General features: G+C 37.9%; 3 protein-coding genes and 1 long non-coding RNA gene across 14 annotated transcripts in view; 2 read left to right on the top strand and 2 right to left on the bottom strand.

Annotated features, from left to right (window-relative positions):
- LOC121262241 overlaps positions 1-8,402 on the bottom strand; it is a 13,303-nt gene extending 4,901 nt beyond the window's left edge. Inside the window, exons 1-2 of the long non-coding RNA XR_005940069.1 lie at positions 8,275-8,402; positions 6,556-6,558 (exon numbers count right to left, since the gene is read on the bottom strand). This is a non-coding gene — a long non-coding RNA (uncharacterized LOC121262241). The remainder of the gene's footprint in view (positions 1-6,555; positions 6,559-8,274) is intronic.
- Positions 8,403-13,303: 4,901 nt separating this feature from the next.
- LOC121262068 (uncharacterized mitochondrial protein AtMg00810-like) lies at positions 13,304-13,843 on the top strand. Its single transcript, XM_041164500.1, has one exon. It carries the CDS (start codon positions 13,304-13,306, stop codon positions 13,841-13,843), a length of 540 nt encoding a protein of 179 aa, XP_041020434.1.
- Positions 13,844-28,918: 15,075 nt separating this feature from the next.
- Positions 28,919-29,449, bottom strand: LOC121262067 (flocculation protein FLO11-like). Its single transcript, XM_041164499.1, has one exon. The coding sequence runs from the start codon at positions 29,447-29,449 to the stop codon at positions 28,919-28,921; it is 531 nt and encodes a 176-aa protein (XP_041020433.1).
- A 13,827-nt stretch (positions 29,450-43,276) lies between these two features.
- On the top strand, positions 43,277-67,601 carry LOC121262767 (acetolactate synthase small subunit 1, chloroplastic-like). 11 transcript variants are annotated; one of them, XR_005940164.1, is made up of 14 exons: positions 43,285-43,645; positions 44,703-44,916; positions 45,175-45,258; positions 46,949-47,017; positions 49,196-49,279; positions 53,749-53,901; positions 55,925-56,011; positions 56,438-56,542; positions 56,632-56,754; positions 60,276-60,428; positions 63,678-63,743; positions 65,880-66,008; positions 66,105-66,322; positions 66,896-67,143. XR_005940164.1 is itself a non-coding variant. In XM_041165362.1 (13 exons), the coding sequence occupies exons 1-12, from the start codon at positions 43,428-43,430 to the stop codon at positions 65,961-65,963; spliced, it is 1,440 nt and encodes a 479-aa protein (XP_041021296.1). In that variant the 5' UTR covers positions 43,285-43,427; the 3' UTR covers positions 65,964-66,008; positions 66,105-66,351. The 11 variants fall into 11 exon arrangements, 7 of the variants coding, with proteins under 7 accessions (XP_041021295.1, XP_041021298.1, XP_041021297.1 ...); XM_041165362.1 differs by lacking the exon at positions 66,896-67,143 and having other exon boundaries at positions 66,105-66,351; XM_041165361.1 differs by lacking the exons at positions 65,880-66,008; positions 66,105-66,322 and having other exon boundaries at positions 43,280-43,645.
- The last annotated feature ends 4,488 nt before the right edge of the window (positions 67,602-72,089 follow it).

The following is a 72,089-nucleotide window of genomic DNA, read 5'->3' as shown; positions in this document are numbered from 1 at the left end:
TATTAATTTATATAATAATGATATTAGATGATAAATGTGAGTCCCCTCTCACAAAAATAGGTTGATTTAGAGTAATAGTCAGTGGTATACACATTGAAGCTTTTGAATCTAAGATTTTGGTATGAAATGAGGATGACAAATAGACATACATATACATTCATTTATTTTTTTGAGGTCAGAAGTTAGAACACGGGGTCTAGTAGATTGAAATCCACAAATATTTATTTTTTTGAGATTGGGTCATTACTTATTAAATATTACATAGAGGTGGGTCTATTTTTGGTGGACAAGTCGATGGAAATAAGGGAAGAAAACATGAGGCCTACCAGCACTACTGCATTCACTCAGGTATTATTTTTCCATTCAAAAGCCATGTTATTTGTGTGATTTATAATTTGTGATAAATCATTATTCGATATTATTTCAGAAAATACCAAAACCATATTATCCAGATTGGACAGCATATAGCTATATGCATGGTTACCATGGGATGATGCCACCACCATTTTTTCCACCGTTTGCTCCTCGTCCAAATGTCGACCCTTATCCATAAGAGAAAGGAGATGATAAACTTTATGATTCAGAAGTTTTGAAAGTTTCTATGCTTGCTTAAATCCACTTTGTGAAAAATGCGATAGTAATAGTTTTCCCTAATACTCGGCACATATTTTGTTTATGACACATCATGCGAAAACTACTAAAGAAGTTGGGTTCCCATTCACAGTATAGTTGTAGTTTAAAAAGTGCAATGCAAAAATATGTTTATGATTACCAGACTTCTAAAGAGTTTGAGAAGTGTTGGGAGGTGTTTATTGGTACGTATAATTTGCATGAAAATGCATGGCTTCACAGTCTATATAGTGAGAGAGAACATTGGGTTCCTGTATATATGAAAGATACATTCTAGGTTGGAATGAGCACAACTCAAAGGAGTGAGAGCATGAATGCATTTTTTGATAGTTTTGTGCATTCAGGGATGACATTAAAAGAGTTTGTCGATTAGTTTGATAATACATTGAGAAAAAAATTAGAGAATGAGATTGCAACAGACTTTCACTCATTCAACTAATCAATTCCATGTATTACCCATTTACCCGTGAAAAAGCAATTTCAAGAATTATATACTAATTCTAAGTTTAAGGAAGTACTGTCCAAAGTAATGTTATTCTCATTGTATTCTCATTAAGACGGAAGGTGCAATTTCAACGTATCAAGTTAATGATTAGTTGCAAGTTGAAGATAACATCAAACGAGTTACATACCAGGCAAACTTCAATGAAGATGAGTGTGAGGCAAAGTGCATGTGTGGACTATTTGAGATGAGATGTATTTTATGTACACATTCTTGCTATTTTCTCAGTGAAGGATGTATGATCGGTGCCTTCAAAGTACATAGGGACAGGTGGAGGAAGGACATTAAATGTAGGTAAGCTTTAATTCGCAGCAGTTATAATGATTTGAGTGGTAAACCAGCTGCTGGTAGGTAGTCTACTCTGATTAAGCTATGCTATAAAGTCACCACAAATGCAGCAAAAGATGAAGATGATTCAATGGATATGGTGCAGAAGTTACAGGCAATGAATTTGCTTTACACAAAGACCAAGGCCCAGCCTGCACTAGCGAATGAGAGTACTTTGGTCAATGAAGTTGAAGTTAAAAGTTCAAAAAAAGTGTAAGTTCTCGTGTTGCGAGAGGTAAAGGGAGGCCCCCATCGAAGAATTTGACACCTGCAATAGAAAAGGTTATAAGGAAGTTACAAACTAAAAATAAACAGTCCGAGACTGGTGCCAAGAGGAGAAGAAAAAATGTATTCTCATTGTTTCTCATACAATTTTTTAAGTTCGTTTTCCAATTATATTTAATTTAGATTTTGTGTGGTTGAAATGTAGGCAACCAAACTTCCGGAAGATGTTTTGAACACAAGTGATGCCCCAGCAAAGATAGATGAGGTCTTCAACACAAGTGGCACTGCAGAAACAACAAATGAGATCTTGAACATGACTGGCGCTGCAAAAACAACAAATGAGATGTTGAACATGACTGGCGTCGTAGCAACAACAGATGAGGTCTTACTTCCTAGTATACAACAAAGTGTCCTTATACAGGTATGAAGTAGTTCATATATATGAATTTTTACTTAAGTGTATTTTTTTTTTACCCCTCTTAAATGTGATTTTAAGTGTATTTTTTTTACTCTGATATAGGTGGATCCTCAACATCATACCTCTCTTGACAATTGACAATAGGAAGTTTGCAGTTCATTATGGTCGCTATGTGTTTTAGTTTGTATTAAGCTGGTTCCTTCAATGTAAGTTGGCAATACATGGGAGGTGTTTGTATTAAGCTGGTTGTTTGTATTAAGTTGGCAGTACAGAAGAGTTGTTTGTATTAAGCTGATTTATTTTAAGACAAATGGAAGATACTGTATGACTATTCCAGCAATGTACTCATTTTATTTTCTATTAATGAAGAATGCAAATTTACTGTGTATTCGAAGTGTAATGTATTGCATATTCCAACTTACTACTAGTACAAAATACGTTATATTGAAGGGATCATAAGTCTGGTGACACTGCATATTACAACTTCGACAAGGCTGCATATTAATGCAGAATGTTTACAAGTCACCAGCCTGGCTACAATGAAACACTGAAAAACTTAACAAAATACAAAAAGTCACAAGTTTGGCTCACCTAAAACACTAATATACAAAAAGTCCAAAATTAATCTTCTATTGATCTTGATCGTAGCATACAACATGATATTATAATTGAAAATCCCCAATACACGCAGAGTAGCATGCGTGCATGACTAGCATCTTTGACTTGATTGTGAAGCTCTTCCCGTTCATTAAGAAGAACCAACACTCTTTTTTGGATGTCCTCTTCTCTTTTACAAATCTCTTCCCTTGCATGCTGGAGTTCTTTCTCTCTCCTTTCGACTTCAACCTCTCTCTTTTCGAGTTCTTCCTCTCTTTACTGGAGTTCTCTTTCCCTGACAATTGGACTTTCATTTTCTTCTTCAAAATCTGTCCATATAAAGTGGTTGCAGTATGGCTTTCCCTATAGTAAACAACTTGTAAAAATCATTGCAAAAAAATGAAGGTGTTTAACAGTGTAGGAGACTAAAAATATAGAAGGAAAAGTTGTTAGTGATGACCTTCTTATTGTACTTTGGACAAGTATGAAAATGTCTTCTTGGATTTCTTGAGGTGTTCGAGACTTTAAGACATGCAATCGACCCATATAAACATATTGGAGCATTTTTCAAATGACGATTAACCAAAGAAGATTATGATTGTGATTGCGATGAAAACATTGCACTTTATTATACACAAACAAGCTTGAAACAAGTAATAGTAAAAGATTAGTATACCCTCAAAACTGTTTTAAAACAAGTATACACAAACAGCCTTGAGACAAGTATACACAAGCAACCTTGAGACATGCTCTAGTGCTGGAACAAGTGAGCATGTGGACCAAAAGCTTCCTTTGAATACCCCAGTAAAGAAGCAAGATCAAAGGTTTTAGGTGGAGCTAGCAAAGAAGCAATATCAAAGTAAGATCAAAGCAAGAAACCATCTCATGTCCACCATAGCAAACTGCAGCTGGTCGTTTTGCTCCAACAACATCTCAGAAATATTTCCACAAAGTAAAAGTAAAACAATGAAAAGTTCCTTTAAGAGTGAAAAGATAATTTCCACAACTAGTAATACAAACAGGATTGGTTCCTTCAAAATTAGTGCTACTTAACAAATGCAAGCTTGAGAAGAAGATTTATACAAAATCTTCCAAAATCACTAATATTCCAAGATCATATAAAGATTCACAATTTACATAGCACAACCACTTTTTAAAAAATGCAAATTGTGTTATATAACTCAAGGTTGGCAGATTTGAAAGTCCAAAGAGGATTAGGGACATCACAAGAAACACCCATAACATTCTGTAAACTACTTGGGCTCGCACACATTTACACTCTGTAAACTACTATCTAACTGAAGATAACACAAATTTACACTCTGTAAACTACTTTGACCAGCACACATTTACACTCAGGAAGAGAGTTAGCAACCACAAGGATCCAGACTCCATCTCACTGCAGTATGAGTTGTGTCAAACTTGAGATATGGCACTAACAAATTAATGGCTATATCAAGTCAATCATTGAAATCATAAGCACTAAACTTTCAAAATCAACACAGATTTATACAAGAGACAAGCATTAAGTTATTACCTGCAGCACAGATTTATTCAAGACAACAAGCATCAATCTTCCAGTTGTCAGGACAACACAAGACAACACAGATTTATCAACGCAGATTTATACAAGACAACAAGCATCAACCAGTGCAAAATTATAAACAACAAAAAGAGAAAAGTGCATTTTTTAGCTAACAAAAAGAATGGGTGCCAAGGAAATAAACAATAAAAAGTAAAAGAACAACCGTGCAAAGAAGGGGACGACGCACGAAGGGGACTCGGTTAGGGCTCAGATGGGGCTCAAGAGGAAAATGAACTGGTCTTCAGAATGTGTTGGCTATCCAGAGGAAAACCATCATTGACTATCCAGAATGCGTCGTCGTCCTCAAGAGGAAAATGAAGTCTCGAGAAGAAGGGGGACTCTATGGGAGTTCAATTGCTCAGGAGAGGGGGGAAAGGAAAGGGGTCTAGGGTTTCTGCATTAAGAAAGGGGAGAAAGGGGAGAGTCCGTTTCTACGAGAGACGACATCGTTTTTAGATTAAATGAAACGGCTCGTTTTAGTCCACGCTGGGGCTTGCACTTGCAGACCTCTATTTGGGACTGTATTAAGAATTATTCTTTTTCTATTCCTAAACTACAGGTACTGGAGCTTTTTATTATTATTATTATTTTTTTCCTTTATGTTGGATGCTAAAATCTTTCATTCTTTTGGCCGTCCGATATTAAATATTTGTTCGTTGTATGTTAGTTTTGTGAAAGGGTCTCTATTTTTCATTTTTTGTTGATTTTTTTAATGTTTCTTAAGTTTAGTAATTTTGTTTATTGAAAGCAGTCTGAGTAATGATCTTGACCTTTTCTTTGAACCCGCATACACTGATGGTTCTTAACTCACGTGGCTTTATGTATCCGAAATTGTTGATAATCTTAGATATACCTTATTAAGAGTTTTCAGACATTTGAGTTGCTGGATATGACATAAGCGAAGCAATTAGGAATGGCTCAACAACTCTTTGGTGTTTTCAGGCCGCCGTATTCCTACTTATTTAAAAAAATAAAAATAAAAATAAATAACAGTTAGATTTGAATTGAGGGTACAGAGTGAAAGATACCAGTAGTTTTGGGTCCAAAATTGGAACTCATGTAGTAAGGTGTAAAATGAAAAGGAGCGGTAGTTTGTGGTGGGTAAAAGGCATATTTTTCCCAAAAATATCTATATATATAAACCTATCTCATTTGGCATTTGCCATTTTTAAATTTGTATGCAAAATATAATGTGTGTAGTTGAATGAATGGATTTTTTTTCATTAGCGTGGCCATACTTCATACTTGCCTCTAGGGAACATTTTCTGTATTTTGTTCAAGTAAAAGCTTTGATTGGGGCCTTATCTAGACTTGTGTCTGGTTAACTTGCCAAGAATACACTCATCATCTCTGTTGCTCACTTGTGAAATATGATCATCTATCTCTTCAGCGTTAACATGTTGGCTTCAGTGACTAGGCCTGCTTAACTTTTATGTTGGCAACGTTCTGAACGTAAATATACACCCCAAGTGAGATTATTATATTTAAAACTTTCCCATCCACTGCATATGTGCAAGGTTTTTTATTTCTCCCTTCAATTGAGCAATTTGATGGAGTAGATGATTTTACCCTTTCATATATTATGTGGTGAGCCCTTATAAAAGAGAACGTGTTTGAGAAAAGAGAATGTGTTTGAGCTGAACTAAAAGTTTTCCTGTCTTTTGTACAGAGCTCTGCCAAGATACAGTTTTGAAGTGAGGTCACTTTCATTTAGGAATTCATCTGATTATGTCTAAATGTCAGCTTAGGAGCTATCAACTATGATTTCTGTTATCTTTCAGTTTTCTGGAAACCAGCCTCTCCCAATTTTCAAGAGCCAAAGAATCACTTGTAGTAATGTCACTGAAGCTTTTGAACAATATTATTCTTCATCTTATAATTTGTCATTCTCAAATCATACTTGTCATCATTTCTTTTCTTTTACATTTCTTTTTTCCTTTTATGACTTAAAGCCTTCTTTTTAGATATTTGAATTTCTCATTGATTTGGCTTTATATCCTCTTAACATTGTATGATTGGCAATCTTCTGTAGCAGGAAAGTAGTTCTTTTTTGCAAGTGACTTTAGAAGAAAAGTTTCAGGGCAGACATTGGTGAATCAAGAATGCTACAATTGTAATTGGTAAATGATATTGTGTATGTTTTGCCTTGTATAGACTTCAAATTTGAGCACTAACGTTAAAAAGAACTTGGAATACTGACATTATTCTTTTATAGGTTCCTGTTTATATCGCTGAAATTACACTGAAGAATGTCGGGAGGTTTTACATCACTTTCTCAGATAGATTTTCTTATACTAGATTTGATATTAAAGTTAACTTTGTTGGACTTCCCTGCATATTTCTTAGTTGATCGACCCTCTTCCCACAGCAATCGTTCCCTCATTCCTCCTCGTTCCTCCGCGAGTACATATCAGTGCAGATCAGTATAACACTCTCTTCAATGTCAGCTCCTTGTATTCAAATCTATTGTTTTTGTTTAGTTAATTACTCTATTGGATTCCTTTTTAGTTAGAGTTAATCTAGATGCTCTGTTTGGTTGCCGTTGGATGCTCTGTTTGGTTGCTGTTGTCCCTCGAAGTAAACTATAAGAAACATGGAAAATGTCTTTTTTGGGAGCTCTGACCAAACTGTACATGAAGTGAATTAAACAATACTGTGAAGGACCCTTTTTTAGACGATTAGATAACATTTTTGGGATAATATGCCTGAAGTGATTAAATGAACAAGAATTGGAATATTTCAAGTTATTTTTTTATATATTGTATAGAATGCATTCAATATTTTTGAATATTTTTTTTCAACATTTTTGGGATAAGTTATATTTGTTTAATTGAAAGGTTTAATTATATTTGTTTTCTTTTAGACGTGTGACGATCTTGATGCTGTGGTGTAGTTTGTGGATATGCTATGTTTTAAGGATTTTTGTACCTTCCGGAGAGGTTGTGGTGTAGTTTGTGGAGAAAGAATGTTTTAAGAATGTTTGAACCTTCTGGTGTATTTTCTTCCTGAAGATGTTAAAGTCTACTAAATTTACTGTTTTTAGTTTTTTTCTTGGACAACTTTGTAATATTTAGTTATGGGATTTGTTTCTAAAGCAATTATGTCTACTTGTTATGTGCAGATTGGTGTAATGGAGTATTTTGACTATTAAAGTTTCATCATTACAGTGTTTGTGTTCCTTTTCTGATGATGTTATGATGGTATTCTTCTAACTCCAAGCTATTTTTGCTGGTTTATCTTCAGCCAAATTTTCCTCATTATGGCTTTCAGTATATTTGCTCTGCCATTTTTCAGATCTGGCTTCAACCCAGTATTTTGAGTGGCTGATGTTTCGGATGGAGGATTTTGACAAGATTGGAAACAAAGACAAGTGGACAGTTTGTAAGGGAGTTGCAGTGAAGCTGGTGGTATATCTTGTGTTACTATAGTTTGTCAAGATTACTTTCACTAGGCCATTGTAGGACGTTCTTTGAAATGGAGTGAAGATTTGTTTGTAAATGAAATTGATGGCTAATGAAATTGTCATTATCAGGTGTACAGTGTACTAATTATTAGTGAAATCTAGTTTTCAGTAAAAATTACTATGCTAGCAATCTGTGTATCACAGGAAATTGTCTCCAGAGTTGTTACAAGCTTTTCAAAGTGCTAAAATCATATTGAATTGAATTTAAGCCTTCAGTAAGTTGTTACATAATTTCATAATTTCATTTTGTTATACATTTTCAATTATTTTTTAACAACAAACTTAGTTGATGTGTTTTGTCAAAAGGCAAGTCCACATTATTTCCATTTTCTTTTGGGTATATATCTTTCCCAATTGTCATGCATGTAGTACTCTGTGGAAAATAATAGACCATATAATGACACTTGTGGATATATTGAATCTTAACAGAGAATGCACAACTTTGATTTTGTTATTCCATATGACTGTTTTCTCAGTGCAATACAAAACATAGAGGGAGTACCATTACAGTTGATCTATTAAAAAACGATATACTCCATACAACGTGCAATTTACATACAATTTATTCGAACCAAGCCAAAACTATTATAAATGTGACAATCCAGTACAAATACAATAATTTTTTCTTTTCCTTTCGAGGAGTTGCCTCTCTCTCATACTTTATCTTCTCTTTTACGAACTTCATTCTCGCGCAGCAATACATCATTCCACATCTTCCATACTATTCTCTCTTATACGAATGTTCTCCTCTACAGCACAGCCCCAAACTACTGAGAATCAATCAGAGATTTACTTGGCTTGAGAGAATTACTGGCTCATTCGGTAAAGTAACTATCATGAAGTTAGACTTTTCTGCGTATGCCAAAATGGAAAAATAAAGTGTTTGAAACATATTAACTAATATGTACAGTGCATTAATGTTAAACATCACTCTGTAGGAATTTGTTAAATATCACGGTGCAATTATCTGAAATCTTCCCTTACAAAGAACAGAGCAGCAAACTTCATCTAAAATCAATTGAGAACAATAAATGAGTCACAATTTTCAAGGGAACTCTAAAAGCTGCATACACTTTGGTTTATTTTAATAATGTTCATAGCAGAAACAAAAGGAAAATGAAATACCAAACCGAAAAATATCCTCTAATGGATTTAAAAAAGTCCGTTTGTTGAAGTGTTGAAAATGACAACGAATACGCTACAATAAGACTAACAAGAAAGCTTGCCTTCATAAAAGGGAATTTCATTCAGTGTATTCTCTAGACCACAATAATTCCACCATCAACAAATGCATGACATTAGGCCTGTATAAAATAAAAGCCTACACTACACAAGGTTCAGAAAAGCTTAATCTTGACACTGGAAAAATTTAGCCGACCTAGAACGATGCACTTTATAGATGAAGATGAACAACAAAAATGGCTGCAACATGGGCTAGCCCTCTAACACCCTTAACTCAATCAAATTGTACACCAAACAACAAAAGATAGGAACATATAATATATAACCAATATCATGTTAGGAGCATGTGTAGGCTCGTCTTGGGAATTAATGTCTATGCAAATGTTTAAAAGGTGATAAAGCAGTACTGAACATAACAATAAAGATGATCAAAATAACTCATGAATCCAGACAACTTAGCCTATAAATTAGGGTCAATGGATGCCTAGAGTTGTCCATATCCTTGTGAAATGGTCTTGTATATCAGACCATGCCATGACAAACTTGACCAATATGGTCTTAACACCCAAAGACTAGACAATCCTTCTGACTACAGTGAAGTTCTGTTTCAATCAATGAAACTAGGCAGTTCTAAAGGTGGAAGGGCCCCCACAACAAGGTCGTTTGTATCACCTTAGATAATTTTCCTAGAATGAAATACTCATCGACAGGAGTAGTGTAGCTGTTTCTATAGGAAATAATCCGGCGTCCGGCAGGTTATTAACACAAACATATCAATGGCAATTGAAGACTCGCCAAGCATAGATGAAGACTTACCAAATGAAGACCCCTCAATCACAGCCTCCTCAATCACAGCAACGGCTATCAATCACACTCTCCTCAATCACAGTAACGGCAACAATATCTTATGAAGATACTTTAGCTTTCTCATACAATGGCTACTTCTCCATTATATTTTTGTCAACTTACCTTGTATATGTAGTATTCCAAACGGTACAATACCTCTGGTGTTGTTGTAATGAACACTACAAATAGCAATGATAGACTCTCGGCATACTCACGATGACTGAGGCTTTGTATCAAACAGCTTAAGCTCTTATTGTCTTTATGGTATCAGAGATCGTGTGAGTGAAGAGAGTCTTTCTCCACGGCCACCATTGCTCTCAATGTTGGAAATTTTGTCACTCTACGCCTCAACAATAGCAATTACCCTCTTTGGCGTGAACAACTCCTAGCCTTGGCTGAGAGCCAAGACTTTGTAGATCACCTTCTTCGTGAGGACTCTGCTCCTCCCGAATTCAAACTTCCTCGTGATGGAGCATGAGACTCGGGAAAACTAGAACAAACCCCATAGTACCCTCAATGGCGCAAATCAGATCGCCTACTAAGAGGATGGATTATTGGTACCCTCTCGGAAGAGGCACTTGGCCTTGTTGTCGGAATGGACTCTGCCCATCACGTGTGGATGGCGCTCAAGGCAGTGTATGCTCATGATTCACAAGAACGTGAATTTCATCTTACCCAGCAGCTTACATACCTAAAAAAGGATCCTGCAAAGCCACTTGCAGATCATCTCCGAACCTTCAAAAATCTGTGCGACAGCTTGGCTTCGATCAGGAGACCAGTTGCTGACAAAATGAAAGTGTTTTCTCTGTTAAACAGCCTCGATGCCTGCTATGAGCCGTTCACCACCTCGATGCTCAAACCTCCCATGCCCTCCTACGCCGAGATACTCCCACTCCTTCAAGGGTATGAAATCCGAACTAACCTCCATGATTCTAACAATTCTTTTGCATTTTATGGTCATCGGGCAGGTTCGGCGACCTCTAAGGACCACCGTGGTGGTGGCCGTTCGCGGCAAAGGACCTTCTCCTCCCGTGGTCGTGGGTTTCATCCAGCCAGTCACTCCACACGCGACACGCAACACGGCTTGGTTCCACACACAGGGGGTCCTTCAAATGACATGACTTCTACACGGGAACTCATTGAACGGCCCACCAAGGCCCGTGATCCACCACCTACATGTCAAATTTGTGGAAAGAGGGGTCACGTTGCACTTAAACGTTGGAATAGATTTAATCACTCATACCAACCTGACGATATTCCTTAAGCACTGGCCACTATGACATTGGACCAGCTTTCTCCCGAAAATGAATGGATTGCAAACACTGGAGCATCTGCTCATATGACAGGTAACTCAGGTATGCTTGAAAATTTACGTCGTTATTTTGGTATTGATGCTGTCATTATTGGCGATGGTAGTTCCCATGCTATTACACATGTTGGTGATACATATATTAATAATGGTTCCTCTCGAATTAAATTATGTGATGTACTTTTAGTACCAGCACTAGCAAAAAATCTTTTATCTATTGGCCAACTTACTATTGATTATCCCTATAACTGTGAATTTTATGGTGGTCGTTTTGTTGTTAAGGAAAGGGAGACCAATCGCGTCCTAATGAGCGGACAGCGGAAGGGTAATCTCTACACTTTATCTACACCGTACGAAGCACATTTCTCAACTCGTTTTCGAACTGTCTCTGAAGATGTGTGGCATCAGCGTTTGGGACATCCTCAGGCCTCGACTATCCAAGTCCTTAAATCTAAAGGACTTATTCAAATTTTAGGCACTAATAAAATTCAGTCTATTTGTGAAAGTTGCTAGTTAGGCAAATTAAGCAAATTTTCTTTTTTACCCTCTTCTAATTTAACTCATGCTATTTTTGATAAATTTATTGTGATTTATGGGGTCCTGCTCCAGTTGTTTCTGATGGTAAATTTTCTTACTATGCCTGCTTGATTGATGCTTTTTCTAAATTTATGTGGTTCATTCCTCTCCGCAAAAAATCTGATTTTTTCTTGGCCTTTTTATCTTATGAACAATATGTCGAACGACAATTCAATAAAAAAATAAAAGTTTTTCAAACTGATGGGGGTGGTGAATTTGCTAAGAATTAGTTTACCTCTCATTTACACCACCAAGGCATTATTCATCAATTTTCCTGCCCCCATACCCCTGAACAAAATGGCACCATAGAACGTCGCCATCGTACTATTCGTGAACTCGGTATGACAATGCTTTTTCATAGTGGTGTTCCAAAACGTTTTTGGGTTGAGGCTTTTGCCACTGTTGTCTTTTTAATTAATCGTCTTCCCACTTCTACTCTTAATTTACAATCCCCTTTCTCAATTTTTTATGGTACCTTTCCTGATTATCGATCTTTGCGTGTTTTTGGCTCTAAATGTTATCCCTATACTTGGGATACTAAGCAAAATAAATTTGATCTAAAAACCCTACCATCTGTCTTCTTAGGCTGTAGTGACCGCCATCGTGGGTATAAATGTTATCACCCACCTACTTGTCCTACTTACGTTTCTCGCCATGTTGTTTTTGATGAACTTACTTTTCCTTATAAAATCCTGGGAACCTTCACCTTTCCCCACCATTCGAGCCAACGTTGTCTATCTTTGACATCTGGATTACACCCCCCTCACCTTCACATACTACCTCCTCTCTCTCTGACCTAAATATTCCACTACCCTCACCCATCTCTTCCCCCGCCCCTGACCCACCACCCAATCACCCGGCTGCAACCTCTTCTGACGGCTCTCCTTCATCTCCATCTCCATCTCTATCTCCATCTCCATCTCCAGGTCCTTTGCCTACATTGACCCATCTCCGCCACTTGAACATACCATGATTACCCGATCCCGTGCTGGTATTCGCAAACCCAATCCAAAATATGCACATTTCCATGATCTTAGTCACATACCTAGTGAGCCCAAAACCATTCGATCTGCCCTCCATCACCCCGGATGGACTCAAGCCATGCTTGATGAGCTAAAAGCCTTACAAGATAACAATACCTGGACTCTTGTTCCTCGTGAGTCCTCTATGGATGTTATTGGTTGCAAATGGATTTTTAAACCAAACTCAGTGCAGATGGCACACTTGACCGGTTGAAAGCTCATCTAGTCACCAAAGGCTTTCACCAAATAGCTGGTATTAACTATTATGAAACTTTCTCTTTGGTGATCCGACCAAGCACTATCCGGACTGTTATTACTATTGCCTTGATCAATCATTGGGACATTCGACAACTGGATGTCAAGAATGCATTTCTCCATGGTGATCTCCATGAACCCGTCTACATAGAACAACCTCCAAGTTTTATCCACTCAACTCACTCTTCTCATGTTTGTAAATTAAACAAAGCTTTGTATGGCTTAAAGCAAGCTCCACGCGCTTGGTTTGATAAGTTCAGTAATTTCTTGCTTACATATGGTTTTAATTATAGCACTGCTGATTCCTCTTTATTCATTTATCGTTCTTCTCGTGGTTGTCTTATATTACTATTGTATGTTGATGATATGTCACTTACTGGTTCATCCTTAGATTTTCTTTCTGAATTTATTCTCACCCTTAGTAGTCAATTTGCCATGAAAGACCTGGGTCCTATTCATTATTTTTTAGGGGTTCAGATTACTCAAACTCTTGAAGGCCTCATTCTGACCCAAGCTAAATATGCCCGTGATATTCTAGACCGTGCCCAAATGACTGACTGTAAGCCCATGGGCACTCCCATGATGGCTAAAACCAAAGGGCTTACATCCATAGCACCATATCTTGACCCTGCTCATTATCGCAGCCTTGTTGGTGCTCTTCAATATCTTACCCTTACTTGCCCTGACCTTGCATACAGTGTTAACTTTGTGTCACAATTCATGCACTCCCCTACTGAAGATCATTTTAAAATGGTCAAACGTATACTCAGATATGTGAAAGACACAGTTGACTTAGGCCTTCATTTCAGTTCCAACTCTACACTTGATCTTTATGCTTTCTCTGATGTAGGTTGGATGTGCACTCACTTGACACTCCACAACAGGCTATTGCATATTTCTCGGTAGTAACTGTATTTCTTGGTCCGCAAAGAAGCAACATACTGTCTCTCGCTCGAGTACCGAAGTCGAATATCGAGTTATGACCCAAACCACTACTGAACTCACTTGGATCTAGTTCCTTCTTCGTGATCTTGGCATCACGCTACATACACCACCTATACTGCTTTGTGACAATCTCAGTGCACTTTACATGACTGTTAACCCGGTTTTCCATGCTCGAAGCAAACATATTGAGATCGACTATCACTATGTACATGAACGTGTTGCTCTTGGGCTTCTCCATACTCGCCATGTTCCAGCATCTTCGCAACTTGCATATATTTTTACCAAACCACTTGGGCGCTCGGCTCTATCTCCATTGTGTACCAAACTTGGCCTCGTACCTCGGCATAGTTTGCGGGGGCATATTAACACAAACATATCAATGACAATTGAAGACTCACCAAGCATAGATGAAGACTTACCAAATGAAGACCCCTCAATCACAGCCTCCTCAATCACAGCAACGGCTATCAATCACACTCTCCTCAATCACAGTAACGGCAACAATATCTTATGAAGATACTTCAGCTCTCTCATACAACGGCTACTTCTCCATTATATTTTTGTCAACTTACCTTGTATACGTAGTATTCCAAACGGTACAATACCTCTGGTGTTGTTGTAATGAACACTACAAATAGCAATGATAGACTCTCGGCATACTCACGATGACTGAGGCTTTGTATCAAACAGCTTAAGCTCTTATTGTCTTTACAAGTAACATCTGGTTCTCCTCTTCTAGGAGCTGGCTCAAACTGCAACATGAGACACGCCTTCAAGTAAACGGCATGTACACAAGATGCACACAAGCACCAACTATCTACATCAACACTTACATGTTGTATACATCACGTGTGAATTTAAAATGTGTGTGAGAGAGATAGAGACCTGGATAAAAGTGTGGCTCTTGCAATCATCAACTTCCCAGATTGAAGCCATGTTCCCACAGTGATAAAAATAATTGGGTGCACTAAATATAGTCACCACCTTTTGTTCCTGTTCGAACACATAATTTTAACATCGAAATATTTCAACCCATAATTCTAAACAAGCAAGCTAAAAGCAAAATTTCATATTCTGTGAAGAATGATAAGTACATGGGCCCAGTTAAATCCATCCATAACCAACTGGTGAATCTCAACAACAGTTGGCAGAAATCTTAAACGGAATTCGCTAACCAATTGATGAGTCGCTGATTTACATTTTGGGGGAGATGAAAAGGAATGGAGGGGATCGATTTGAGAAGATGGGGAGATGAAGTTCATTGGAGAGAAGAAGGGGGAGATGAAGACGTCGAAGAGAAGATGGATGAAGAGATGAAGATTTCGAACTGAGGAAGGATGAAGAAGAGAAAGGATGAAGCACGAAGTCGAAGAGAAGAACTGACAGAGGGGAGGTGTTATGACCCTTCTAGAGATGATGAATAGAGAGGCAGGAGAAAGAGACTTACTGTCGTGAGGAAGAAGAATAGTGCGAAATGAGGCTCTAGGAACTGATGGAAGAGAGAATGAACTGAAATTAACTCAAAACGCAACATAAATGAGGGGAGAGGAGACACACCGTTTGAAGCTGGAGAAATAAAGCAACGCACTGTTTTGCTGAAGCCCACATGGAGTGCACCGTTTCGTCTGTAGGAGTCTTACGTTATTGCTTGTATTCTTGCATTTCCTTACTCAGTAGTTCGTTATTTCTATGTCTACGTGTTAATATATTAGTGGATGGGTCTGTTAGTCGAAGGGAATATAAGGGAGGGAGCACAGAGGAAAATGGCATTCTGGAATATATTTTTGTTGATCATCTCTGTAATGGAGGTTGGGTCCCTCGAAGAACCCGTAGCTATGAATCAGTGGCTCTTCTGAGCTTTTTATCAAACACTTCCCGTGCACTCCCATTCCTTCTCCATACAGTATTCCTTTATAATATATTACATCCATCATTACAACCAATCAACATAGAAACATTTCCTTACATTTCTTTGGTTTCTTTAATACACGGATGCAACCCATTCAACACCACAACAAAAACACAAGAATATTCATTCCATTTATTCATCTCATTTATTACAGTCATTGCATTCCTCGTTACAAGCATTTCATACAATCATTTCTGTGTTCTTCATCTACTCCTCTAGTGGGATCATAACAAGTAGTATCTAGAGCCGACGATCCATGGAGGATGAACTATTTTTCGAGCAACAACAAGAGGCCTTACAATGGTGGGTAGATGCTAATGAAAAGAGTCTTCAAGGGTTTAATAACAGTTTTTACAACTTGATAGATATGATGCTTCATTGGGTGGTAAGGCAGAACAATATTACTAATTGGTACAATGTTATGTAAAAATTAGTGAGATTAAAGGTTAGGAAACGAAGGTCAGTAGTTGTTGAATACCAGGTGGACGAAGAAGAATCTAAGTCTGTTGTTAAGTGTCCTGGAGGAAACGTCAAAGTTAGTGAAGACTTCGGCTCAAAAAAATTAGTGGAAGAGAAGGAAGTAGTTACGGCTTCAATCGACAATTTACAACCATTGATAATGCAAGAAGAAAATGGAATCGTAAAAAAAAATGGTGTAGATATGGCCGTAACTCCTGATGGTGCCGAAAAGGGAGCGAAGGATGAAGAGAAGATTCATCTACAGGACCAGGTTAGTGTGAAGCAAAATTAAGAACCAGCAGCCAAGGATGATTCCAACAAGTTACCTCTTTCATCAGCTCTAAAAAATTCCGTTAGAAATTCCATTTTCTCATATCAAATTTCATCTGTCCTTAGCAATCCAAATCCAAAATTAATATCTAAACGACCAAATTTTCCTTTCAGATTTTGGTCTCCTTCATCTCATCTCAAAAATGAATTCCTTCATCTCCGTGTCTCTTCTCCTTTCCCCATCAACACCCTATCTGAGATTAACCTCATCGAGATGGAGCACTAGATCGATGTTAGGAGGCTGATGGGCTATAGATTCAACGGTGTTTGTGTACATCTCGTATGGCACCCTCCATGGCCAAGAGGCATTCCCCACCCACTTTCGGTCCAACGACCCCACAAATCCCAGGCCCTATCCCTTCAATCCAAGAATCCCACATCGTCTTCGTTTACTTCCCCGCCCAACTTGAATTGGTTCCTTCAGCTTTAGAACCTAGACCAGGCCAAGACAGAGGCCGAGGACGTTATTGTTACCATTGTGGAGGTCATAAGTGCGGGAGCTGTAGCTGTGAGTGAGAACCGGGAAGACTAGCTTTCGTTGGTTGCCATGCACAGTGATTCTTGGTGGCTTTTTGTAGTTTTCCCTCGATGTATGTCTCTTAAATTGTTTTCGATGCCAAAGAACAATCCCATCAGTGAGAGTCAAACATACAAGGGGGCTGATGTCGACATTGATGTTAACTCTCAACTTGTTCATGGGATTGCCAAAATCGTATTGGGAATTGGTGGCTCATACCTTTTTTTCGGTACACATGGGGTGAGAACTAAACTTAAGCTAGAATTTGAAACTAGAATCCAGGAAACTATTGGGGTTGATCTGGTTGCGATGAGTGTCAACAACATCGTTACTTCTGGATTATTTTTCCTCAATGCTAGTAGGAAGTATCTTTGGATATTGCGGTTAAAGAAAAGCCCATTGTCAATCAAAGTCTCTTTGAGAGGGATTGATTTGAAAGGCGGGAGGCAGATTATGGCTTGGGTTGAGTATGAGAGGCCATCAGAATTATCCGAGTATGGCTTGGGTACTCGCAAATTAGGCCTTTAAGTCCCATTCTCATTTTCCAGATTGACCTCTCCAACCCATTCAAGAAGTTAATGCATGTTGGGTTCTCTTTTTCTAGTGGCCAGGACTCTTACTTGGTGGTTCGATTTTGCAAAGATGTAGAGAGTAGATCACAGGTAGGTTATGTGGATTTTGGCCAATATGATTTGTTCAATTACTTTGTTAAGGAAAAAGGCAAGGGAAGAATGGAGGCCATGGTGGTCACTAGATTCTATTGATGCTTTGGGTTCTACTGCTCATGCCCAGTGGAACAAATCTTTGGTAGAAAATCATTTGCTTATTGCCATTTGACAAAGGAAAAGGGAAACATGCATATATGGTTGTAAGTTCTTGTGAGAAGGAGAAAGAGTGGAAGGGGAAACGGGATACACTCAGTTTCACTCCACAAAGCAAGCCTTTTATTGAAGAGTTCAACTATGCCATGCCAACAAATTGTGCAGGTGGAAACCTTGGTGTCGCTAGGAATGGACTACGAGGATAATAGTTTTTGACAAGTTGCAGGATCCAGTTAGAATTGCCATGGTTGGAAAATACACTGGCCTTTCAGGTTCTTACCTCTTTGTTTTAAAGGCTCTTTTGCATGCTTCTGTCGCTTGCCATCGGAAGCTTGTTGTAGAATGGGTTGCAACTTGTGACCTTCAAGACAAGACTGGTGAAGAGATCCCTTATGTTTATAAAACAACATGGAATTGTTTAAATGATACTGATCGTGCAGAGGTTGTGTTTTTTGGCTAGCTTGTTGGCTTGCATTCGGTTGGAAATGCATTCACTGTTCTGGCCAGCATTTGGGTATCACGATTTTCTAAAGCTTACATGCTGGCATATATATCTTTGGGTAAAAAGATTATACTCATTTTTTACCCTGGTGGTTGGACATTTGATGTTAATTTTGTGAGTGGATAATGATATTTTCATTCTCTTGGGGGTATGTGACAATTATACCAGCCCTCTAAACCTTGAGGACAAGATTCTTTGAGGGGAGGGGATTGTTATGATTCCCTAGTGTGATGTCATTTGCTGGAGGAGGATTGATTCTAAATCACTCAAAACTTATTTCAGTGATCGATACCCTACAGTTGTTGCAAAGAAGGTAGAAGGTACTGAGAGAGCCTCATGCAAGTGGTGGTCCTAATGCTCCAGACCATGCTCTTAACCTTGAGGACAAGGTTCTTTAAGGGGGAGAGATTGTTATGACCCTTCTGAAGATGATGAATGGAGAGGCAGGAGAAATAGGCTTGCTGTCGTGAGGAAGAAGAATAGTGCAAAATGAGGCTCTGGGAACTGATGGAAGAGAGAATGAACTGAAATTAACTCAAAACACATCGTAAATGAAGGGAGAGGAGACACACCGTTTGAAGCTATAGAAATAAAGCAACACACCGTTTTGCTGAAGCCCACATGGAGTGCACCGTTTCGTCTGTATGAGTATTACGTTATTGCTTGTATTCTTGCATTTCCTTAGTCAGTAGTTCATTATTTCTATGTCTACGTGTTAGTATATTAGTGGATGGGTCTGTAACCCGGAGGGAATATAAGGGAGGGAGCACGAGGAAAAAGGCATTTTGGAATATCTTTTTGTTGATCATCTCTGTAATGGAGGTTGGGTCCCTCAAAGAACCCGTAGCTATGAATCAGTGGCTCTTCTGAACTTTTTATCAAACACTTCCCGTGCATTCTCATTCCTTCTCCATGCAGTATTCCTTTACAATATATTACATCCATCATTACAACCAATCAACATAGAAACATTTCCTTACATTTCGCTAGTTTCTTTAATACATGGATGTAGCCCATTCAACATCACAACATGAACACAAGAATAATCATTCCATTTATTCATCTCATTTATTACAGTCACTACATTCCTCGTTACAAGCATTTCATACAATCATTTTTGTGTTCTTCATCTGCTCCTCTAGTGGGATCATAACAGGAGGAGGGTTGATGGCGATGGCGACAGGGGTGCTAGGTAGAGGGAGGGTCGACGGCGACGGGGCAACTTTGAAGAGGATGGGCAACGTGGGGGTTGGGGGTGAAAAGAGAGGATGGGCAACGGGGCTCAACACGGGGGGTGGGAATGGGGGGAGACTGGAGAGGATCGACGACGAGGGAGAGGATTTCAAATGGCAGAGAGAGAACCCGCAATAGGGAGAATGAGGGAAAAAAAACATAAAAAAAAATTTCTTACTTTTTTCAGGTAAGGTGTGTGTTGGCAGATGCGTAACAGTGGCATATGAGAAGTGTTTTCCAAAAAACAAAAATCTTACTTTTTTCCAGGTAAGGTGTGTGTTGGTTGATGCAGAACAGTGGCAGATGAGAAGTGTTTTCCAAAAAAAAATTGCCACGTAGGGACACAATGTGTACCCCTACAGTGGCTCTGTAGAATAACTAATGCTGTGCTGCGAATCACCCACTGTTCATGGCTGATATGTAGCATACGTGACGTGTCTACCCTTTTTCTTTTTTAATGCAAAATGCATCACTCAGATTCATTTACCCCTCTCTCTCTCATCAGATCTCCCAGCCTGATGGAAGCCTCCACCCGATTCTCCTTCAGCTTAGCTTGGCGCCGTTGTGGCGCCCACAACCCCGATGTAAGGAGACACAGGAATCGAGACACCGGGATGATGACAACAGGGTCACACATCCCAACGTTAGTGCCAAGTGTGTGTACATACAATAGTGTACAAAAATAACGGAGCGGATAAATAATACAACTAAGTACCAGAATTGTTAATACAATTTAAACAATCAGTTAAAAGGTTTAAAAAATTATACAGTCATCCATAATAAATGTTTACAAGTCCCAACCAAAATATGAGTGATCCAATCACTCCTCGGGCGGAGCCGACTCCTCAGGCTCACCCTCATCCTCCTCTGCATCAAAATCTGCGTTACCATAAAATGGTACCGCAGGTAAGTATAATCCAAATAACCACGAGATAAAAATACATTAATGCTACTAACATGCATGATATGATAAGATATGCATTAAATCCAAAAATATTATTTTCCCCCAAAATAGATATTTTTCCAACACACGCCAAAATCCGATTTTGGCCCAAAAACAATACTCTGTCATTTTTTCAGAAAATGACCCAAATCAATAAAATCTCATTTTCCCAGAAAATGAATCACGTAAAAAACCTTTAAATCAACACACACTATTTTTCCAGAAAACAGCTCATTATTCCATTAACCAATGCACTATGATCTCCCCTAGGGATCATCCGCACGTCCTGACTTCGTAGAGATGCTTAGTTCCGTGCCCAGATCGTTTGTGGCCAAGCACCCACTACGCAACGAGCGATGCCCAGTTCCGCGCCCAGCACGTACGTGGCCAAGCATCCTCTAGCCCCCACCAGCAAAGGGGCCACGGAGTCGGCACGAGACCATCTCGTCCGATCCCATCGTCGCCCAGCGACGATCCAGGAGACGTCACTTAGTATATTCTGCTCCCAAGTGACCAGAGGAGCTCCACCGAGATAATACCCCATCTCGGCTTGGGGTCGTGATACACGCGCACCCAAAATCCTTTAACACATGAAAATTCAGTTTTCATGAAACACACGAACATGAATGCATGTACACGAAAACCCAGTTTCCTTTAAAAACATGATCATGCGTGCAATATGCTATGTACATGAACACCAAAACCAATACCCAACAATTCACACAACTCCGTCCATAGTCCATCCGATCCCTGAACTCCTCTGACTCAGTCCGGTATGTCCAACCAACCAGTTCACAATAATATGAGTTAGTGCAAAAATATATTTAAATCACAATAGTTCTTTGGAAATACTTACAGCGCTATAATATGTTTTTCGAAATATCACGGAGGTGCAGGAAGTGGTGACTCAGCAACGTAACAGTGTAAAATACACTGTGGCCGTGGGTCTCAAATACCCACTTTTGAATGGGGACAAACTAAGACCCAAAATTGATAGGGTAGGGCCTAGAGAGGTCGGTGAAGCCAATGGTGGTGGTGGTTTGCCGTGGGTGGCGGCGCAAAGGGTGGTTTTAAGGCTAAAAAGTCGAAATCGGAGATAGGCTTGGTTGAGCTTCACCGGTGACAGATCGGAGCCGGGGTTGGATCCATTGGGTTGCCAAGAGGTCAGAGATGAAGTGATGAAGAGATGGTGGCCGAAGGTGGCGCGACGGCGGCGCGCGAGCACAAGGAACGCTGCGGCTTCAAGTTGTGCGTGGAGGAGAACGCCGGCGATGGAGGAGCTGAGATTTACGGGGAAGGGTCGCCGGCCGGTGGGGAGGTGGACAGAGGGGGCGGTGTCGGTCACCAGCGGCGGGCTGGGTTGAAGATGAAATCGAACGGGGAGAGAGAGAGAGAGTGAGTCGCGCGGGAGGGGGGAAATCTGGGGAGGAAAGAAAAAAAAAGAAAGAAAAGAAAAAGGAGAAAAAGAAAAAATGAAGGGAAAGAAATGAGGTCCAATCCTCACATCTTGCGTTACAGAAGATGATCCAATGAAAATGATTTTAAAACAACAAATCAATTAAATTAAATCATACGTAATGATACAATGAAAATAAAATAATTAAATCACACAATCAATTAATTTAAAAGGAGAACAATTTAAATGTACAACAATAAATAAATATTAAGAAAACATAACAATTTAATTTTCACAATTTAAAGATCATAAAATAACCCATGTAAAATATCCGATAATTATAAAATAAGAGAATAAATTTTTGAATTATTAAAAATAATCCTTCAGTGAAAATACACTAAAATACGGGGTGTTACATCAGTCGTGCGTCGCCCAGCCTCACCGCTACCACTGGCGACTCCCTCTCACACCGGCGACTAAGCCAGCTACCATCGATCTCCCCCACTTGCAGCCCTCTCTCTCCCCTGCGGTAACCCAACCGAAATGAGTTTCACCCATTTCTCTCCCTTTGCGCCATCATACGCGGCCACCCAGGCCACTGCACCTCCACCACCTTACACCTGCGACCACCTCTTGCAGACCCAGCCACCACGAACCTCCCTCTCCCTCTCCGTCGCACACACGCAAGCTACCCATAAATAGTGGGTTTCACACAAGCTCGGGGCCACTAACGGCCCTATCACCACTGTGCGTCGGTTCTAGCCCCACCGAGCACCTCCCCTGACCACCGCGACTCCTCCCCAACCTCCTCTGAGCCAGCCAAACCCTCCACCTCTGTCTCGCACTCCACCTCTCTCCCACTCTCCACCTCTCATCCATCAGCTCTCTCTCTCTCATCAGCTCTCTCTCAAAGCCCACCCGGTACTATTCGAATTTAGGCAGTGAGGGGGAGGATGGGCGACGGGAGAGGAGAGAGAGGAATTGCAAAAATGAAATGTGTGAAATGAGAGAGAAGTGTGTTTTGTTGTGAGGGTGTTTTTGATATTTTACTATAGTGTGCTTTGGATGATCCCAAATAGTGGCTGATGCCAATATTATTTCTATAAGTTTAGACAATTCTCTAATGCTTATTCTCGTCAGAGCAAATTTTGTTTTTGTTTTTTATTTTTCTTTTAACCATTTACCATTGTCGACCTGTACAGAAAAGCATCCTACCACACTTCAACCTGTGATGATACTAAACAACAATTAAAGCAATGATACTCATAAATGTTACTTCTTCGCAATCTATGTAGGGGTGTAATCGGTCCGATTTAAGGGGGGTCACGAACTAAAATTTTTGATCCATGATTTTTCTGGACCATTAGCTATCGGTCCAATTTGGTCCATATGAGTTAGGAACCATTTTTTCCTCTTTTCTTTTTTCTAGAAAATTAGTTAATAAAAAAATTAATTAAATTAGTAAAATTAAAATTAAGTAAACTTTTTAATATGAATTATGTAACTAACTCATTAAAAAAATAATTAATTATAATTATATTTATGATGTTAATAGTTACTAACTAAATACTTTAGTATTTATAATGGCCTATATTAAAATTATAATATTTAATATATGTGTTAATGTCGTGTTTCGTACGCTTTTGGATTTGGCTCTAACAACTAGGGTCTGGGCGTTTATACCTGCACACTCAAGAAAACAGAGAAAGGGGGAGCCGAGTGGAGGTCAGGGAGTTTTCGATGCTTAAGTCAGTATATCTCTTTAATAGTTTGTGCGAGAGTGCGAGTGCTTAGAAAGAGTTCTTCATACCTGGGGTTGGCTTTTATATGAAATTTTTAGGTAGGGACATCTCGTACCTTGCTTTAGGGGGGCTCATGTCACTTCTACTACTGTTCAGTAAAAATCCTTTAATATAGCGTGGCTCCTAGGGTGACGCCATTAATGCGGCATGGCTCCCTGACTAAATTTAGCCTGTGAATGATCATTATTGAGTCTCTTCATACCTGCTGTCAGTAGAGCGAGGATCTTTCACATCTCTCGCGCACCAATCTGTACAGGTTCTTGAGAGCCAGGCGTTACTAGGGTGTTTCAGGGTGGCGAGTCCCATTTGTTCCTACTGTTCGTTTTTCCCACGTGAGGGTTGTTTCATGGGTTGGTTTACTTACAAGCCAAGTGCTCCAAAAAGGCCTAGTGACTTCTCTTAGAGGAGGGTCGTTGGGCCTGGTTGGGCTTCCCCTTCCCTGAGGTCCATAGGGCCCACAGGAGGGAAATCCCCCTGCAGTTACCCCACCATTTCTATTGGACTAGTTCGATGGGAATTTATTCTTGTGTTTGTCTTCTTGTTCTTATTTTTATGTGCTTGCTTCTGTTGAACTCTCCCACCATCGAGATGGGCAGTCATTACTTTAACACCCAGATCTAGCACCAAACCTATATTTATATATATATATATATATTTTGGGTTAGACGTATGAAAAGGTCCACTTATTATTATTTTTTTCACTACTAGACTTGAGCCTATTGTTGAAATGGCCAAACAGCCCAAGCCCCTAAGACCTTGTGCCAGACTCCACTACATGCATGGCTTCGATCACGTATGTTTCTCCAGGGCATGAACGTTTCTTTCCCCGCTACATTCACGGCAACAGTTGTGTAATAGATATGCATATATAAATACACCTTATACGCTTTCATGCACAGTCGCCTCCTTCAAGTTCTAGGGTTACAATAGCCCCTGCTTTAATTTCAGCAAGCCGCTGCCCCATGGAATCCCATGCACGGCAGCGCAGCCAGTCCCACCTATAGGCCAACCCTCCACGTCGTGGTAAGCCTACGCCATAGCCTCCACCCCACGTAAACTTCTACCTAGACCCGCACCACTGCAAGCCTATATCAGAAGTAACCTTGTTGCAGCACCTGAAGTAGCCGTAGCCTTCCTCTCCACCCTCAGAAATAGCCTAAACAGTTGCCACCATCACCAACTTCCGTGGGAAGCGGAAACTACAGTTGCTTTGTTTTGAAGCCATGGAGAAGACAGAGCATCCTCGCCCAAACCGAGAGACATGCCTTGCCACAGTTGGGCAGCGACGTCACAGTCAACAACAACAGATGATGCCAAAGATTAAGCCTCCACCTCCTAGTGATGTCCAGCACCACCGTCCGAAGTTCCATGCACGCCGCGTGATGCGTACAACTCTCTCTCTCAGCGTTATTCCACCGTGAGCCACTACAAACCACCATCTTTCGATCATAAAAGCAACAGAAATCGCCGGATGTGACACCCTTGTCACCCCGTGCCAATCGGTGAGCCCACTAAATCTCCTCCATATTTGTTCCCTAACGTTTTGCTCTCTCTCACCGTGTTTCTCTCTCTCGTCCAGTGCACATCTGCCGAGTTCACCACCTCCCACCCACCTAGCGCCGCACACCTTCCCTGACGGTGAGCCTCCGTCACACACCTCCTCTTTCGATTTCCTTTTCTTTTTACTAGGTTTTCGGTTTTCCCTAGAAAATATGGTGGTTTTGAAAATATGGTGGTTTTGAAAATATTAATGTGTAGATAGTTTTAAATTATATGGTCTTGATATCCCTAGTAATTACAAAAATGCCATCTAGCTTTGGTCATTATTATTTTTTTTTGTAAAACACCTCAAACCCTTTTTAAGTGTTTTTATATTTGTGCCCTTCCAGTTATAAAACTCTTTGTATTTTTTTTTAAAAATGTACTCCAGCTCATTTTTTTTTTAAATTAGTCTAAAAAGTGTTATAACAGATAGTAGTTACAAGTTTATAACTTTATTATTTAGTATTAATTTTATAGTTAGCTTCTGGTAATAAATAAGTTAGAGTTTAAATAGTCAGAGATTTTTTTTTTTTTTTTGAATATCGAGATATTTGAGAAATTATGATATTTTAGGGCTATGAGAATTCTAGGTTTTTAAGGAAGTAAAATAGGACAATTTTTTTTAGCCTTTCAGGTTTAAACATCGAAATACGTGATTTTTTATTTAAGGAAGTTATGTGACCATTTTATAGGTGACGATTGACTTTCGTTCATTACTGCTGTGAAGAAATTTTGATAAGTTAAGAAATCCAAGTAAGTGGGGTTTCTATGCTAGATTTTGCATTAAAATAAAATGAGCTGAGGTTGATTTTTTGGAAAATATACATATTTGGTTATGAAAAGAAATTTGAACTATCTTAGTTATTTGTTCTGCATTACTCATGAGATTCTGTTTAAGAATAAAGTATTTTCTGTCATGACTGGTGTATACTTAAGCTTATTTTTGACATTCTGTTTCTGAACTATGCAAAAGAGAGCGAATATGAAATTTTGTGCATAAATTACGTTTTTGTAGTCTAATTTTGTTTTGTTCTGAAGATGTTCTGTACTCTGATATGATATGATGTGATTTTTGAAAACCTCTAGAATAACATTATGTTTCTGTTTCTATTCCGTTCTGACCTTATCACGGGTAAACTGTGGCCTCAGTTCATGTTTGTACCAACTTTTCTATTTCTGGTACACCCACTTTGGAAACAAAGTAGTTTTCTATGTGGTCTTTCCTATGTGCACACTCGGGGCTCCAAGAATGAATACGGGAAAAATTCATATTCTGTTTTTGCTTGGTTAGCTACCAGGATTTGCACAACCTTATCACGGGGGTTAAACATGGTATATGTTTCAATATGATAAGATAAGATGTGATGTTACAGTTTATACTATGCCAAAGGGATTTTGATTATGAATATTTTTGAACTTTCGCTCTGATATTTTTGATAACATGTTCTGACTCTACATTTTAAAAACAAATATTCTAATTCTGCATTCTGAAAGAAAGTATTTTGTTCTACATTCTGAACTCTGTAAATGCTTATGTTTACACACTAGTATATGTCATCTACTTACTGAGTTGTTGATAACTCACCTCTTATCTCTAAATATTTTTTCAGATGATTTAAATATTTCAGCTGAGGGTCAAGAATATGGAGCATGGGTGAGATGAGTTAAGAATGATGGATTAAGCATAGAAGGTTTATATGAGTATTGAGGATTTTTATTCAGTAAGCTTGTTGTGCTCTAATGATGTGATTTGTTGGGAGGTTGATGTTTATATTAAGATTTTATATTGTCTTAGAATAATTATACCGGAGTAATTGATGTGAATTGGTTGGAAAATGATTTTTAGTAACATGAGTTAACTCTCCGGACCCCTCGGGACCGGGGCGTTACAATTACTCATCTCGGCTCCGTGGCACATGTCAAGCTCTTGGACTTAATTGTACCCGTATGGATTTTTCGTCATTAATGGTATCAGGTGACGGTTCCTCTCCCAACTTTAGTGGCACGTCCTCTAACAGTTGGATTTGGCACTTGATTGTATCTGTTCAGTTCTCCTAGCATTGATGGTGTTAGGTGGCACTTTCTCTGCATGTCGCCTCATACAATATGCGTTGCGGGATTCATGCTCGTCTCGCTGGCCTTGTGGGGCACGTGTGCTCCCACGATTTCGGATCTCAACCGTTGTTGGGGCCTATTTAAACCCCAACCCTTTCATCATTTGTAGCCTACTTGCATTTTTTGCTTTCGTCTTCCTTCTCTGAATCCCTTGTGCTTCTCTTTATTTTCTCTAAATCCTTCTTCTGGGTGCACCTAGCCTCCTTTTTCTCCATCTTTACATTCTTATGGTACCCAAAAACTCTTCACGCCTTGCTCCCAAAAGCTCCAAGCATGTCAAACCCTCTAACTTCTCACAGACTCCTAGGGGTTTAGACCCTCCCGAGGTTTGTACTAAGCCACAAACAATGATTCGACGGATTTTCTTGGCAGTCAGTAGTGACTTCTGGCGAGTTGGAGTCCCTGAGATCAACCTTCAAGGTTCTTGGCATTGTTGAGTTTGTGGTGCCAACACCTCAAGAAGGAGTGGTAGACTTTGAAGGCTACACTTCAAAGGTAGCCTTGTATCCCAGCATGTTCTTCAATGGCCTTGGGATGCCCTTCTACCGTCCGGTTCACAACGTACTAGACTACATCCATTTGGCACTTGCACAGCTCCATCCAAATGCATGGAGGATTTTGGTGTCTTATTGCATCATTTGGAGGATGGGAGTTTCCGGTTGGCTAGATCAACAGGCACGACTATCCTATTCGTGCCATCTTGGGAGTTGCTGGCGAGGACAAAAGCTTTAGGCCGCGGTAACTCCCAAGGAAGTGAGCCAGATCAAGACTGTCCGAGCCTAGGTGAGGGCTTAACCAAATGATATTTACTCTGAGGCACTGCTAGATGAGAGTAGCCTCCGATGATACCTGGCTCCCTTAGCCAATATGCGTTTTGTCGATTGGACTATACCGATGCAACCGACTATTCCTCAAGTTCGTAGGCGTTCCCCAAGCCCTTCGGCGGTAGGGAAAGAGAAGAAGCCATTGCCCCCCCTCCCCCAAGGGCAGTCTTCTGTTCCCGTGCTTATTCGGCAGCCAAAGCCATCCTCGGAAAAGGGAGGGAAGCCCTCACTGTCTCCCACAACCGCGTCTTCTTCTACTCCACGCTAGGCGGGCGACGCTGAGGCCCTTTTCGATGGCTGACATTACTCAGCCCGAGGGGACCCTCCCAATCCCTTCAGAAATTCTTTCTTTGACCCCACCGGGCAATGTGGGGGTAATTATTGAACTTTCACTGAGGGAGGAGTTGCTCTCCTTACAGTTTTATGGAATCCTTTTGGACTCTCCTACTCGAGTGTCCCAAATAGTGGTCCCATCTCTAGAGATTGATATCAAAATGGTTCCCTCGCCAGTGTCCAAAGAACGCCCTACTAGGGGTGAGGATTTTTTCGACCGGATTTCTATCCCAAAATCTCCCATTGCTTATTCCCCGTAGTCAAGGTTGCCTCGTCCGAAGTCGTCTCTGAGGGGTTGGAGGTGACGAGGTCATGCCAGGAGGGAAATAGCGAGGGTAGTGCCTTGGGCCATCGGGGTTTTGGTTGATGTATCTGAGGGTAAGGCCATGGTGGTGCTAGTTGAGGTCAATAAAGCTTTGGTTGTTCTCACCGATGTTGGGGCTTCATTATCCTTCACTAGTACCATCCCGACCTTCATATTGGCAGGAGTGGAGATTGAGGTCGCAGTGGAGTCAGTGGGGGTCAGCAAGGTCCCAGTTATTTTGGTAGACACTTGGGCCTTATTGTCCTTCACTAACACCATCCCGGCCTTGACGTCTATAGGAGCCAGTGCCGAAGCGATGATGGGAACGACGAGGTAGACCGAGGTGACTCTCCTCGTGCCTGGCACTGGTGCGTTGGCTGCAGGTGAGGCTCTAGTAGTTCCAACGAGCCTAGGGGTCGGAGAGGATCTTGAGCATGCCGTGGAAGATGAAGGTGAAGGTGAAGGTGAAAGTCGGGGAGGTCCATTCCAAGCGGATTTTACAGGGGGCACTGACGCACCGAGGGGTGATGGCACCATGGTTGGGAATCCCTCTGAGGGAAGGGATAACACTGCCCCAAGGTTGGAGGTAGACGGGGTCTGTTCTGAACTTGTCCAAAAGATGGCTAGGAAGCTCAAGGGGTTCTTCTCGGCGTATTTTCTTTTGGTACTGACTTGAAAACATTCATAGAAGGGAGTGGAGTGGTGGTCGGCCTTCATTGTGGATGACCAGAAAGGGCTGGAAGGTGAGAACCAGACACTCCAATCCTTGGCGTGATTGACTTTGCACCACACCAAGGAGGAGTGTGAGAAAAAAGAGGAGTTAGAGGAAGCCCTCGTTAAGGTGTAACTTAGTCGCCAACGGAGGCAGAAGAGGATACTCAAGCTCTGTCACTGAAAGGCCCAACTCAAGTCTGACTTGGCGAGGTCATGGGAAGAGGTCGGTTTCCAACTCCTTGAAGCGGCTCTTAGTAGGGAAGCGAGGGACAATTTTCAGAACTCCCTCGATTGCCATCTAGAGGAGCTGGATAGGCTCCGGGCAAGAACTCGAAGCTAGGAAAACAACACGACTTTGATGCTTGGTTGTATAAATGGTTGGAGGGGAGATATGAGGAGCTCTCCAAGTCTTGGAAAAATAAGTCGGACTCTCTCAAGGCTAAGTCCCAGAGGGTGAAGGACTTGGAGGCCGAGAATGCCGTAGCTCGTACCAAGGAATCTAGAGAGAGAAGTAGGGCCAACGAGTTGGAGACCAGGTTGGTTGAGGCCGATCATGCGATACCTGCTTGTGACATGACTATCCAGGACCTGCGTTCTTACTTGGATCAAGTTGAAGTCGTTGTCCCTCAGCTGCGCTAGGAGTTGTCACATGTTTGCTTGGTTCGTGATGACGCTTGGTCTTACAGTTACTTGGAAGGTTTGGAGAGAATGCAGGATCATATGCTTGTTAATCCTCAGAGCAATTTGAGGTTACTGAAAGTACAAGACCTTCGTCTCGTCCTGGCAGGATTGAAGCAAAGTGCCTCGATAGGGAAGAAATTGATCCCAAGTGTCCTTCTGGACAACCCGGCCAGCTGAAGTCCAATCGCCTTGTTTCTTTTGGGTTTCCCCTTTCTGGGCCCCCTTCTTTTTGTATGTAAACCTTGTGGTATGTAAACTAGGGGTGAAAAATAGACCTATCGGTTCGGTTTTGAAGACAAATCGAAACCAACTGATAGGCTTTATTTGGTGGGACAAACTGGTCGAAATCGACTGTGTAGGGGGTAAAAATGGCCGGTTCGGTTACTAACTGGTTCACGGTCGGTTTACTAGTTTGGGCCACACTTTTTGGGCCAGTTTGGGCCATTATTTTTGGGCCATTTTAAGATCCAATTCAACATCTTTTTGCACTCAATTTATTATTCGAGATCATCTATATTTTGTACTTTTTTTTTGCAAAATTTTTAAAATTAATTTTATATATTCAATTTCTTTTTAATTTTAATGTCATGTATACACTATTAGTAACTAATAACTGCTACATATATACTACTTATACTTTATAGTCTTATTATCTTATATACTAATTACTAGATTAAAAAAAAAAAATCTCCATTAGATGTTTAATACACATTACAAACAAAATCAAATTGGCTTAACCAAGTAAGCAACAAATAACAATTGTTCTTGAAAAAGATTTCACAAATCTTCATTCTTCAAAATTCTAAATAGATTCCCAATGGAGTATTCGACTCTTCAGTCATCAATAGTTGTGATGAACGATACTCCTAACTCTATATAGAAAAAAATCAAATAATCAATATTAATAAATTAGGATAATGAAAAAAAATTAAATTAAATTATAAAAGTAAATGAATATGGAAATTGAATGAGAAAAATACATTACCAGATTCTACTACAAAGCTCTCAACATTATTCATGGAGTATCGAATATCAATTGGCGTTGACGAATATCGCAACCAATTCTGAGTACAAATAAATGCCTCAATATTTCTCGGAGCCAAGGAACTCCGAAAAGGATCAAGTACATGACCTCCAGTACTAAATGTTGACTCTAATGCAACAGTATAAACAGGCATAGCTAACATGTCTCGTGCAGTCTTTGCAAGTATAGGATAGTTAGGCTCATTCACTTTCCACCAATTCAACAAGTCAAAAGATTGGCTGAATGCCTCACAACCATAATGGGAACCAAGGTGGGCCTATCTTAAAGATCTTTTGCAAGTTCCATATGGGCCAATTACAAGATCAAGAGCCAAGAAGATCAAGGAAGCAATGCAAGGAAAAATGCAATCCATTTGAGGTGAAGCTAGTAAGAGCCCAACACTTAAGATGGGCTTGAAAAAAGGAGAACTAGTTTTGATCCACTTGATACAAGCTGTGGAAGACATGACTTGGAGTTATTGTTTGGGCTTATTGTTATTGAAGACTTTCAATTTGTTTAAATCATTTAAAAGATTTATTTTATTAGTTATAGAATTAGTCTAGAATAATTGGGCTTGAGGATGCTTGGCCCACATGCTTTATTTTGTTGAACTAGGGTTTCAAGAAGTTACTGTAGCAGCGGCACTATTCATGCAGGGGCATTTTGGGTAAAAATGGCCTTGTTTTGGCCTAGAGTTAATTGGGGTTTAGGTATTTAAATATCTTGTAGCCGTCTAACACAAGTTCTTTTAGACAGTATTGAATTTTCATTGTGAGTTGAGTTTACTATTCTTGTTCTTGATTGAACTTTTGAACTTATCAAAGGTAAATCACAACTTTTGTGGCATTTCTCCTTGTAATCTGGATTTTTGAGACAGGTTCTTCCACAATCTAGATGTTAATATAATCTAGGTTCTTGAAATGAGTTATCAACATGTCTAGATTTTCCATCCATTGACTTGATTTTGACTTTCCTGGGTGAGTTTTCAAATTGATTATCGGTTCAAGGGATTCCATTCCTGCGGGCTCATATCATTTGGTATCAGAGCCAGGTTTCCAATCAGGTTTGATTCTATCTTTTAATTCTTGCATTATTTATATAAAAAAAATATGTAGAAATTTTCTTCATCCTAGAGCTGCTGAATTTCTCATTGTTTTATAGGGTTTCCTTATACTTTGATTAGGGTTGCCTTGTTCTTTGATTAGGGTTGTAAGAGAGAGAGAGAGAGAGAGAGAGAGAGAGAAAGGCTACCGTATATCACTTATTCTAGGGTCTTGAGTTATTGTTAGGATTTTGTCAATTGCTTATTCTTTTGACTGTGATCAAATCAGTTGGTGAAAAGAAAAGCCTAGGGTTGAAAATGAGTATGAGAATGAAGGAAATGGTAAGGATGAGGAAGACCTAATATCTGAAGTTGGGTCGGGTAGACATAGAAGAGTTAGCGTGAAAGAGGACTTGAGGGGAATCTAGGGGGTCGGGATGGTGTAGATAGAGATCTTGGGAGCATCAAAATGAAAATACTATCTTTCCAATGTAGAATTGACCCTAAGGTTTATCTAAAGTGGGAGAAAAAAAATAGAGTTGGTGTTTGATTGTCATAATTACTCTAAGGAGAAGAAAGTGAAGTTGGTTAACTGATTATGCTATTATTTGGTGGAATCAATTAGTGACCAATAGAAGGAGGAATTATGAGAGGCCTGTAGAGACATGGGGAGAGTTGAAAGCTCTCATGAGGTGGAGATTTGTATCTAGCCATTACTATAGAGTCTTTTACCAGAAATTACAAAATCTTACACAGGGGTCTAGGAGTGTGGAGGATTATCATAAGAAGATGGAAGTGGCGATGATTCAGGTTAATGTAGAGGAGGACCGGGAGGCCACCATGGCTAGATTTTTGAGTGGTTTGAATAGAGAAATAACCAATGTAGTTGAATTGCAGTATTATGTAGAGATAGAGGACATGATGCACATAGCTATGAAGGTAGAGAGACAGTTGAAAAGAAAGGGTATAGCAAGGTACACTTCGGTTTCTAGCACTACTTGAAAATCAAAGTGGGATAAGAATGATCCAGCTGAAGCAAAGAGAAAGACCGAACCACTTAAGGGAAAAGATGAGGGAACTAGCAACAAACCAAAGGTAAAATCTCAATCTCCAATGAATAGAGATATTAAATGCTTTAAGTATTTGGATTCAGGGCACATCGCTTCTCAAAGTCCAAACAAGCGGGTGATAATTATGTGTGACAATGGGGAGGTGATGACTGAGAGTGAGAATGATAGTTATGAGATGCCCGAGCTGGTTGATACTAGTGATGATAATGGAGTGGAATATCCCGTGACAGGTGAGTCTCTTGTTGTCAGGCGTACTCTCAATACACGCATTAAGGTTGATGATGCAGAACAACAGAGAGAACATTTTTCATACTGGATGCCATGTCAACAACAAGGTATGTAGTAATGTGGCTAGCAGTAATTTGGTTGAGAAATTGAATTTACCAACCTTAAAACACTCTAGACCATACAAATTGCAGTGACTGAATGATTGTGGGGCGGTTAGGGTGGATAGACAAAATGTTAGTTACTTTTTCCATTAGGAAGTATCAGGAGGAGGTGCTTTGTGATGTTGTGCCTATGCATGCTGACCATATTTTGTTGGGAAGGCCGTGGCAGTATAATAGGAGGGTGACCCATTATGGGTTCAAGAACATGTACAACTTTGAAAAGGAGGGCAAAACAATCAAGTTTGCTCCTTTAACTCCAAGACAGGTCCATGAGGACCAACTGAAACTGAAAAGTGAGATTGCTTAAAAAAAAAAGGGTGAAAATGTGAGTGTTCAAAAAAGAAATAGTGAAAATGAGCGTGATAAAAAAAGAAAGAATGAAAAAGAGATTGAGCAAAAAAAAAAACAGTGAGAGTGAAAATGAGCAAAAAAGAAAGAATGAAAAAGAATGAGAGTTTGTAGCGAGAAAAGGAAAGAAAAAATTGAGTTTTTATGCAAGAGAGAGTGAGGTTAAGAGGGCTTTCTTATCAGATCACCCTATGATTTTTCTTGTCTATAAAGTGTCTTATCTTAATCTTGATGAAACTAACAAGTCTCTTCCTAGTTTGGCTATTTATTTGTTGCAGGAGTTTGAGAATGTATTCCCAGAGGAGATGCCAAATGAGTTGTCACCCATTAGAGGCATTGAGCATCAGATTGATTTTTTACCCGGAGCTACTATTCCAAACCGACCAGCTTATAGGAGTAATCCAAAGGAGACAAAGGAGTTTCAGAGACAAGTTGAGGATTTGATGAGTAAGAGGTACGTGAGGGAGAGCATGAGCTCATGTGCAGTACCAGTGCTACTAGTGCCAAAGAAGGATGAGACGTGGAGGATGTGCGTTGATTGCAGGGCGGTCAACAATATCACGGTAAAGTATTGCCATCCCATTCCTAGACTAAATGATATGATTGATGAATTGCATGGCTCATGTATTCTCAGTAAAATTGATTTTAAAAGTGGGTATCATCAAATTAGAATGAAAGAGGGTGATGAATAGAAAATTACTTTTAAAACTAAGTATGGGTTTTATAAATGGTTGGTTATGCCATTTGGACTTACAAATGCACCTAGTACTTTCATGAGATTAATGATCCATGTCTTACGTGTGTTCATAGGCAAATTTGTGGTTATATACTTTGATGATATCCTAGTGTACAACAAGGACTTAAATAAACATATTGAGCATTTGAGATATGTGTTTGATGTGTTGAGATGTGAAAAGTTGTATACTAATTTTAAGAAATGTACGTTTTGCATAGACAAACTTGTTTTTCTTGGTTATGTTGTTAGTACAAAAGGTATTGAGGTGGATGAAGAGAAAGTCAAGGCCATTAATGAGTGGCTAACGCCAAAGAGCATCACTGAGGTAAGAAACTTTCATGGCTTAGCTACCTTTTATTGGCATTTTGTTAGAGACTTTAGCACCTTTGTTGCACCACTCACTGAGATAATTAAAAAAAATGTTGGGTTTCATTGGGGGGTTGATCAAGAGAATGCTTTTGCCACTATTAAAGAAAGGTTGTGTTCAGCACCTGTATTAGCATTACCTGATTTTAACAAAGTTTTTGAGATTGAATGTGATGCCTCATGAATAGGGATTGGAGCCATTTTAATGCAGGATAGGCAACCCATAGTCTTCTTCAGTGAGAAGCTAAGTGAGGCATCTCTGAAGTACCCTACTTATGATAAAGAGCTTTATGTTCTTGCTCGTGCATTAGAGACTTGGCAGCACTACATGTGGCCTAGAGAATTTGTGATCCACAATCATGCACCATTGAAGCATTTCAAGGGTCAAGGTAAGTTGAATAAAAGGCATGCTAGATGGATGGAATACATTGAGACATTTCCATATGTCATCCGTTACAAGCATGGTAAGGAGAACATTGTTGTTGATGCTCTATCCCATAGGTATGTACTTCTTACTTCTATGAGTGCCAAAATGCTTGGGTTTGAATATGTGAAAGACATGTACGCCGATGACGTTGACTTTTCTGATGTTTATATGGCATGTGATAAAGCAGCATTTAGTAAGTTTTACAAGCATGATGGTTATTTGTTTAAATAAAGCAAACTTTGTGTGCCAAGTTGTTCTATGCGTGAGCTTTGGTGCGTGAGGCACATGGTGAGGGATTAATGGGAAACTTTGGTGTCAAGAAAACTTTAGACATTTTGCATAAACATTTCTTTTGGCCTAAGATGAAGAGATATGTCAATCACATTTGTGGCAGGTGCATTACATGTAGAAAGGCTAAATCTAAGGTTTTGTCACATGGGTCGTATATACCCTTAATCGTTCCTTTTGAGCCATGGGTAGACATATCTATGGACTTTGTTTTGGGGCTGCCTAGGACAAGAGAGGGTAGAGATTCTTTTTTTGTGGTTGTGGATAGATTTAGTAAGATGACACATTTCATTCCATGCCATAAAACAGATGATGCCACAAACATAGCTGTCTTGTTTTTCAAGGAGATAGTGCGACTTTATGGTGTACCTATGAGTATTATTTCTGATAGCGATTTTAAATTCCTTAGCTACTTTTGGAAGGTGTTGTGGGGGAAATTGGGTACTAAGCTCCTATTTTTTACTACTTGTCATTCGCAGACTGATGGTCAGACTGAAATAGTTAATAGGACTTTAACTCAGCTTTTACGCATTGTTGTTCATAAGAATTTAAAAACTTGGGAGGATTGTTTTCCATTTATAGAGTTTGCATATAATAAGACCATGCATACTACTACTTCATATTCTCATTTTGAAATTATTTATAGTTTTAATCCACTTACTCCTTTACATTTGATGCCTTTACCTATTGATGGCAAGAGTAACTTGGATGGACAAAAGAAGGCGGAGTTGGTGAAGTCACTTCATGAGAGGGTACGACTTCAAATTGCCCAAAAGAATGAAAAGTTGCTTCCCAAGCCAATAAAGGACAAAGGCGTGTCATCTTTGAACCAAGAGATTGTGTTTGAGTTCACATGCGCAAAGAAAGATTCCTAGCCCATAAAAGGATTAAGTTGCATCCTCGAGGAGATGGACCTTCCCAAATTCTTGAAAAAATTCATGACAATGCATATAAAGTGGATCTTTCAGGTGAGTATAATGTTTCTGCTACTTTCAATATTTTTTATCTTTCTCCTTTTGATGTAGGTGAAGATTTGAGGTCAAATCCTTTTGAGGAGAGGGGGAATGATGGGAACCAATGTGGGTCTAGTCTTAAAAATCATTTGCAAGTTCCAAATGGGCCAATTACAAGATCAAGAGCCAAGAAAATCAAGGAAGTAATGTAAGGATTGGTGCAATCTACTTGGGATGAAGTTAGCGAGAGCCCAACATACAACATGGGCTTGAAAGAAGGAGAATCAGTTTTGATCCACTTAGTATAAGTTGTGGTAGACATGACTTAGAGTTATTGTTTGAGCCTATTGTTATTGAAGGCTTTCAAATTGTTTAAATCATTTAAAGGATTTATTTTATTAGTTATAAGAATTAGTCTAGAATAATCGGGCTTGAGGATGCTTGGCCCACATATGTTTTATTTTGTTGAACTAGGAAGTTACTGTAGGCATGTTATTGTAGCAGCGACATTATTCATCCATGGGCACTTTGGATAAAAGGGGCCTTATTTTGGCGTAGGGTTAATTGGGGTTTAGGTATTTTGAATAACTTGTAGCCATCTAACACAAGTTCTTTTAGACAATATTGAATTTTCATTATGAGTTGAGTTTACTCCTCCTGTTCTTGATTGAACTTTTGAACTTACCAAAGGTAAATCACAATCTTGGTGGCGTTCCTCCTTATAATCTGGGTTCTTGAGACAGGTTCTTCAATGGGTCTAGATTTTAATATAATCTTGGTTTTTGAAAAAAGTTCTCAACGGGTCTATATTCTCCATCCATTGACTTGATTTTGACTTTCTTGGGTAAGTTTTCAAATTGATTGTGGGCTCAAGGGATTCCATTCATGCGGGTTTATATCAAACCATCTGATAAATACCGGTCTATCTCTGTTTCGGTAGATGTAGATCAAGAGGTAGTCGGTGCTAGCAACCACTCATAAAAAAGTTGACTCATGATTATCTTAAGCATCATTTGAAAGTGCAGATGCCGGAGGGAGAACATTTTCTCTGCTAGTCGAGGTAGAACCAAATGTAACATTATACTCCGCATACATGTTTGATAATAAATGTTTCACCCTCAACAATAAATCTTCAACCTAATTATCATCATAATTTTTTTTAGGTAGAAAGTAAGAAGCTCCAACTTACTACTTGGATCAAGGACAACTGCAATCAACAACAACAAATGCATCCTATCCAATGAACTACAATACTTATCAAATTTCATTCTCATGCTTACGGCCATGCTCATCAAATAAGTATTCTCACTCTCACTCAACCTAACAAACTCTTTTTGGAGCATACAAATCTCTAAAAAACTTGTGTTTACCATTACATGTAAAGACCCAAAAAATCAACAAGTGGCATCATAAAACATCTTTAAAAATTTCCCAAAAACCCGCACTGACTCCCACTCGTTAGCTCTAGGAGGCCCAATGTTTTCATTCTTAAAGTAAGAGATAAAATTATAATCCTCACTCTTCATCCGCCTAAAAGCCTTCTCAAAATTTTCAGCAGCCTCTAAAATCATATAAGTTGAATTCCATCGAGTTTGCACATCAAGGCATAGTATTGTTTTACAATCAATTTTCTCATTTTTTGCACATCTCATAAACTTGTCTAATCTTGCAGGGGAGGAGCTCTAACCGTATTTTTAACCATTGTAATGCCATTATCACATTCCTTAAGATGAGATCTCATTCACTCCAAAGTTCAGAATATGAGCACAACATCTCATATGTATATACTTTCCCTCCAACTTATTTTCCGTCAAAAAATGCCTCAAATATACAATTGCAGTATCATTTGAGGTAGTATTATCAACAGTAATAGTAAATATCTTATCAATACCCCAATGAAGGAGGCACGTTTCAACATATTTTCCAATAGTATCCCCTCAATGATTAGGGATTAAACAAAAATTAATGATTTTCTTTTACAATTTCCAATCACTATCAATTAAATGGATAGTTAGGCACATATAATTAAGATTTTGTACTGATATCCACGTATCAATAGTTAATGAAATCCTCATTCCCCCATCTTTAAACAATTTTTTAAGTTTGGCATTTTCATATGCAAACAATTTCATACAATCTCTTGCAACCGTCACTCGACATGACACTTTAAATCTAGGTTCAAGCAACCAAACCATCTTCTTAATCCTTAAACAATTCTAAATGCTAATTCATTGAGGATTACCATCTTCGCAAGCGCCAACCTCACAATCTCCTCACTATATTTATGGGTTACAAGATTTTTTAAAGGAACTATCACTCTCTCCAAACCCCTCCGAGGATGCCTCACTTGCCAATGTTGTTTGGTATTTATCCAAAGACCCACGTTTATGAAGATTTTTGGGACATGAAGGTAGATGGTTTTGCATGGTTGAAGTTTCATTCCTCTTCGAGTGGCAAGCATATATCTTGCTACAATAATTACACTTGGTCTTAGGATTATCTACAAAACAACTCTCAACTTTTGTAAAATGGTCCCAAACAATTGACGGATCATTCCCCTTCCGTTTCTTAGGAAGTGGATAATTACAAGTATTAAAGGCACTTGAGGTTGGGGGTTTTGGTATTTGGGAGTTTGAATCAAGATCAATTGGACTTGACGAAGAATTCATCTAACATGTAAAACAAAGAAATAACAAAAAAATCAACACAATTGTCAATTACACAACAACTAGTTTGCAATGTAGCAAACATCACAAATCTAAGATTCTAATCTATATTTTATATCGCTTATAAACGTCACAAATTATTTTAAGAATCAAAATAAACTTATAACAAAACTGTCAATCAACACAAGTTAATAATTTGAAATTTCTATTAATTAGATTTGTATCCCCTTTGTTGAGTGACTGAGTCTTATAAATTAAAAACCTAATTGTATAAAATACAAATTATCAAAAATTATCAAAATCAGAAAACCTGTGACTGAGTCTAATGAACATTTATCAAATAATAAATTAATAACCTAATTGTATAAAATAACTCGTGCAAATTCTCATCAACATGGTCAAATATGTTCATCACCGATTCATCATCCAAAACCAAAAAACCCTATCCCTAACCCTAGACCCAAATACCACAATGGCACAACCTTTTATCAAAAAATAAATTTCAACAAAATTAGACTCATCAATCAATAGTCATCACTAAAATTAAAACAAAATCTCAGAAATACAAAATCAAATTTCAAAATCATACCTAAAAAAAAACGTAGATGTTGCGTCATTTGTCGGAGGAATGTGGAGCGATGGAGGTTGCATCGATGTTGCTGCCGTTGGAGAACTGCGAAAGGTTGAAGTTGGAGAGCTCAGAGGCTAGACTAGAGTGTTTGAGAAGCAGTGCTGAAGGTGAGGGCTCAAATGAGAAGAGAAGAAAAGGGAGGGGATTTCGAATCTGAATAAGCCCTAGTAGAAACGGCGTTGTTTGGCTTATGCCAAACAGCATCGTTCCCTTTATTTTTTTCTAAACTAAAGAAGCAGAACGTAGGCCGGTTTTTCAATTTTTGGCCGGTTCAAACTGGGACTGAACTGGCCGACGCCAGTTTTGCTAATATACCACTAATGGCCGATCGGTTCCCTGCCAGTTTCGGCCAATTTTGAGCTCCAGCAGCCTGTCTGAGTCAGTTGGCCGGTTTTTTGTACAACCCTAATGTAAACTTTGTGAAAATATTAATGGATTCTTGAGCATATCTTTACCTTCTTGTGTTCCTTACTCTTCCTTTTGCCTTTCTTTTCTCGCATCTGAGGAGTATAACGGGCAAGGGGAGGCTATGCATAGCGGATGATAAATAACACTTAATCGTAATTGTAATTGTAATTATGGAGTTTGCAAACCTGGATCATTTTGATGGGGCGCGACCGGAGTCCAAGGTGCTTGCTTATTTGTCGTCTTTTCGTTGGAAGAGACAACAAATAAGACGAAGAGGCAACAAATAAGCAAGCACAAGAGACACACTCGGGAGTTGATGTCAAGCAGTTGAGATACTGGACTCGCACTCTTCTAGGGAGAGCTCGGGATGCTTTAGGCTAACTTGCCTCTTTGGTTTCCCTAGAGAGGTAAGTTGTAGGACAGCTAAAGAGCTGGGTAGTTAAGGGGCTGGAGCCGTTCTCCTCAGTGAGGGAGGTCGGGTTGCCTGGAAGGTTGGACTCGCCTGCTGACCCTTGCAGGGAGGTAAGTTGTCGGACAGTTTAAGATTGGACTCGCTCCCGCCCGTTGATATCACAACGAGGGTAAGTTGTCGGTGAGGGAGATTATGCTCTTGGAGAAGGGAGTTGAGATAGCTGGGGAGAGTATTTTGGGGTGATACACAATTCATTCCTGGAAAACCATACTTTCATTAATAGAGTTTACATTGTTGGCCATTGTAATATAGCTTACACGTTTTAAGCTTTTCAACAATAAAACTTCTGCAGATGCTCGGTGTTCTTGGGATGTGGCAGCTCATTCCCTTGAGAGTCTTAGAGCCAGTAGGAGTCCGAATGGTTGTTGGCAGTAACCACGTAGGGGCCCTCCCACCGAGGACCCAGTTTTCCGTCGTCTTGGGTGGTCGTCCTTGTTTGTTTTAGCACCATGTCGCCTATCTTGAATGCTCTTGGTCATACCCGCTTGTTGAAACATCATTAATCTCTCATCTTATTGGCTACCATCTTTATTTCTGCTTCAAGCTTGACCTCCTCCAGCAAGTCAAGTTGCTCTTTTAGTCTCTCATCGTTGGAGCTTTGCTCAATTATTCTAAGTAATGTGTTGGCTTTACTAGCCTTGATGTGATCCTAAGCCAATAGGCTATATTCTTGTGCTACTCAGTTATCTCGAACAAGTTTGGACCTGCATACTTGTGATAGCTGAGCAAAGCAAGAAAATAATCTTTGTTTAGGATAATCGAGCTATGAGGCTGGACTGGCTTTGCACGGGATAAGTGAGGAGCTCAAGAAATTAACCCCTTGCTCTGATCACTAAATAAGGCTTGTCTGACCGACAAACTACTCGGAATAACTAAGCAAATAGTAAGAAAATTAGCCTTGCTTGGGATCATTGAGCATGCCAGTCCGATCAAAACACGGCTTAGGATAATTGAGCAGTGCAAGAAAATAACAATTGCTCAATACCACAGTTTGTCAGATACAATGCTCAGTATAACCGAGCAGCGCAAGGAAAATATCCTTGCTTGGGATCATCGAGCAAGGTCAGTCTAGGCAAAACATTGCTTGGGATAATTGAGAACTGCAAGAAAATAACTCTTGCTCAGGTGATCCCGAGCGAGGTTCGTTTGTCCTACATAGTGATTAGGATAACTGAGAAGAACAGGAAAATAACCCTTGATTGTGGTGGGCTTCATTGCTTACCCATGACAGGGCGAACCGCCATATTTATTGTTCCGAGACGTACGTATGTATGTTGGCCTTGATCTTGAATTTGTTCACTTTTAGTGTTGAGAGCACTCCTTGCTCACTTATGCTCTCCTTCGTCTTGATCTTTTCTCTCTCAAGGGCAAGTTTTGCGTTTTTGCAGTGCTCGCTTATGCAAACACTTGTTGCTCGCTTTGGATGTAAGCACTTATGCCCGCTTCAGGCATGATTGCCAGGGACAAGCTTCACACTTATGCGATATTGGCCTTATGATGAGTGCTATTATTATTCGGGGTGCTTACCTTGAATATCGAGCATTCTTTACTTACTTTAATGCGAAATGCTATAGCTCACCTTGATGTGAGTTGCTGTTGTTTGCCCAGGTGCGAGTACTCTATATAATATTATAAAAATAAATTATAATAATTTGTAAAAATAGTTTTTAGATTTAAAAATATTATTATTATTCCTATATAATATTATTTTGAAAAATATAAATTTATGCATTTGACTTTTTTTATTATTCATAGAAATAAATAAATTTGTTGGACTAATATTGTTATCATTTTACAAAATGTAATTCTTCTTTTTAAGTTCTGATTTATATGTTAATTCATGATTGTTCTTTAATTTACCTTATTCTTTATTTTATTTTCATAACACGTTTCATCGGCATCCGTACTTTGCGCATAGAATCGTTAATTTTAAAAATATCAAATCCCAAAGCCATTATTATAGTCGTATTTTATTTCTGGGACCCGGAAACATTCGACGAAAAAAGATGATCCGATATTTTATCCACGGATTCACTGCTTCTAGTTGACGTACATATTATCAAATCAGTTAGCTAAGCTATGCCCCCTGATTTTGACAATCGATTTTAAAACATGTAAATTGAGGCTTTTTGTTTCCTTAAACAAGGAAGTGCTGAAAGAGGAAAGCACGTGCGAGAAACTGTCAGAACAGACATTTCTGTATCCAGTTCAGTGATTATGTGGCACCAGCCATCTATCCATGTACGAGTTTCTCGTTCTCTGGCTCTCTTCCCCCCTGCCGCTGTAAAAAGGAATTACTCATGGCGGCTGTATCATTCTTCCAAGCACCCGTAGGGAACCAGAAGCTGAAGAACCCACCTTTGAGAGTGGATTTGGGACGTGGGTTTTCGAGAAGCTTGGGTTTTGGTCATATGAGACCAACCAAATGGCGGACTTTTGAGCTCAACAAGCTAGCGGTCTGTGTTGATAGCAATGACATCGCAGCGTCTCGGAGCGAGTCCACACCTCCCCTGACTCGGTCTAAATGAGTTTCTCACTTTTTTTTGTCTCTGTATCTATCTATTTATGTTTGCTCTTTGCTGTGTTTGCTAAACCCACTAAAGTGTGTATATGAAGTATAGATTTTTATAGATTAGTACTCATGCATTTGGATCAATTCTGGTTGGTTTTTCTGTTGGGGTTCTAATAGTTCGACAAGGGGTTTCTATTTTCATTTGTTGGAATTATTGGTTGCATGTAACTGTTCTACGGCTATACATTATTTATTAAATATATGTTTTTTAATTTTTTTCCCAACTTGCAATCCGGGTGTATATTTGATTGTACAAAGTAGTTCCTCTTTCTACCGAGATATCTGTAATTAAGTTGTTGTCCGTTGAAGCGATGAATACCGTAACTTAATTTCGAGGTGCCAACGGTAACTATTCTCCTTATCTTTGTTCAGAAATATAATTTAAGAACCGTAATGTGATCGAGATTTAACGGATAATTGTCCAAACAATAAAAGTGAAGATCTACAATTGGGTGGGGATGGGGTGTAGTATAACTTCAAGCGATTTCTTTAGGGACACTTTATGTTATAAGTTTCTGGGTTTTTGTGAAACAATGCATTTATATAACTTAATAGTGAGATGGACATGGCCTGCTGGGAACCCAGAAAGTGTAAAATTAATAGCGATTATTTTCCTCTTCTTGTTATTTTAAAGCAAAATGTTACGCTGAATATGGAATAAGGTATCATTTGTGCAACCGAACTTCACTAAAAATCTGGCTATATAGGATTCTGATTGAAGAGCTAGAATGATTGATTACGTAAAAAGTTCTCTGGAGCTTCATGTGGTTATACTATAAAAATTTTCTTAGGGATATATTTTGGGTTTCTACTTGATATTATCACTTCTTCTGAAAAATGCTATTTATTTTATAATTTTACTTAATTAGATTTGCATGATAGGATTGCAGTTTTTCTCTTTATATGTCAAAGGCTACTTTTGAGCCTCTGTTCTTCCCAAAGTCTAATATCCATATCTAGTATACATGATATGTTTATAATGTGATATTTTAATTGCTTTCAGGGTGAAACGCCATACAATTTCAGTCTTTGTTGGGGATGAGAGTGGAATAATAAATCGGATTGCTGGGGTGTTTGCTAGGAGGGGCTACAACATTGAGTCCCTTGCAGTTGGTCTGAACAAGGACAAGGCTCTTTTTACCATAGTGGTCTTGGGAACCGAGAAGGTTTTGAGACAAGTCATTGCACAACTGAACAAGCTTGTGAACGTCATTAAGGTTATGGCTCACCTAGATGATCTTAAAATATTCTGTATGAATCCTAATTTCTGGTGTTTGTATTGCATATTAGTAACTCTGTGGGGCTAAGGGCTTTTCTTTTCAAATGAACTTTTGAAGATGTTGCTTTTTGCATCTGAACTAGCTCTTTTAGTAATCTTATTCTAATTTTCCAAATAAAATCTGTGTATAATTTTTTGGAGGGAGTGTTTCCTTATCTGGTTCTGCACTTTTCTTTTTGAGTATCTAATGTATCAGGTTCAAGACATCTCAAGGGAGCCACAAGTAGAACGTGAACTGATGCTTATAAAACTTAATTCAGATCTGAATACCCGTGCTGAGGTAAGATCATTAAACGGTTAGTCCTAGACCTCACCTGTATGGATGAGTTTGACCTGAAAGCAAAGCTGTCCCATCAGTTATTTTTCTCTGTTTTTTGGATGAGGAAATGAATTTTATTAGATGAGCCAATGAACACGAACTGAGTATGCTTGAAGTATACGAGAGAAAACACCTGGCTTGAGGGAAATAAGGAAAGCAAGAATGCATGAAATCTACAAATGTAGGAAAGTGTAAATTTTGGTAGGCTTTTATCCTTACGTAAGTGAATAGAACATGATGGATTTTGGCTTTAATATTGTCCTTGTGTGGCCTTGATGCTCTGGGACCCTGGGTATTGTGTTCCTCCCAAAGGCGTTAAATTAAGCATAAAGGTGTCATCCGCCAAACCTCTGTCCCATATGGACCACCCATTTGCCTTTCTGGCAAGCCAATAACTCCACAGCCCTTTTAGAAATAAAGTCAACTCATCCAAGGCAGCTGAGAATTGAATCCCACAATGCTTTAACCACTCCACAGTGAAGCAAGAGATGATCATTTGATTCTTCATCCTTCTTGCTCATACAACACTAATCTGTCACCAAGATACTTAGATTATTCATGGTTAAGATATTCCCTAGAGCTGCTGTCCATCCCAATAATGCCATCCTATTGGGGATATTTGTTGTGCCAAGTTCTTCTCTATTGAAAAAAATTATCCTCATAGGGGCTAAGATCAATTGTTGGTAAAAGCACGCTTAAGGTCAAAGCGCAAATGCTGAAGAGCTTTACTTACCAAAAGCGAAGCGTATTTAGTAAAGTGCGCTGTTTTACATTAGTGAACTTAAAGTGCAAAATGCTTTTGTAGTTTTTTGTATTATATATTGATATATCAATTTTTAACTATAATTTTTTGTATGAACCATTTATTTAGATAAAGTAGAAGAGGAAGATGGATAAGTGTTACAAATCTTTTTATGAAAGTGTATCACACCAGCCTTAGATCAGAGGATTAGGGCTGAGTTTTGGATGTAAAGCCTATGGGCCTACAATTTTGGCCCAAGTGATTTGGGTTATCTTTATGGGCTAATCCTTGGCCATTCTTAAAGATGGGCTCCCATTATGTTGCTACCTACTAGACTTTCTATTAAAATAAAACTCCAAATCTATTGGGAGAACTCTACTTGGCGGCCACTGGGATTCCTAATCCGACAAGGAAATCAAGTCTAATCCATGAAGGATTGAACAACACCCTTGCTGAAACTTCTAAACACTCCAGGAATCATAACTCTTCAAGAAAACCAAATCCAAGTAAACCTAGGAGACTAATTTAACTGCTGCCAGGATTCCCCACCACCTCTAGGAGTCCTAATCCTGCAAGAAAAATAAAATCTCCGTTTTCGTTGAAGTATGCGATGCTGATATGTCACTTTTATAGTTTGGTCATGTCAAATATCTCTGAGGTGGGTCTACTTAGAATGAGTGCTGCTGCTGCCTGATATTATACATTTCGCTATGCCTCAAGTAGGAATTGACTAGTATGGTAACTAAGTGTTTCTCTGCGTTTAGAGTTTAAGTTTTTTGTTGTTTCAAGATAATGGGAGCGGCTCTCTTATCTGTGGACTAGGAGCACCTTCCTTTTCAGTAGCTTTGCTTTCATCTTAGTGCATTGACGTTTTCAAGTACCTGATCTCTACACTGCTGTAATCTCCAGATCATGTCATTAGTAGACATCTTCAGAGCAAAAATTGTTGATATCTCAGAAGATTCGCTGACTATTGAGGTGAATTCTGTTTGATTATGTGGTTATTGTTGTATCATTATTATTAGACTTGTTGTCATTATTATTGTTGTTGTTATTATTATTGTTATTGTTATTATTATTGTTATTGTTATTACTATTTGTTAAAGTACTTTGACATGTTGAAGCTCTTTTCAAGAAGATTCATGGTCAAAATTATATTAAACATCACACCATGGTGATAAAGACATAGCCCAAACTTGGAAGAAGCAAAGATCTCCTACAACTAGATTTTATCCTTGTATAGTTTATCCTTATATTCTTTTAGTCTTTTGGTCTTTTCCTATGTTTTCACCTAGTAGCCAAGGGAACTAGAGCCTATAAAGCATCCGTGTTCCTCTCCCAGAGCAGCTTCTGTTTTAGGTTTAAAACCATGATATCTTGAAAGGGTTTCTACCATTGTTCTCGAGCCTATAAAACATGTATATATCAAAATATGGGTTGGATATGACTAATATTTGGATACCTTTCCGTTCAGTGGAAATATTTTAAATTTTGGAAACAAGATTGACATGGATTTATATTGCCAGAAGACCTTTGAGAAACAGAAGTGATACTTTTGGGTCCAAAACCAAAGTTTATTTATTTATTTTTTGATAAAAAGGGAGTCTGTAGTGGCAATTTAAGATCCTAGGGGCTATAATTGATTCCGAAGATAATGGGCACATAGGGGATGAAGTTGGATTACTGTTTGAAGATTCTATGTATGTGTGGGTTAGTTTATGAAATTCTCAGCCATGTAGGCATATTGAAGTAGCATTTAGCAATGTTTGCCATTCCTTAATAGATATTGGGTTTTGCTCAATTAGAAAGATCTTTGGACATTTTGGGAATCTTGCTAATTCTTTATTCTCTTGAAATAAAAAATAATAGCAGACAATGATTTGTCCCACTTTATGACTAGATTGAAGAAAAGATGCCTAATAAGTTCTCGGGATAAGTTCATCATAAAGCTTGCTCATACTCATAGTGCCATTCTACACTCAACACTGTGATGCATGTCATATTTTGTTGGTTGTATATGTGGATGACATTGTAATTACTGGGAGTGACTCAACAAGGATTGGTAGGCTGAAACAGTTTTTGCATGATTAGTTACAGACAAAAGATTTGGGTAAGCTTAGATATTTTCTTGGGATTGAAGTTGGCGTGTCTAAAAAGGGTATTAGCCTATCTCAAAGAAAATATGTACTTGACCTTTTGGAAGAAACTAGCTTGTTGGATGCATGACCTATTGACACTCTTATGGATCCGAATCGTAAACTCTTGAAGAATGAAGGGGAGTTGTTTGAAGATCCAGTACGTATCGTCGGCTTGTTGGGAAATTGAATTATCTTACTATCATTAGACCTGACATCTCTTATGCAGTGACTGTAGTGAGTCAATTTCTAGAAGCTCGAAGGGTCTCACATTGGTCTCACATTGGGATGCTATAATCCATATTCTTCATTACCTTAACCGAGCTCCTAGCCTTGGATTGTTGTATAGGCCTAGGATTGGGCAAGGTCTCCTTCAGATAGAAGATCTACTATTGGATACTGTACCTTAGTTGGAGGTAACTTGGTTACATGGAAGAGTAAGAATCTAACAGTAGTAGGTCGTTCAAATGCAAAAGCTGAATACAGGGCACATTTCCTTCAAGTGATTGGATTTCAAGCTTCAATCCCTCTTTAGTTATTTTGTGATAATCAAGCTACAGTGCATAGTGACTTCAATCCTGGGTTCCATGAGAAAACTAAACACATAGAGATGATATTGAGTAGTGACATTTCTATACCTTTTGTGAAGTCTGCCGATTAGCTTGCAGATGTGTTTACTAAGTCCTTGTGTCATTATCAGTTAAAGTTTATTTGTTTCAAGCTGGGTTTATATGATATATATGCCCCAACTTGAGGGGCAGTGTTCGGGGCATTACTGTAGTAAGTATAACTCAGAGGATATAATCGTCAATTGTATATTCAGTATATATATATATATATATGTATATATATATATTGGAACAGTAATGAATAAACACAAGTTTGGACAAATGGTTTTCCCCCTTGTTTGTGTTTTCTCCATGTTTTACAACACAAAATATGTGCAAATTTTACATTTTGTATGGACAGGATTATTTTCTGGTTGTATTATCTTAAAGTGTGTTCCACATGGATATTTTAGGTCACTGGGGACCCTGGGAAGATGGTTGCTATTCAAAGAAACTTAAGCAAATTCGGAATCAAAGAACTTGCAAGAACTGGAAAGGTAACATATCCATATTTGTATGATCTTTTTGTATGATCTTTGTTTTGTGCGTATTTACTTATGTTTGAATATTTTTTTAAGTTTTTGAATCCCAGATTGACCATTGTGAACTTAATTTGCATCCATAGAGAAATGGCCATTGTTTTTCTTTTTTCAATTTAGAGAAGAATCCTAAATGTGATCTTCCATGGGATGATGCCCATTGAGACCTGATACTGAAATGCAAGTCATTATTTTGAGCAGTCATGTTTTATTCCCACAATTAGCGGCCATTCAAGTTGAATTAAGCCGAATATTGGCTGGTCAAGCTCGACTTGAGTAAATTAGTTGAGTTCTAACTTGGCTCGAGCTTGACTCTTAATAGTCCAAATGAGTTAAGGTGGAGAGAGTCGATTAAAAAACAACCAAAAAAAAAAATGAAAAGAAAAAGAAGAAAAAACCCTATAGATCAACGATAAGTCAAATATGGGTGATATTTTTCAGTTCTATACACAAACAAAAGCATGCATAGATCAAAATCATGTCAATTTTTCTGAATGGCTTTCACGTCTTGAGACCTTTCATATATATAGAAATTATACAGCAAGATTTAAAAGGTTTTCCACTAATTAGAACTGAGATTTTCTCTCAATCCCCTAGCTGTACACGCTACCCCTATTTTGGAAAACCTAACTATACAAAATAAAGATAATAAAGACATGCCGCATAAAGATAATAAAGACATAAAGACATGCCGCAAGTCTCAATGGGCTTGGGCTCAAGCTATGGCAAACCTAACTAATAGGTTGCAGCACATCCTATTAACATCCCCCTCAAATTGATGCGGGTAGATCAAGAAGCATCAATTTATCAATCATGAAATGATGCTGGTGTTGGGTAAGAGCCTTGATGAACACATCGGTTGTCTGAAGAACAGTGGAAATATGAGGAAGAGTAATCACACCCTTATCAAAAGCTTCACGTATGGAATGACAATCCACTTCAATGTGCTTGGTCCGCTCATGAAAGACCGGGTTAGTAGCAATATGAATAGCACTCTTGTTGTCAGCATAAAGCGGAGTAGGCTGGAGATGAGGAAAACCAAGTTCTGCCAACAACCCACGAAGCCATACAATCTCAGAACAAGTAGAAGGCATAGCACGATAATTGGACTCCGTAAAGGATTTTGAAACGCGAGCTTGCTTCTCACTCTTCCAAGAGATAAGAGCATTTTCGAGAAACATGCACCACCCTGTGATAGACGACGAGTGTCCGCACATCTTGCCCAATCTGCCTCATTGTAACCTGCTAGTAGAACAGAAGATCCAATTGGAAAGAACAACCCACGTCGAGAGTCCCCTTGAGATAACAAATGATACGTCGAACAACAACAAGATGAAGGTGGCGAGGTGCCTGTATAAATTGACTAACCTATTGGACAGCAAAGGAAATATCGGGTCTTGTAATCGTTAAATAGTTTAAGCTCCCAACCAATTGCCAGTAGAATGAGGATTAGAAAGAAGCTCCCCTTCCCCTTGTTGCAGTTTCAAATTCACCTCCAAAGGTGTAAGAACTGAATTTCTTTCCTGAAGACCAGCCAACATAATCACCTCCTGTGTATACTTGTGTTAATGCAAATATGTACCTTCTAGTGTGATTTGAACCTCAAGGCCGAGGAAATACTGCATACAGCCAAGATCTTTCATATGAAAGGAAGCCTTGAGGTGCTGTTGTAATTACTCAATCAACTGGTAGTTTATTCCTGTAATCACGATATCATCCAGTAGACCAAAAGCAAGACAATCCTGGTAGCAGTCTTTCAAAGAAAGAGAGATGAATCAAAATTGCTTTGAACAAAATTGAAATCAAGAAGAGTGGAACAAAACTTATCAAACCAAGCACGCGGTGCCTGCTTTAAGCCATGTAGAGACCATTTCAGGCGACAAACATCTGAAGATGGTGTAGAAAACAGACCTTGCTCTAGACATGGAGAAAGCTTACTATCATGTTAACTGGAACTTCTTGCCCTATCTACTTGCAAGATGTCGTTTTGGGGTGAAATAGTGTGCTTGGGTAGCATATAGCATTTCTACAGCTTGCTTTTCTATCTTGGTGAATGGTTTGCTAGTAGGTTTTTTTTTACTCTTCCCGTGGTTTGAGACAGGGGGATCCACTCTCTCCATTACTTTTCATTATCCTCAGGGAAGCTCTTAGCAAGATGATTTTGGGCCTTGTGGAAGGTGGCTTCCTCGAGGGCTTCTCGGTGGGGAATGCTAATTATGGCTCTATTGATATTTCTCATTTGCTTTTTGTTGATGATGCTCTCATCTTTTATGGAGAAAATCATGGGCACATTCAATCTTTAAGGGCTCTTCTCCTTTGCTTTGAATTTGTCTTTGGTTTGAGAGTGAATCTTTCAAAGTCTAAATTGGTGCTGGTGGGGGTTGTCCCCAATGGGTGTGAATCTAGCTCGCCTCTTGGTATGCAAGGTATCTTCTCTACCTATAAAGTATCTTGGCTTACCGTTGGGTGCTTTAGTCAAATCGGAGGGGATTTGGAACGCAGTGAAGGAAAAGGTGTAACGTAGATTGGCTTCTTGGAAGAGGTTATACTTGTCCAAAGGAGGTAGGCTTACTCTTATCAAAAGTACCCTGTCTAATTTACCAACCTATTTTCTGTCCTTGTTCTCGCTCCCTACAAAGGTAGCCAATCGTATTGAGAAGCTACAACAAGATTTCTTGTAGATTGAGATGGGGGACGAGTTCAAATTGCATCTGGTGAACTGGTCAACAGTTTGCACACTAATATTTGGGGGTGGATTAGGGATCCGCAATTTGATGAAATTCAATAAAACTCTGTTGGGTAAATGGTTGTGGCGGTACCAACAAGAGAGGGGGGCCCTATGGAAGTTAGTTATAGATTCGAAGTTTGGAGAGTCTTGGGGAGGATGGTGCTCGACTGTCGTACGTGGACCATATGGGGTGGGTTTGTCGAAACACATTAGAAAAGTATGAAAGACTTTCCTAAGCTATGCACGTATTGAAGTAGGTGATGGTTCTCGAGTCAAATTTTGGCACGACAAATGGTGTGGTGAACAAAGCTTCAAAGAAATAGTCCCTAGCGTTTTTTATCTTGTACAGGTGAAGGTTGCTTCAATAGTTGATCTCTTGGCCTTCTCTCGTGGCTCCCCTCAATGGAATGTAGATTTCATTAGGGTAGCACAAGATTGAGAGTTGGAGGTTATCTCTAAGTTCTTTGCCTTACTATATTCCGCCAAGGTGACTGAGGGCAATATAGATAAGATCAGGTGGAGCCCCTCCAAGAAAGGTAGATTCATAGTTAGATCGTTCTACCAAGTTCTAACTAGCTAGGGAATGACTACTTTTCTATGGAGGAATATATGGAAGATGAAAGCTCCTTTGAAAGCAGCTTTGTTTTTGTTTGGATAGCCTCCCTAGACAAGATTCTTACTTCAGACAATCTAAGGAAAAGTCGTGTAATGGTGTTGGATTGATGTTACATGTATAAGAAGAATGGGGAATCAATAGATCACTTGCTTCTACACTGTGAGGTGGCCAGAACGTTGTGGGATGATTTTCTTGCTAGAATAGGATTATCATGGGTCATGCCTTGTAGGCTGTTGGATTTTCTAGCAAGCTAGAGAGGACACCAAGGCAATCTTCAAGTGGCAACAATATGGAAGATGGCCCATATATGCATGTGTTAGTGCATTTGGCAGGAACGAAATGATAGAAGCTTTGAGGATTGCAAGAGGACAATGGATGAGCTTAATGTTCTTTTCTTTAAAACTTTGTTCGTATGGGCGGGCGGGGGTCATTGATTTTAATGGACTAAATGTCCATGATTTTCTACTTTCGGTTGTAAACCCTAGTTAATATATGCTTCTTGTATACTTGGCCTATGCCTCATTTTCTTATGAATAAAATTCTTGATTACCTATAAAAAAAAATAAGGTCTGATAAAATGCTAAATTTAGTGGTTGTGGAGTATCTGAAATCCTGCGAGAATGGAACATCATCATGGCACAATACTGATATGTGAATGACAATAATGATGAGATACAGTCTCGTTCAATCTTGGACTAATAACCTCAATTTCTCAATGGGTTTCTGAATACTTTTACCTCTAAAGTGGTATAGGTGATACGTATCTAGTCAATTCAATGTATATCATTTTTCTTTTTTTCCAAATCAATTTTGGTTTTTGTAATTATTTCTGAGTAAGAAATCTGATAAAAAACTATTTCTGATTCAGAAATAGCTGAATATACATCTATTTCATATATTTCTATATGGTTATACATTTCAAAACATGAGATAGTGAAAACATTAAGGTCAGTAGCTTATGATAACTGTCCATGAGCAGGTTTTGCAATAAATGTTGCAAATGAACTTAGACAAGTTGTTGTTGCGTATTAGTATACGACCTGAGTTTCCTTGTGACAAATTTTGGATTTGAATTACCTGCAGATTGCATTGCGACGAGAAAAGATGGGTGAAACTGCTCCATTCTGGGGATTCAGTGCAGCTTCCTATCCAGATCTTGAACCACCACCTCCTGTTAATGTTCTTGAAGAGAAAGCAGGTCAATCACTATATCGTGATGTCCGTATATTCTCAGGTGTATGTACCTTTTGTTCTATCAAAGAGGCTCTCCCTGTTATTTGTTTCCTTATTTATTCAATTCCCTTATATGGTAAATTACTGTGTAGAGCTACAGGGTTTTCACTCGTCATATACAGGATTCCTCATTTTCACATGCCAATTTTAAGAGGCTTATCATTTAAGAAAATGATTTAAAAATAGTTTGCGTATTATTTTAACTAAAAAATTATAAAAAGTCATATATAAACAATTAACTTCTTTCGGTTTTGGGGGATGAATAACAGAACTTGAAAGGTTATATGCTGATTTACCTGTTTGCAACTTTTAATGAAATGCAGTTTCGATGTAATAATCTAAGGGACCTTTGGATTGAACTTCTTATGAATCTTTGAATCATTTGGGGACAGAGAACCACTTGTTGATTGCATTTTGTTTTAGGACTTTTCATGCTTACCATAAGCATTTAATTCTCTTTAATTTATTTATTTTGATCAGTAAAAAAGATTTGAGTATGAGACATACTCTTTAATTTATGTTTAATAGGTTACTCTGTTTTCATTTAGATTTTTAAATTTGAACATACGATGGAAAATAGCCAGTCAGAAGAGTATAGGTGAAAAACTGGCTTCTAGAATTACAATTTTAAATTTGGGGTCGAGACACTGGCTACAGATTTGTTGGTCTTTCTTGTTTAAAGTGCTTTCCTGATTTTGTGCTTCTATGATGTACTTTCAGCATTATTGGGGTAAATTTACTTTTGAAACTGGTTCGAGTATGAGTAACAAATGATTGAATTTGCCCCTTCTCATCAGTTTAATCTTTTGATACAAGCACTGATTTAAATTGTGTCAGAGTGGAGGTCTTGAGTCAAACTCTCACTTTATATTTCATCATTTTTTAATTAAATATTTCATCTATTGGGCCCACTTACTAAGTTGGAATCTGAATCACACGTGAGGAGGAGCGTTAAAATATAAATTAAATGATTAAAATTAACCTCTTCCCATCAACTTAAACTAATAGGATAAATGGTGATCTAACAAAAGTAGTTTTCATAAAAAGATGACCAGCTAATAGTGAAATCATGGAATTAAATGCAAAATGGTTAGTGAAGCAAGTAAAGATCTTTGTTAGATTTCTCTGAATACACAGTGAGGTAGAAAGTGATCACAGCTTGTTCTCATATATTTACAATTTTAAAATGTTTTGGCTATGTGCAAGCTAATTCATAAATTACTTAATTACCATATTTGACTCTCTGAAATACTCAGGTCATCTCAACGCAAGTATATTGTCAGATAGAGAGCTCTTCATATTTATTTTCTATGTTTTGGAAAATACTCTAGGTTTTTTGTTTTAATATGCTGCTAGCAATGCATGGCTAAGTAGCCCATCCTTTTTCTCATGAGGTCTCATCTTGCAAGCAGCTTGCGATCAGACACTTAATGGCATGCTAGTAAAATTATGTTTTCTGTCCTTTGAGTTGGGTGAAATTAAAATCTAGTTTCATTTTGCTACTTTCTTGTACTTGGTATTGCATAGTTAATAGTGCTCAAATTTTCGTTCATAATTGGGATTGGATAATAAATTTTACTGAAGTAGTTGTTCACACATTGAACTCTTGTTCATTTTTGCCATTTTCTTGTAATTGGGATTGCATGATACATAGTGCTCAAATTCTCCTTCACATTTTGGGAATTAGATAATAAATTGATTTATAGCTTTCATTCACATATTGAACCCATTAGCGACCTTTCTGCTGTAAATGGTACAAAGTTGGGAAACTTATCTTCTGTTGGAGGAGAATTTGATACTTAACGTCTTTTGGATGTTTTTGTTGTCCAAGGATTGATGAAGAAGTAATGCAAGTAGATTCCAATACTTTTTTTTTTTCCTTTATATATATTTATCATGTTCTAAGGGTAATATTCTTTCTTGCTCTAGAATCTATATTTCAGAGCTTATGTTCCTGGTGTTGGGTTTTACTCAGGATCATTATAATTCTGGATTGCATATATTAAATTTAATTTTCTTATAACAGGGTGATGTTTATCCTGTGGAGCCATTCGACGACTTGATGAGGAAACAAGTTCTTGATGCTCACTGGGGCATTGTCTATGGTGATGATGTAAGATATCTGTTTGTATATCTTTTAGTACATGTCACTGATAAAAAAAATTACTTATCGTAATCTTTTTTGATAGAAAATTATGGACATAACTAAAAGTAGAATTTAAGATTTTATTTGGGATGTCCTATTTGATTTTCAGTAATGTATACGAAGTTTGCTTTTCATAATCAATCAATCTTTAGATTCTCACTAGATAATATTGCTACGCTTTTCTTTCAATTTCATGAAAATGTGGGTGATGATGGTCTGAAAATCAAATAAAAGAATTTGTTCACCTTGTCAATCAATGAATTGGTTTCTTAACTACAGTTGAAATTAGTGATTTTTTTACAATAGGAATAAAAAATGTTTTGGTTGCTGTATTATAGTTTTGTTTCGCCTTTTGTTTATGGTACCCCCTATGGCAATGTGCTGAATGTACAGTCTAGTGAGCTTCAGTCGCACACATTGTCTATGCTTGTGAATGACTGCCCTGGAGTTCTGAACATGGTTACTGGAGTTATTTCTCGAAGAGGTTATAACATTCAGGTCAGTTCAGCTTGGTGCTCATCTTTTTAGCTTTTTTGGTTTTGATGATCTATGCCAATTCAATAGTTTTCTTCCGCTTTATATTCTAGAGTTTAGCTGTGGGGCCAGCTGAAAAAGATGGGCTTTCCCGCATCACAACTGTTGTTCCTGGGACTGATGAGTCAATTGGCCAGTTGGTTCAACAACTTCACAAGTTAATAGATCTTCATGAGGTAAGGGAACTGTTAGATGCTGGGAGCGTACTGATACTTTTCCAATTTAATTTTAAGCAAGATCCTTAAAAGAAGCTTTAAAGGGAAAAAAATCATCTGCACATGGGGCATTTCTAACTGTTAACTTAGTGTGCAGCTTGGAGTAATTTGCTACTAAGTTGTAAGATAAAATCAGGTACTCGGTTAATGCTGTATGTTCAAAGGGAAATTAGTCTCTAAAAGCCAAAATACATTGAATGGATAAGGATCTGGTCTTGGTTTGAGAAGATGTCCTTGGAAGCCTTGACATATTTCTATGGTGCAGGGGTATTTGCTGAAAAGCCAGTAAGGTTTCAGCAAAGATTACTTTGCTGATATTTCTATATGTATCATATGAATGTGGGGTTTAAACCACTGGAAGATGATTTAATGACCACTTAGCTTCGAAACTTCTCATAAAGAAAACACTAACAGTCGCCTTTCTTGGTCATATGCTTATGCATGGCTTATGCTACTGCAAAACATTTTATTTATATGAAATCATGGAAGTTAGGTCCTAAGATGTTGATTATGCAAAATCCTAATGTCGTAACATTAGCAATATGTGGACAGGTTAAAAAACCGTTGTTTTCTACAATTTCCAGCTTTGTTTTAGAATACTAAAATGCAAAAAACTGTTCAAGACGTTAAAACATGAATACGTCATAAAATCAAGTAACTTTACCATAATCATGCCATTTAAAGGAGAATCAACCCATCTTTGTTGTTGACACATTTTTTGGAAAAGTCAAATAACACTATGAACACTTCTTTCTTTATCTTTTTACTATTTTAAAATCTTAAATAAACAGTATGCTAATCAATTAGCAGTATAGGAGTGTAACAAGGCCCTTACCTAATAGTCCTTCTAAAAAAATAAAAATAAAATTCCTAGCGAAGAAAGTTGGCTAGGTATGAATCTTGATGAGTGGGGAATGAAAATGAAAAATTAGTAGTTCAAATCCCAAATACACCTAGAGGGGGTGAATGTGTTTTCCAAATTTATTGGACAATTTGAATTAACAATCAATCAATCAATCAGATCACAAGAAATAATCAACATATTGATTTTGGTAATGAAGTGGAAACTCATTTGAAAAACGTCTTCAAAATCTAAAACTACTCGTGGTGTAAGTCACCACCTAAAATCCACTATAGAAATTTAGTTTACAACCAGTTTAGAAACACTTTCAAGACCCTTGAAATAACTAAATCTGGCTTGTAACACTACGAGTATCCCATTCAATCTCTACACCTTGACAGCTCTAGATCACCGGCCTTTCTATAGTTTCACCATTAGTTCCAATTCAAAGTCTGCACCCAGGCAGCTCTAGAAATCCTTTCGGCCAACAAACATGTCTACACCAATGGACTCATCAACACTCGAACACGAGCACAATATGACGGAGGTCTATTTATTAGGATAGAATCGATTTTGAATGCTCAATGGATCTCCTTAGGATTTTCTTTTAAGAATACAATGAATACGGAAACTTTGGCCTTTCTCCCCCACATAGGAAGTCGTGCATATTATTCTATATATATATATATTTAGGGTTTGTGCAGGCCACTTAAAAGAGTCCATAGTGAAAAAGTGTTTCTCGGATTTTTTCACTCGAGCCAATTGTAGCCCGTGTATTTGTTTGCTTGGGCAAGTGTCAGGTGATGAGTCGAGCGAACTCTCTGTCCAATGTTGCTCGAGCAAAGAGTTGAGTGAGTGTCGAGCAATCTTTCTGTGTAATGGATGTCTGCTCACTCGATGTTCACTCTAGTGAATTTCTATCCGCCATGTGACTTAACTCTAGAAAATTAAAACTCACATAGACAAGGTTTTGTCACACTTATATGCCAACACATGAGTTTTACGCTAACAGAAAGATTTGATGTTCCACCGACTGATGGTAAAACCATTCAAGAAGGGTATAGAAATTGATTAAAGAAGTACCAAAGTAGACTCTTTGGGGGTTTAGGTTCCATGGATGAGTCCTAATGGCTCTACTGTGGGATGGTTCCCGTCTTTAAAAAAAAGGGTACCTAAGTAGAAAGAGAAGGAAGTAGCACTGTTGTGAATTTGTGGGCCACTATACAATGATACAAGGTGTTAAGAAAGAATGACTTATAGTCTAATACCAATTTTTCACAATCTTCAAAATTATGCTCATTTTGCTCTCTCCAAATACACTACATTAGCAAAGCCTGGATCATTTTCATCATTTTCAACAACAATGTGATCCAATGCCAATCCTTGAAGATCATGTTCCATACTTTCTACCTTGCAATGGACCAGACAATGATCCACTATTTTCCCACTTTTTGCATAGTTTACACTTAAATCTCAGGGAAAAGACTTGAGAAAACATGAAGAACTCTCACCTAAATCACCAAGAGAGGCCTCCAGCTAGGGCTTATTTGAAAATCTTTGAGGTTTGGTGGCTGAAAGAGGACAACTGCAAGCTGGAATTAATGCTGAGTTGAAATAACGAGGTTCATTGTCCTTTTTTAAGAAAAAAGTTAAGGGTTTTCTCAGGCTATGTCTAGGCAGACAAAACAAGGGTTTTAACTCTTATGATGAGATTATCATCAGATAGATCTTTCAAACAAATTCTAATATTCATGGGAAAATCTGGCAGCCAATTAGGAGAGATAAAAATTCCAAAATTGGAGGGTTTTGTAGCTATAAAATAGGCTGGCAGCAGGTCTTATCCAGTAAAAAATTCTTGTTTAGATAGGATTTTAAGTTTTCTTGGATTAATCTTGAAAGAATTAGGTTTTCCTTGAAATAGCCTTTTAAAAAAACTCCCAGCTTTCTCTGGGAAAACTTGGCAGCAATTTGAAAAGGAAAAAGGAGTCCAAACTCCAAGTCCTATGGTTTTTTCCCAAAAAAAATAGGGCTAGCAGATTTGAGTGGTCCTGAAGAATCCTTATCCAACAATGATTCCTAGTTTTTCTTCAATTCTTTTTTAGTTTAACCTAATAGGACATGGATTGGCACTAACAATATTTCTTTGAAGTCCATAAAATAGACAGACAGAAATAAATAAATAAAAACACAAAATCCCATTTTACCCTTTTGTAAAGTCATGAGTGTGACTATTCATCAACAAAATTCGAAAAGTCAGAGTTCTGAATAAATAATGTATATAAACTTCAGCATTAAAGAAAATTTCAGATTGGATAAACCATCCATCCCATCACGGTCTATGGCTCTTTTCTCGTTGGATTGTAATGTTGTATAGAGTTTGACAGCTTCTGTAATGCCTAGATTTGGGGAAGTACTTCTATACTCAATATAAAGACGTGCAATATATATGTGTATGCATATTCCTCACCAAAAAATAGGATTTCCATTGAACCAATTCCTAAATATGCATATCGCCAAAAGAAATTGAGCTTTAATGGAATATGAATGCTGTCTTTGGTCCCATGACTGGGTTTCCCCATTCTTGAACGCTCGATATGTTTGAGCAAATGGCTGACTAAAAGATAGGTGGTCCTTTCTTCAGGTTCGGGATATCACTCACTTGCCATTTGCAGAGAGAGAACTTATGCTGATAAAGATTTCTGTGAATAACACTGCTAGGAGGGATGTCCTTGATATCGCCAGCATTTTCCGGGCCAAAGCTGTTGATGTGTCTGATCACACCATTACACTCGAGGTAGGAATTATTGCCATCAGCCAAATATCATGTTTTTACATCTTGGCTACTTACTTTTGGGAACTTTATTGCTCTAAAGTCATTTCTTTCCTTAAAGTGAAGGAAGGATTTCTGAGTTAATCTCCTATTAATTATAACGCTGTCTTGGGGTCTGAGCAAGGATCCTTCCTATTTGCTAATAAAAAATAAGCTTTTAGTAGTAGAGGCAAGGTTGATGGGGTTGATCAGAAGAAAATTTTCAACTGGTTCTCCATAATGCCAATACCATTCAAAAGGTGAGAAGATGTAGGGATATGCTGCAACCAGAAGAAAGATAACATGCATATTGGTTGATCATGTAAGAATTTTCTTTTGCGTGGGTAGTTCTTCAAAAAGATCCAATTCAATCCCATTTCTGCTCTTTTATCCTCTCAAAGCCAATTATTCTATGACAATCCTAGCCATGTGCCAATGCTTTTATGGTAGCTTGCAAGTTTAATTTGGTGTTTATGTACTGGAAAATATTTAATTATATGGTCACCGTTGAACTCCATCTAAAGCTCATTTACACATCATAGGATGACTTTGATGGTCTTTGAGAAACACACCTTCAAATGTTGGAGCATTTCAGAGTCAATCAGCATTGACAAACACCTTTAGCCAGACTCGTGAACTTTCGAAATTCAACATTGGCTCAACTTCATCCATGATCCTTGCATTCATTCTAGTTTCTTTAAGATGAATGTTTTGTTAACTTTTGAACTTCAGCATCAGTTCGACTTCATCCATGATCTACACTGCTTTGCACTCATTCCAGTTTCTTTAAGATAAGATTTTTGGAAAGTAGTTTCTTTAATATGAAATTAGGGACTTAACATTATCAATTAAATTGATGGATGCTTTATAACCTCAATTTGGTGATGAACACAATCACAATTATAGCTGAAGATGATAGCAGTGGGGTATTGTAGGATTCTTATACAAATAGTAAGTTTCAAAAGCCTTAATGCCACCTTCATAGTCCTCATTCCTAAAAAGAAGTCAGAGATGTGGATGTTAATGTCTATCACCCCATTAATCTGGTGAATAGAGTGTATAAGATAATTTCTGGAGTCCCTGCTAATTGATTGAGTAGGGTTCTTGAGAAGATTATTTCAAAGTCTCAAAATGCACTTGTCGAAGGTGGAACAAATTCTAGATTCTTTGCTTATTTATAATGAATGTTTGGATAGTACGCTCATCTTAGGTGAGCCTGAGCTTCTTTGCAAATTAGATATTGGGAAGACCTATGAGTTTCTTTATCATTTGTTGGGGGATGCAGTTTTGGGGAGAAATGGCTATCTTGGATAGCACATTATATATCTTCAGTTTGCTTTTCTATATTGGTGAATAGCATTCTCACTGGCTTCTATAGTAGCTCTTGTGGTTGAGACAAGAGCGATCCATTATCTCAGTTACATTTCATTATTGTCACGGAGACTCCCAACAAAATCTTATCATCTGTGGATGGAGGTTTCCTCTTTGGCTTCTATTTGGGGTTAGTAATCTTGGTGTGCTAAACATATATAATCTTTGAGGGCCCTTTCTTATATTTTTGAAGATATTTCTAGGTTGAAACTGAATTTCGCTAAGTCATAGTTGATTGCTGTGTATAATGTGGATAGTCTGCATGGCATATTGGGTTGTAATGCAAGGTATCCTCTTTGCTTATGAAGTATCTTTGTCATCCTTTTGGGGGCCCTTTTGAGGCCAAGTCTATTTGGGATAGTGTGATTAAGAAGATTGAGCGTAGATTGGCTAGTTGGAAGAGAATGTATTTGTTTAAAGGTTGCCAACCAAATTTGCTTATGATTCACCTTGATCAAGAGTACGCTCTCTAATTTGCCTAAATATTTTTCTTGTCCTTGTTTGCCCTTCCCACCAGTGTTGCCAACCAAATAGAGAAGTCACAATGAGACCTTCTATAGAGTGGGCTAGGTGAAGAGTTCAAATTTTACTCGATAAACTGGACCAAAGTGTGCACTTCGATTTCTGAAGGAGGTTTGGGAGTTCAAAACTTGTTTCTGTTCAATTGGCAATCCTAGGAAGGTGGCTTTGGTCTTTCCAACATAACAGGGTGGCTCTGTGCAAAAACTATAGTGGATTATAAGTTTGATTTTGCTGGGGGTGAGTGGTGTTTTATTGACATACATGGGTCGCATGTTGTGAGTTGTGGAAAATCTGCTTGTTTAGTGGCATCTGAGAGGATGGGGGTTTTTTTTCCCAGTCATACGATACACTTGAGGTGGGTAAAATGTCTCCAGGATTAGATTCTGGTGTGACTTATGGTGTGGAGATAGGGCCTAAAGGGAGCTTTCCCACAAATATATAGTATTGCGCTTGTGCAGGATGCATCAATAACTAATCTATTGGAGTTCTCCAGCGGCTCTTCTAAGTTGAATGTTAGCATTTTTAGATCAGTTCAAGATTGAGAGTTTGGTGCCTTCAAAGAGTTTTTCAATCTCATATACTCTTCTAGATTATCGTGTGTGCAGGAGGTGTCAGTGGCTGATCTATTGGAATTCTCCCGTGATTCCCCTAAGCGGGAATGTTCTTTTTTCAGAGTGGCTCAAGACTTGGAGGTTGATGCCTTCATAGAGTTTTTCAATCTCATGTACTCTACTAGATTATGTATTGGAGGAGCAGATAAGACTCTTTCAGCCCCTTCCAGGAAACAGAAAGTTTACTGTTCGATCTTGCTACAAGGTCCTAATATCTCAATATAGTAATTCTTGCAGGGTTATCTGTAGACTGCTTTTTACTCCATTGTGAGATTTCCAGAGTGTTGAGGAAAGACTTTTTTGCCAAAGTTGGGTTGGTTTGTGTAAAGCCCAGAAGGATAGTAATATGGCAGCCTACAAATTGTAGTAGTCCTATCTTTCTAGTATGGTGTATCTGGAGGAAGATAAATGATAAAAATTTTGAGGATCGCAAGTGGACAATTGAAAAGTTTCACTACTTTGTTCCTTTGAGCAGCTTCTATACATTTTAATGTGTTGAGTTTTCATGATTTTCTTGCATCTTTTCCTCTTTCTAGTTAGTGTTCCACTTGTATATATCATGTGTACTTAGGCTATGCCTTCTTTTAAATAAAATCTTCAGTTACCTTAAAAATAAAACCTATTGCAGTTAACCTGATTTCCAGGAAGTCCACATTAATTAACATTCCACCGATAGCTTGTCCCAGGTTTGCTGTCTTCACTATTTCTAAGCTGTTTGTATGTTCCTCAGCTTACAGGTGATTTAGACAAGATGGTTGCATTACAGAGGTTGTTGGAGCCGTACGGAATTTGTGAGGTAGTTTCATAAGTTTGCATATTGGTTTCCTGCATTTTAATTGGAGACAGGAACTTTGAGTTGCCATCTGAACTCGGCTCAAATAATATTTCCAAATATGTCTCTGTTCATATTTATTCTCGACTTTTGTGGGGAAGATTTTGAATTGGGTGCTTAAAAGCATCAGTAAGGCAGACCTCCTTTTGAAGCTATGTGACATGATCAGTGTTTTATTACCTCAGGATTTTCAAAATTTGTTCCAAGTTTGGACCCCTAAATTTTGAAGTTTACACCCATATTGAGGAGGGTTAAATACAAAATTAGTCTCCACGGTTTGCACCAAAATTAAATTACTCGAGTTTTTTCATTCAACTTTTTACTCCTTGTGGTTTTAATAACTATTAAATTAGTTTGTTTGTCAAAAATCTATTAGCAAACTATTAAACCTTGTTTGTTTTCATAACTCATCTCAACTCATCTCATCTCATCTCATCTCATCTAATCATTGTAACTTTCCCAACTTCCTAAACAAAATAAAATAAATAATTCAACTTTTTCAAATCCCAAAACAAAAATAATATTAAAAAAATATATTCTAACAATATTTTATTTAACTTTCAACTTTTATTTCAACTCATCTTATCTCATCTACAAAAACAAACGAGAATAAATAAAAAACAAAAATACATTTAAAAAAAACATTGTTCTATAAAAAACACTCCCCATGCGGGGGAGGGGTAGGGGAGTCCCCTGCCCCCCACCCCAGCCTGGGGTTGGGCCTTTGGGTTGGTTGCCCAAAGGTGGCTGACCTTTGTGGTGGCCCTGATTGGGGCATCACTTGATGTTTGGGCTGCCCAGAGTGGACTGAAGGGGTGGTTTTTTTTTTTTTTTTTTAAAAGAAGGATTTTTTTGCTTGTTTTTAAGTATTTTAGTTTTAATTTTTTATGTGGTGATTGGTGCTGATTTGGCACCTGTAACAATTTTCAAATGTATGGCCTACAAAAAAAAACAGTTTACAAACCTATTTCTGACGGAGAGACTGTTTTGATCATTATTAAAGCCGCATGGAGTAAAAAGTTTAAGGAAAAAAAATTCCAGGAGTAATATAATTTTGGTGCAAATCACAAGGACTGATTTGTATTAAACCCTACTGAGAAAGAGAAAAGATATATAAAAGATGAGAAATGCTAGTATGCCGCCTGGGTTTGCCCACTCACTTTTACCGCTCATGTATTTAATTTTTTACTTAATGATTAAGAAAGTGACTTTGACTTTTATTGTATTGGTGTATTTTTTTTTAATATTTAAATATGTTAAAAAAATACGAAAAGAAAAATATGGAAAAAATAAAAACACTACATTGTGCTAGCAGGCACGCCCAGCGGTCAAAACTGGGCAGCACGCTAGCACGGCTCATTAAGATTGCTGAAAAAATTTATGTATAACCTATCATTTCCAAGAGTTAGATCTGAAACCTAAGTGGTATGATTGATTGAAATTTGGTTATCCATGTTTGAGCACACTAATGAACTAAATTTACTTGATGCTGCTAAGAGTAGGACAGGTTAAGCTCTGTGCAACGAGTCTTGTCCAAATTGTTTCACGTGTATTAAACTTGTTCAAAATATATGGCATAGAGAGTTTCAAGTGGGTCTATTTTTCCTAAAGTAGACGGACTTCATGATGTCCAGATGCCAATCCTTGTGGTGAAAGTTGGCAGTTGCCATCTAGGTAAAATTGTCTTCTGAAAATCTAGAGCTTAAACCCATCAATAGCATTCCAGTTGTTAGTAATGCCACCTGCAGATCAGTTGGTCAAAAGTTGCTTGCAATGTTCGTAACTGCTGGTTGTAACTTCAGTTCAATCTACAAATTTGTTTTGCTGTATTGTTTATTGTATTGGCGTGAGAATTCTCTTGAGAAAGAGAAATTAGGAGTGGAGACAAAGAAGGGAGAGAGAGAGCTGGGTATGCTGGAAAGAGTAGTTACAGACTGCTGGTATCATCATTTTCAATTTATGTCTAACTTGCTTAAGAGATGATTTTCTTAACCAAATTAGAGTGTTTTCGGAATTTCTGAGGAAAAAATAGGCATTGGAAATTGTTCTTGGTTAACTAATAGTACAAAATTGACTATAGCTATTTCCTCTTTCTTGAAGGTGGCACGCACAGGGAGGGTGGCATTGGTGCGGGAGTCGGGAGTGGATTCCGCATATCTCCGTGGTTTCCCTCTTCCATTGTAATACTTGAGTTAACCTGTAGCTTCATACTGTGTTGGAGCATCTAAAGTAAGTTTTTCTCTCGTTACCTTCGATTTTTTTTCCCTCATTATCAGATTGTGAGGGAAAATAAATTGCCTCTCGCTTCTTCCAAACTTGTGTTAGGTATCTTGGAAGGTAGATAGATGCAGCATTTAGAAGTTCAGAGAATATGGTACCTGTTATAACTTATATTTGTCCTCTTTGCACTTAAGATCTAGGTTTCTCTTCTTTTTTTCCCCAATGACCTTGGTTTTTAACCAAATCTACCACGTATCTGTTGTATCAATGACATCAGTAGATGTAGCATCACCTCAAAACCTATGAGAACTACTCATATTAAGGTATATCTTCAATTTATTCAAGTACTTAAGCGTCGTTTGGATTGAGAAACACTCTCAACCTATCTTGTCTCATCTCGTCTCGTCTCATCTCATCTCATCATTACAACTTTTTCAAATTCTCACAAAAAATATAATAAACAATTCAACTTTTTCAAATTTCAAAACAATAATAATATTAAAAAATAATATTCTAAAAATATTTTATTCTACTTTCAACTTTCATCTAAAACTATTTCATCTCATATCATCTCATCTCACTATCCAAACAGCTCCGATATGATCTGCCTCGAGAAAAAGAAAGGAAGGAAAACATTATATTTTAAGTATCCAGGAGAATGAACTTGAGTTTAGGCTAGGTAAACCTTTCGACCTGAACTAATCCTGGTACATATTTAATTTATTCTGCCAATTCTTCAGTTGTAAGAAGATGCGGACCGAAATAAGAAATGCGCATTGATCTATTTTCTCATGCTAATATCAGATGTGGAGCAGAGGTTTATGGCATTTTGCCTCTTATGCTTGTGGCATGAGATCAATAAATTGGTTCTAAAATAGCTGTATTATAATCAACAGAGACAGTGGTTTTTGACATCCTGCCTTTTATGGGGGAGGAAAGCTGGAGAGTGGATCCACGAGCATGGTGCAGTTCACTTGACATAATATCAATATGATGTTTAGTAGCTGCAAAAACGTTTATCTTTCCAGAATTATTGCTTGCGTACAGCAACTTATTGCACATGCTTAAAGCCAACTGCAAAGTTCGTACAAATCAAGACTACAGCACTATAGCAGAGATGATCCCAAGGGATCCTGTTACACATATCACTTGCTAACTGCATACACATTAAGTTTTGCAGAAAAATATGAATGTAATGCCTGGGGAAGACTGAAGCTAAGAAATTGTTAAAACAATCAAAATGAAATAGCCAGAACTCGAAAGGTTGGATGGGCGAAAAAGCCTCACCCGCTCTAAAAATACCTCTCCATCCCCCACACCTTGAACTGATCCAAGCAGGGGGAGGACCTTCCCGCCCTCCCACCCTCCCTTTGCTTATAGTTTTAGTATCTATTGTGTTATTTTTCTTTCAACAGTAGAAAAGTCGAGACTTGCCTGCGTTTGGATGCTCATGGTGTACATGTGTTTCACTACAGTACTCTCCAGACTTCAATCTATGAGACATGCCAAGATTTGCCGTCATTCAACCCACCGTGTGAGACTCATGCGTCTATGCGGCGTGTGAGTCCCATTCCTTGCTACAATTTCACTACTCTTAACGGCTACAAGTATACCACATATGGATATAATCACCGGTGTCCCTTGGATGCCTCTAAAGCCTTGGTGTTTTCGTCTGTAGTTAACCTATTGCTTTCATGCTTCACTTAAATGAAAAAATGGAAAAGTAAAAGTAGGGATCTTCGGGGATTTGTGTCAAAACATTCGATCGGAATGTTTTTAATCTAGTTGCGGCCTACAACTAATTGATACACTTGTTGGATTCCATTGAGCCTCGGTTTCGATATAAAAAATGTTTTATCCCATCTTATTTTATCAATATTATTTTTTAAACTTTTCACATAAAATATAATAAATAATTCAATTTTTTCAAATTTTAAAACAATAATAATATTAAAAAATAATATTTTAATAATATTTTATTCAATTTTCATCTCAACTCATTATCTAAAAGACAATTTAATGTTTTTAGATTTAAAAAATTTAAATTGTTTATTATATTTTATGCAGGAATTTAAAGAAGTTGTAATGATGAGAAGAAAACTTTCACTATCCAAACAAAACTTAACTGACAAGCAAGTTGGGCTGGCCACCCTGATTGGACCATAGGTTCATATAGCTAATTTGCAACTTTTTAAAGCCTATTTCAAACTAAACTATTATAGGTTAATCTAAATAAAGTTTTATAATAATCTGTTACAAATTAATCTAATAAAGTCTAAAACTAAAATATTACATATTAATCTATTTAAAATCACATATTACTATATTTCAAATTTCAAATTAAAACTAATATAAATAATTTAATAAAATCAATAATAATAAAACAACTATACCACAACTTCCAAATGTTCAAACTAACTCCACAAATTTGTCAATAACAAAACTAACTCCAAGTTCAAATAAACTTCCTCCTATGGGGGGCCATGGGTAATAAAATGAATGGTATCTCAAAATAAAAAACAACTTGAATTAAAAAAAATAAAAAAAAAACATATAAGAATCTGAATTAACAAACGAATTTCATTCAATGTGTCAATGGCCGTTTAATGAAATCAGCTTGAGTTAAAATATTTCTTTAACCAATATTAAAAAATTAGAAATAGTTAATCACAAGCATTTACCACTTTCATCACCCACATAGCTCTCCACAAAGTTTGTTGCATCCCAAATCTCATTTGGCTTGATTTAATCCAATTTTAAGTGCAAATCAAAGTTTCAGCAATATTAAGAGACAATGAACTACTGAATTAGCCTAATATGCATCCTCAATTATTAAAGGCAAACTTTGAGGCTACGGTGGAAATATGAATGATCAACATACTATAGTCTACCTCTCTGAGAATAGGATACTTAATAGAGTTTATCTTTTACCAATTTAAAATATCGAGATCTTTTAAAAATCAACAGTGCTCAATAACAAGTACATATTCAATTTTGACAGGCTACCCAGATTCTTCTTCTTCATTTGGGCTTAGTCAAGCCTCAAACCTTGCGACTTCTTTTTATTTAGGTCTTGTTTGGTTGTTAAACTCAATTGAGATAACTAAATTCAGTTTAATTTTAAATTAAGTCTAACATCTAAACATCCAACTCTCAAATTACTAAACTTATCTCAACTCAAAACTTCTTTACACGTGGGATCCAAAACCTTTTTCCATGTGACCCAAAACCTTTTTCAATTCAACACTTATTTATACTTGGAACCCACAACCTTTTTCAACTTCCCATAAATATATCTAAACTCATCTTAATATTCAAATAAATTTAAACTCATTTTATGTGGACTCCACAAAACTCACTCTACTATCTAAACTCTCTATTATTTATAAAGAACTCAACTCAATTCAACATTCAAACGTATCTTTAACATATCTTAAATAGAATGACAAGAGGTGAGAGTATATTATGGAATCTCAAGATCACAGACATTACCCTCATGGATCGAAATATACATGTCATACAATCGATAGTGTCCTTAACTCTTTCTACCAGTTGATCTGCCCATTCCTTTGCACTGGTATTATCCAGCCCAATTACTATTCCTTCAACTTTGTAGCCCAGGTCATGCACAATAGGAATATATATATATATATATATATATAAATGTTGATCATACTCATGTCTCCCCAATATTTCTCGTATTTGAATCTCATATTCAACATCATGAGACGTAAAGTGGGATGAACACTAACACATACTGTCCAATTGTTCCTTGATGAAAGAAACTTGTTTACAATATTTTTGGTGTCCCGTATAAAGAATTGGAAATGGTTACTGTAACGCCCTGAAAAGACTCAAGAATTCAATAAAGACCTAAACATATTCCCAATCTTCAAATCCGGGTGGCCCTATGGTCTTCTCCCACTCACATCTTCATCATGGAAGTAACAAATATATTGCATATCGTCATCCCCAATGCTATCAAAAATTAGTTTTAAAAATTTTCAGCCGTTTCTAATATTAGAAAAGTGGAGTTCCATCTTATAGGAATATCAAAACACAACATCTTCTTACTCCCAAGCTTTTAATTCTCAACAGAAGCTTGGACTTCTCGAATCTAGCTAGTGAAGGCTTAAGAAATCTCATTGCATTTCTAACTTTTGCCAACTCATGAACATCTATTAAACAGTCAATTACAATAAGATTATAACCAATTAATATGTTCACAATATCGCACATATAAGAATTCACTTCTAAACATGTTCTTATTCTCCTCCTTTCTCAAATACTCCATTGTGGAGTCTTAGAAGGGGCATTATCTATTGTAATTGTCAACACCCACTCCAAATTCCACTCTAATTTTCTGGACTCCGCTACCTTTCCAACTGCTTCCTTAATGATTTTTTTGTTTCGTTTCCAATCACTACAAGAAAATTGTTTATTTGTGGCCAGTTAATTCCAACGAAATGACTATTTACAGCTAAAATGAGTTTGTTTTGATCACAAATGGTCTTTTCGCCGCAATTAAATGGCCACAAAAGTCCGTTTTTCTTGTAATGAATCATGATCAAATAGTCGGTAAGACAAATATAGTTCAGATTTTGACCCTTCAACAAGTTCTCCAACTTGTCCTTTCATGTACCATACATCTTAAGGAGATCTTTCACAATGGTGTGATGCGATTTTATGTTAAAATTTATGTTTCAAATTTCCTAGAGTGGCCTTTGAACCTTCACCCTTCACAAATCTAAATGGTAGCTCGTCGGTAATAGTCATATGAGCTAAAGATACCATCAACCTCTCTGACCAAACTTCACAAACCCCTTTAATGTACTAATTGACCCATATGCTGCCCTTTGAAACCCAACCTCAAGTCTACTTTGATTTTTGCTAAGTGGGGACGTCTTAGAAAATGCTTTTTTCCTTGGCCTTCTAAGCCAAACTTCATGTACGAAGTGCCATGACTTTTATGGTGACAATCATACATGATACCACAATATTTACATTTGATTTTTTAAGTCATTGAGGTCATAATCCTCCAATTTGGTAAAATAGTCTCACACTATTAATGCATTGCTTTTCTTGATTGGTTCGGGAGGGTTGATGTGTTTGGCGTTTGGTTTGGGCTAGGGTAGTTGTAGTCCTAGGTTTAACACTATTGCTTGGAGGATTTGGAGTAGTGACTTGGCATGATTGCGAGGCACGATCACCAATATTAGTATAATAAGTATCATCCGTTTCTATTGAGTGACATGCTAATTAGATTAGGATTTTAATATGAAATCTTAAATTAGATTAGGATTTCTAATTAGGTGTGTAACTGGTCTTGTTGATCAGTTCGATTTTAGACATATTTTAAAACTGAATTGATATATATTGCTTTTAAAATTTAAAAATTGATACCGAACTAATTCATCACCGAAATTAAAACTTTTAATTTTTCTAATTCCAGTCTGATTTGATTTTTCCGGTTTCGTAGTGACAAAGTTCTACCACATATATCGGCTTTTGGGTTTTCACCAATATGTTACCCACCAATAATAAGGTCTGTGATAAAGGAAAAGAATCGGCAGGAGTAATTCCTTGACTTAATGCATGCCATGCACCCGAGATAAAATCACAAACTCCTATAAATGAGTACTACTGTCTGCATATATAAAGACATACACGCACATATAATATACATGACTATGACTCAATAAATCTCCAAACCAAAGAACAGAAAGAAAAGCAAACCAAGAGTCTAGTTCGGTTCATATAAAAAATATATATAATACAATATAAATGTATATAATTAAAATATAATATATAATATAACATAAAAAATATTTATATATAATATAAAAAGATATATATATATATATATCAACGGGTCTGGTTTGGCTCAAACCGGTGTTCTAAATATCAAAGTGCGGCTGGTTTCAGATTGGTTTTGATTATTAGAAACTAGAACCGAACCGGACCTGTTTTGAACTAGATCGAACATACCAGTTCTGTCAATTTTACTGATTCACTATTTTTTTTACAACCCCTATTTCTTATTGAAACTCTAAATAAGACTATGGTTTTAATATGATGAAACCCTAAATC

The sequence above is a fragment of the Juglans microcarpa x Juglans regia genome, chromosome 4S, assembly GCF_004785595.1.
Source record: "Juglans microcarpa x Juglans regia isolate MS1-56 chromosome 4S, Jm3101_v1.0, whole genome shotgun sequence".
NCBI classification, from domain to species: domain Eukaryota; kingdom Viridiplantae; phylum Streptophyta; class Magnoliopsida; order Fagales; family Juglandaceae; genus Juglans; species Juglans microcarpa x Juglans regia.
Note: the sequence above shows the minus strand (reverse complement) of the source record. Positions and strands in the feature narration are given on the sequence as shown.

What these genes read in the sequence shown, in the direction of transcription:
- LOC121262068 (XM_041164500.1), top strand. Translation starts at nt 13,304, where the DNA reads ATGTCACTTACTGGTTCATCCTTAGATTTTCTTTCTGAATTTATTCTC.
- LOC121262067 (XM_041164499.1), bottom strand. Translation starts at nt 29,449, where the DNA reads ATGGTGCCATCACCCCTCGGTGCGTCAGTGCCCCCTGTAAAATCCGCT.
- LOC121262767 (XM_041165361.1), top strand. Translation starts at nt 43,428, where the DNA reads ATGGCGGCTGTATCATTCTTCCAAGCACCCGTAGGGAACCAGAAGCTG. An exon ending in ATCTGAATACCCGTGCTGAG is followed by an intron (nt 45,259 to 46,948) that starts GTAAGATCATTA and finishes TGTAATCTCCAG; the next exon opens with ATCATGTCATTAGTAGACAT. An exon ending in AAGATTCGCTGACTATTGAG is followed by an intron (nt 47,018 to 49,195) that starts GTGAATTCTGTT and finishes TGGATATTTTAG; the next exon opens with GTCACTGGGGACCCTGGGAA.